Source organism: Dermacentor silvarum, chromosome 6, assembly GCF_013339745.2.
Source record: "Dermacentor silvarum isolate Dsil-2018 chromosome 6, BIME_Dsil_1.4, whole genome shotgun sequence".
Classification (NCBI taxonomy): domain Eukaryota; kingdom Metazoa; phylum Arthropoda; class Arachnida; order Ixodida; family Ixodidae; genus Dermacentor; species Dermacentor silvarum.
In genome coordinates this window covers 10,264,432-10,326,211 of record NC_051159.1, presented here as the reverse complement: position 1 = coordinate 10,326,211, position 61,780 = coordinate 10,264,432, and the positions used below count along the sequence as shown (strand labels likewise).

Here is a 61,780-nt window from a genome sequence, read left to right as displayed (position 1 = left end):
ATGTCTTCTTACCACAGTATCGGGCACGTGCTATTCACTTACAGCCGATACGGCTCGCACATGCGCAGTGTACTTCTACAATGTTATAAATACGACGCATGCATTAAAACGTCATTCATTCTTGTTCTGCACCTTGCTGTTGCCTCAGTCATTATAAGCGCGATACAGTCTTTACCACCTTCTCGCCTCGCAACTTTTTTTATAAATACGCATTTGGTGTCGCAGCTCATCGTCGCCTCCCCTCCCTCTATTCCCCCCACGGCCTTTAGCCCGACGGAAGAAGTCGCGTTTGCTCTCCTCCGTGCGTTCACTCCCCGTGAAAGCGCGCGTCCCTTGCCCGCTTTCACTGGCACATACAGCGCATACGGCGCGCGACAACGATTTCATCGCCGTTGGACTTTATATGGAACCTCACGGCGATGGCGACGATGACGCTGACGGCAGAAATCCGCTTTGAGTGTCCATATAATTGCTATCATAATAAAACGAAATATTAAAGCGCTTGCGCTCCACTTTATATAGACGACGTAGTTAAATATTTTACCAGCCAAAGGTAAACCAGAATCGAAAGCATTGCTATCGAAACCAAGACCAAACCAGAGGTAAATGACGCGTCCAAAATCACGGAAGACAAAATGAATGGTCTGACCAGCTAATAGTAGGGAGCCTACATATGCAAGCACTGTTTCTCTATGCTACTGCTCGGCTCTAGGGCCCTCGGCTCTAGAGCCGAGCAGTAGCATAGAGAAACAGCAGCTCACGCAGGTCCCTCGGCTCTAGGGCCCTACGTGAGCTGCGATATGCAACGCCCAGTGACGGCCGTGTCCAAGACGCGCGAAAAAAAATTATCATCATGAGTAATAAGCTGACAAGTTTGCGCACACTTTCGGAAAATGCTGGGCTACGATCCCCCAGCTTCGCTGTTTCAAGCGTTGCGCGACCGAATGCAAGGTTTTTTAAGTAACCATTTCTTTGTCTACCTCTTCGTGGTTTGTCGTAGCTTGTTTGTCGATCTTTACTGTGCCGATCCCGCAGATAGTGTAATTAATTATCTGAGCCGATCCGAGAGACTGTAATCTGCGGCCGCGTGTATCGAGTGGGTCGCGTGGTGGACGTTTGCGTGGTCGAGCGATCACGTAGTCACGTAGTTGAGAAAGCGTGAGTAAAAAAAAAGAAAAAAAAAAAAACTAGCGTAGCTTGCACTGGTGGCGAAATGCTAGAGACAGCGGAGCTGATGGGCACCTAGCTTGTTTTGGCTTTTGGGCTAGGCTAAGCACTACCAAGTCATCCAAAGCATTTTTCGGAATAATTGTTTTATTGATCGATAATTGATTAGCTATTGATTGCCTATCGATTGGCTATCGCAAGCTATTGGCCACGTATTTAGGCTAAGCTAAGCAGTACCAAGTCATTCCCAGCGTTTCCCAGAATTTATCGATTATTTGTCGACTATCGATTCGCTAGTGATTGGCTATCGATTATCTATCGCAAGGTATTAGCCACGTATTTGGGCTAGGCTAAGCACTATACCAAGTCCTCCCCAGCATTTTCCTGGATTTATTGATAATTGATCGATTATCGATTAGCTAATAATTGGCTATCAATTGCTATCGAAGACTGACTAAGCTTACGTATTCCCAACCCTGCTTATCTAGACTTAGCCAGGCTCAGCTTCGCTAGTTGGCAGGGGTATGTGCCATTGTGCTTGGACCCTTTCTGCACTGCCGCCAGGATCGGCCCACATTTCTGGATTCAGCAGACACATTACGCCCGGCTTAAACAACTCCGCTTTTAAATCTCAGTGCATAAAACCCGCGTTATTGGGACTGCGTGGAATGCGCACCTTTATCAGGGGGGAGAAGCTAGTTCTCAAAGCCAAGAATGCCTTGACGGGCAAGCACGTATCCGCCGTGCTGCATCAAGCTGTGTAGAATACGAACAGCTGCATGCACATCACCGCAAAGGCAAACGACGGAGATCATCTGTTATATATAGAGCAGGAGAGCCCGAAGAATTCATTACGCTTAGTCGGAATTAAAATTGCACACATCATACATTCATTTGGATGACATGAATGGCGGGTGATTGCTAATAACCCCCCTGCGAGGAAACTCGAGACATCGAACGCAATCGACAACGGCGGACAGCGAGCATACCGTCAGTGACATCGTTCTCTCCATTGCAGCTGAACGTGTGTGTAACCTCATTAAGAAACACAATAACGTAATCAATAATTCAGAAATACTTTAATGAACCGTCAGGATTAGCCCAGTCAAAAACACCGGCACCGCTCGTTTCAGCTCCACTGGTTAACCATCTGTGCGGAGTGCTTGGGCGGTGATTTTTATTGTCATAGCAATTATGTGGACACTCCAAGTGGATTTCTGCCGGCGGCATCGCCCTCGTGGTCGTCGTCGCAATCGCCTCGGGTTTCCGTATAAAGTCCAAGGGCGACAATATCGTGGCCGCGCACAGTATGCGGTTTGTGCGAGTGAAAGCGCGCGAAGGACGCGCGCTTTCACGGAGAGCGAACGCACGGCGGAGATCAAACGCGACGTCTCCCGTTGGGCGAAAGCCTGTGGGGGGACGGGAGGGAGGGAGGGGAGGCGACGTTTAGCTGTGGTACCAAATGCGTATCTTTCGCCCGGGCGCAAGGGGAATTGGCGATTCACACTCCCACGCGAAATGAGGAAAGCGCGAAGGCCGCGCGGGAGAGAGAGGTTGCGCGGCTTCTACTCTGCCACCAACTGCGTACTTGTACTTTGCGCGTCGGCGGGCTGTCGCGCGCACTGTATCTTCCAGGCGAAATCCGGGGCTCTTACCTTTGTATGCGATGTGCTTTCGCCGCTCAGTCTCCGTTGAAGCGATAAGGCCGTTTCACATGGCGCGATTGGGGCGAAAAAAATCGTTCTGTCGCGCACGTCGCAGAGCGATTTTCGTTGGCAGCTTTCATCATGAGTCTTTGACCGCGCGATTTCCGTCGCAGCGACGCCCAAGGTTGCTCCCTGCTCACAAAGTATCCATGCCTTCATCGTTAAATGAAAACAACATTGAAACTAGTCAAATATTACAATTTCATGTTATTTTTTGAAAATAGAATATTACACAATTTTTGAGCCTTTAAACGCGTTGAGACTGCGATCGCTTAGTCCGCAGTTGCGGCTAGTGAACATGCTGCACAAACCGCATGCGGCGTGGTGGGGTGGTTTTGTTTTGTACGCTCTAGTTGTGTTGTTGCGGTACGATGGAAGCCACAACTCTTCTCCTGGAGGAGTATTTGCCTCTCCAAAAGAAGTAGCTACTATTAAGTGTGCAAGTGCCTGGCATGGTTTGTAGCAAAGAAGACGTTGACGACGGCGACGATCGTGAGGGTACGTGCCGTATGTTGAAGGCGGCGTCAGCTTCCGACCTGGATAGCATGCAGCTTCTCTTTTTAAATGAAGTGTGCGAGCTGGAGAAAACAAAAATTCTTCATGAAGCTCCTGAGCCACAGGCGCTGGTGGGTACGCTTTGTTAAAACATCATTGAAACTGGTGCGCGACATTGCTCCGCTGAGCTTCCAACACGCGGTAAAACAGAAAAGTGCCTATATCGACGGCGCTTGCTGTTACGTCAAGTTGCTCCGCCCACATCGCGCCGATCGCTGCGACTCAAGCGACGGGATTCCAACATGTTGGAATCCCGTCGCGGAGCGCCTGCGACGTCGCGGCGGTCGCTGAGCGATGGAATTCGCTGTGTCGCTGTGTGAAAATCGCGCCATGTGAAACGGCCTATAGACGGCACGAACCTTCGCTCACTGCTGCCAGCGCTTGCGTTTGACAGCGTTTTGACAGTGGTTGTCTGCGGTCATCGAGTGTGTTCACGTTTGCTTGTGCGCGTTGACACCATGCTTGTTAATTCAATTAGTCAGCGAATGTGTCCAAGTTGATGCAGCCGATAAAACTACTCTCATTACTCCGTAAGCTCTCTACTAATTTGCTATCGCAATTGATGCTTCGCCTCTCGGTCGAAACTGCGACTCTTTTTTTAGTTTGCCTGTGAATTGAGGTGTTCCCCGCCATTAGGGATTGATATAGCACTCGGGAAGCCATTCATGATTAAATGCGACATATAAAAGCTGTCCTTGTCACGGTTTCATCATTCGCATAATACCCAAAGCCAGCAAAACTTTTATATCAGACGAAAATAAAGACTGATGCTGCCGCAAGAGAAATACAGCGACAGACAGGAAGAAGCAAAATGACAGGCAGTTCTGTAAAAACAAAATGTGGAACTGTTCTTTGAACATAATGCAAGAAAGGTAAGGCGTGCAGACACGGACACAAGGGAAGAGAAGTGGACAACAGAAACGGCGTTTGTGTTGTCCATTTCTTTTCTCTTGTGTCTGTGTCTGCACGCCTCATCTTTTTTGAATTATCAATTCTTACCAACTAGCTCAGCTTTCGATCGTTTTCGTTTGAACAGCTGTTCCCGAGCGATGACATCAAAATGTTTTTGCGTAGCAATTTATTGATCTGGGCCAAAATTTCAATTTATAGCAAGCCTTCAATGTGGCACATGTAGGTGCCTCTAAAGTAAATATAATCACAAATTTAGTCTATTATTAGGTTTAAGTACAGGAAGAATACAGTTCCGCTTCGACATGGACGCAGCGTTATCTAGGATACCGTTCTTCAAAGAGGATCAACGATATTATAACGACGTAGTGGACTTTGCGATGCCGTGCGTACGTAGACGAAGGACTTGGCAGGATATAGGGAACAGAAAAAAGAAAAACCGAACAAAGCCGTGTTGATGCACGTTCCGCGCAGAATTAGATATTCGCGAGGGGCTTTTGTTTGAGCTCCGTTCCTCGGTGTGGCGATGTGTCCCTTCCTCGCACAATGACTATTTTATTCCTTGCCATTCACACTGTTCATGCAGTTTATGATTCCCACCGTGAGTCTTGATATTTAAAGTAAAGCGTGGTGCTGTTAGGAGATACCGCCCTTTAGGCACCTCGCTCTCTGTGTAGTACTTGAATGAAGCTCCTGTGTACAGCTCTGGGTCGATCGTACACCTTGCATTGCTCGCAGCTTTGCTCCCACTATTCAGTGCTTTCATTTCGATTCCATTCGTCCCTTACTCTCCCTTATCTGGCGGAAATGAACTGGCGCGAACACAAGTGCTCAAATAGGAGCAAAAATTATTCCGCTGCTGCATTTCTCAGCGCTCGCTTCGCTACCGAGCAAGAAAGGCAAGCAAAGAAAAATCATGGGAAGCGAAAATAACGATGCCACCATTTCATTCCATTAGTCCACGCCTGGAAAAGAAAACCGGCACTGGCAGGGCGGTGATTCAGCGGTGCAGAACTGGCCTGCCGCGGAAACAGGAAATTGCAGAACTTCTCGACATTCGGACGGTGCGCAGAAGAGAAGGAATATCGCGCCCAACATAATACATAACGTTCATTCTACCCGATAATAATATGTGATGAAAGTTGGACAAAAAAGTCGCCCTTGTATGGTGGTCAAGTACCGGCCGTTTGTTATTTCCTGCCCGGCGTGTTTTTAAGCGGGTAATATTCGTTATTATAAAAGTCATGTTACTACAAAGCGCATCTACTTCGAAGTTTTTCAAATTACAATCAAGCAGCAGGACACAATGCGGGACCAGGAATAGAAGTGGGTAATAGAGGAAGGATATAAACTAGGACAGAGACTTGTATCAGGCAACCAGCCTAGGCAAGTGAACTGAACACTCCGTGTTCAGATTGCTTGCTTCCCGTTCGTTCCCTATGCTTTCTCTCTTGCAGTACTGGCCCACCACGCGACCCCTGAGACATGGCGTCTTGACGGAGAGAGTTGGTTAAGAGAAGATTTTATACGGTGTGCATTTATTTGGCTGCCCTGCAGCAGTTCAGCCTAGAGCGGGAAACCGAGAGCCTACTGCGCGATATGACGTGACAATGAAGTGTTGGAGAAATACGTTTGGCTTTAATCGTGGTACGCAATGCTCTCTCCTAACGTTTTTACTCCTCTGTGGCCACGTAACATACTTGGACCTGCATCTTTAGTTCTTGCACCCACACATGCTTGGCTAGAATTTTAGGAAGATAAACAGGAAGAAGGAACTACCTAGGTGAGCGGTGACTGCTCGCCTCGAATGTGACTATGCATAGAATCCGCTGAGTAGAAGGAAATGACAATCACCACTTAGATCATTATACTTGATGTCAGGGCATAGTGCACACTGGGATCTTCTGACAAGCCTTGCTGTGGCTGCCTTTAATACCCTAGATGAAATGCTGCGGTTGACTTCAGTTATCTTCTACTGTAAGGCTTCTGGAGTCGTTGGTTCCGTCGTGTATACTTGATCCTTAATATAGCCCCACAAGAAAAACTCAAGAGGGTTGAGGTCAGGCGGCCACAGAACAGGCCTATTTCTCCCTATCTGATGCACTGGGAAGGTAACATCAAGCCATGCTCGTGCTTGACTGCCGCTGTGGGCTGGGGCCCCATCGTGCATAATACGACATCGCGCCAAGCCGGGCTAGTGGCATGTTACAGCAAAAGTCTTCAACCGGCCCTTTGAGGCCCGCATACCTCTTGCCGGTCAGAGTGTTGGTAAAGAACACTGGGCCAATGATTGGGCTGTCATATATTCTGCACCGAACGTTAAACACCACTGATATTGGTGGCGTGATCTTCCTAGCCAGTGGGTATTTTGCTCACTCCAATAGTGTGCGTTGTGGATTTTTACTTGGGGAATTTCAGGAAAAGTTCGCCTCGTCTGTCCAGAGTACTTCGGTGAGAACGTCCGAATCCTGCTCCTCCTGAATCAAAATCCAATTCACGAAGTCGAGTCTCCTTTGAAGGTCCCTTGACTCCAGGCACTGCTGATGATAGGGGTGCAGTCCAGCTGTATTAAAAATTTTCCATGCAGTTGAGTTGGACACACCGAGCTGTGCGCTCACGCTACACGTGCTAACGTGTGGATTAGCCGCCACGACAGACAAAACGCTGGAACGAACCTCACAATTTATGACTGAAGCTCTCTACCTCTTTCTTGTGAAACTACCGGTTTGCTTCAGCGACTCGTGTAAGTGTATTGTCATCGGGCTCGGTCGCGTACCCGGGTGCCAGCTTCGAAATACTCTTGCAGCCTGCCGTCTCCGTCCGCCTGCAGCTCCTAGGGCAAGGATCATGTCTGCGTTTTCCTCGTTGGAAAAAGGCATCACGAAGTTGCTCACGGTTTAACAGCCGATGCACGATAGTCTGTTTATCGCTGTCTCGAACTACCACCACCACCACGTCTGTTAGTCGTTTACGCAGCGCAAACAATAACGGTTGCTAGCTTAAATCGAGCAGCCAACGCTTCCTTCACGGTCCTGTCGCTTTGCAAGCGGCAGCGCACCTATGATTGTTCGTACGCGGAACGCTTGGGAGCACTGCAATCCCGACACGCAAGCGGACATGTCACGTAGTGTTTTCTTTTAAAGACGATAGTCTTTCTTGGGGAACTTAAACGCTGAAAATTTGGTCTGTCTGTCTGTCTATTTGTCTGTCACCCGATTCAGCCACCCGGCCAAAATTCGACCTCTTGCTTACCGCCCACACTACTTAAACTGGTACGGCTGTTCATACTTGTGAACGTTATCGATCACAAAGTAAATATTACGCATATCTGAGGCGCAACATCACTAGGTAAGTATTAGGAGGTGTGTTCCTTTAATAGAAAATACATAGATACGTAACTCTAAAGACCCTAGTTTCTTAAGCTGCGCTGAAAATGCCATGCTATGCGCGTTTTATTTGCAGCCCGTCGCTGCAGCCTCACGTGCAAGCTCGCGCGAGCAAACGCCGCTGGCGCGCAGCGAAGCATAGACCGCTGCATAAACGGAACGCGCGGAGTAATACATTTTAATGGCCGTACTTCTTGCGCAGCTTTTACAGCGTTGCACCTGCCTGATGTATGAAACGGAGTATAGGATGGCTAATTTAGCAGTACAGAGTTTTGAGGCACATCACCGTAATCCGTAGCGTTCATTTAATTAGGAATACATATTGTACTGGTTTTTGCGTTAGTAAATGAAAAATCAATGCGTTAGAAATGGCGTCGAATGCGTTAGAAATGGTGTAGGAAACGCTACGCGTTAAAAGAAGCCGACTGAAGCCGCGGCTCTGCAGCCGGCTTTAAGTCAACGGTAATAAACGGTCCCAACAGATGGCGCGAGAGCAGGGCGAACGCGGTAAATTTGAATTGAATTCAGCAAAATCTCCATTGCATCCATCATGGGAGGAGTGAGAGGGGAGGGGAAGAGCGTGAGGGGTGGGAGGGTGGACAAGAGAGGGTGTTACTTATCAGGGGTGGCAGAAGACTATCGTCTTTCGATGTCATTTGCAGCGAAGCAAGCAGATATGCGGCCAACTTTTTTTTTGTATTTCGTGGGCGTCCACAGTAAGCTGAAAAACACTAATGCCTAATAGATAGAAAAACAGAAACTGATTATTAGGACGTTTGGCAAACCGCTCTGCAACTTTCCCATTGGAATTTTTACAGCGAAGCTGTTAAGGCTCAGTCTCCGATGGTCGTGGCCGTGTGTATAAAAAAACATTTGTAGCAGTTTCACCCGAGAGGCGAAGCATCAATTGCGATAGCAAATTAGTAGAGAGTTATACGAAGTAAGGATAGTAATATATCAGCTGGTTACATAAACTTTGACATGCAGCAGCACCAGCAACGCGCAGAACTGTTGTCGACGCCGTCGGCGTTTTGCATGCGTTCGCACCGAACGCGCGTGGCGTTGGTGACTGTTACCGTGCCTCTGGGGCAGCTCGGAGGTTTTAGACGAGATCAGAATGGGACACTCGTCGAGCAGCGTCGGAAATCTTACCCACCTTCTCGCCTCGCTACGTTTTATTGCGATAGCAATAAAGAGAGCAAAGAGGACGGGGAACGGCACGCTCCACCAAAATGTTACGCGAACGAAGGATTAAGTACAGGAGACTATTTACAAGTATATTTACAAATGATAGATGCATGCAGCGCTGGCCAGATCAGCCGATAGCTCGAGAGCCCAGAGCAGTTCGTCTTCTTCGTCTAGGCGCCCGCGCGCCCGCCTCGTTCAAACAACCAAATACCACACGCGTGTAGCAATATGGACACTCCAAAGCAGATTTCTGCCGTCGGCGTCGCCGTCGTCGTCGCCGTCGCCGTGAGGTTCCGTATGACGTCAATCGAGATGAAATCTTCGCCGCGCCGCCGAACGCTGTATGTGCGAGTGAAAAGGCGCGAGGGACGCGCGCTTTCACGGGGAGTGAACCCACGGTGGAGAACAAACGCGCGTTCTGCTCCGTGCTCCCTTAAGGGCTACAGAAGTAGGCGTCTCTTTCCTCCTTTACAATCACCATATATGTAGAGCAAACGCGCCTTCTTCCGACGCGCGAAAGGCCGTGGGGGGGGGGGGGGGGGAGGGAAGGGAGGCAACGTTTAGCTGCGGCACCAAGGGCCTATTTATATCAGAGGCTCCGGCAACAGTCACCAACGCCGTACGCATTTTGTGCGAACGCGGGCAAAACGCCGACGGCGTCGACAACAGTTTTGCGTGTTGCCGGTGCTGCTGCATGTCCAAGTTTATACAGCTGATAAAGCTACTATCATTACTCCGTATAGCTCTCTACAAATTTGCTATCGCAATTGATGCTTCGCCTTTCAGGTGAAACTGCGACAACTTTTTTATATAAATACGTATTTGGTGCCGCAACTAAACATCACGTCCCCTCCCTCCCGTCCCCTTACGGCCGTTCGCGCAACGGAAGCAGTCGAGTTTGTTCTTTATATACGGTGACTGTAAAGGAGGAAAGATAGGCTTAATTCTGTAGCCCTTCAGGGAGCACGGCGCAGAACGCGCGTTTGCTCTCCGACGTGCGTTCGCTCCCCGTGAAGGTGCGCGTCCCTCGCGCACTTTCACTCGCACATACAGCGTCCGGAGTGCGCCAACGATTTCATCGCCGTTGACGTCATATGGAACCTCACGGCGACGGCGAAGACGACGCCGACGGCAAAAATCCGCTTTGGAGTGTCCATATAATTGCTATTGTAATAAAAAAAATCACAGCATATCCACGGGGTGAATGATGATGAGTGGGCGAAGCTCCGGAGGGAATCATCGGATCTCCCGCTTAAGGGGACGCTAGCACAAACGCGTTAGAAACGTGCAGTACTCTCTAGTAAGGGGGAGCGGCCACAGCGTCTTACGCAGCCATTTACACATGCCGGAACGTGCACCGCGTTTGCCGACGCCATCACATGACTGCTGTGAGAGTATACCCCTCGTATTCATAAACGCTCCTCGACTTGAACTTGACTTGCCACCGCCTTGGGCAGCGCGTTCGAAACGCGTTGACGGTAAGGCGGAGAGGCCACAGCGTCTTACACCAGCTTCTTACACGGGCCGTAACGCGCTAGCACAAACGCGTTAGAAACGCGCTAGAAACGCGGTCTTTCGTTAATGTTAGGTATTTATTGCCATCGTGGTGCGTGTGTCTATGTGCGCTTCGTGGCGTAGTGGTTAGCGCCGCGCGTTCGGAAGCGAGGGGTCCCTGGTTTGATTCCGCGCTACGGACACAACTTTCGGAATTTTTTTTTCATAAAACGCCGGAAGCGTTCTCCGGAAGCCGGAAGCTGGCTTCCGGAACCGGAACCGGAAGTGGAACCGGAAGCGGAAGTCGGCTTCCGGTTATACTATACGTATACATATATATGTATATATGGGTATACATACATATACGGACACACAACGCCATCTATTAAGCAATTCATAAAATCTCACCAGGCACTACCTTGGAGGTAAACAATGGCTGCTACTGGGAATGAGAGACAGCAGAAGTGGGCTTTTAGCTAACACTTACACTTCTACTTCTACTAACGTTTCCTACTGGAACATGCCAATGGCTGCTAATGGGGAATGAGAGACAGAAGAATTCGGCTTTTAGTTAACGCGCACGCTGCGAATTTTTTATTGTTCAACAACGCACACGAGAAATCTCCCACCGGCACCACCTTGCAGGTCAAAGCGTAAGACTGGTTACGCACTACGACTACGACGAGGGACGAACGGGTGCCGCTTTAAGGAGCTTCGCCCCTAAAACTCTCATTAGCCGTATTCTGTATGTGAGAGGGAAAGCGCGCGAGGGCCGCGCGCTTTCACGGGGAGCGAACGTCTTCAGCGTCTGGTGTTTCTAGAATCGAGTTCCCGCTTGCTTGCGTAATGGGGAGGCCGCGTTTACGGGGGTATGAGCCATTGCTTAAGGGGTATGAGCCATTCATGCGCAACTGACGACCTGTCCTAACGCGTTTGAGCAACGCCGCCGCGAACACGCTCGGAAAAGGGGTCATCGTCGACGTGCTGATTCTAGCGTGAGCGCTTCCGAACCCCAGGCGAAACGTCAGCAAAGACCCGCGGAACCCGAGTTGCGGGAGCGCGATGTTGAGGCCAAACGTCAGCGTCGTCTTGCCCTCCAGGAACCCGAGAACGGTGGTGCACACCTCGGCAACGCCAGCGCCAACTTCCCCGGTGTGACGGCCCGGTTTCAACGCAGGTTTCTCAACCGGAATGTTCGTGATAGACATGTTCGGTTGGGTGATGCGCAACGACGATACGCCCATTTTCATCGTGGGAACAATATTACAGCAGACCCAGCATAGTCACAGCTTCGCTGGCTTCCATTTTCACTGTAGTGGAAGGGCTCTGAATTTTTTTATTAAAGCGTGCGTTTTCTCACAATATTCAACGGATTTCCTGGCGTTTTGTGGTAATGTTCTAAATGTTTGCTCTCGTCCGATGTCAGGGCTGTATTCTGAAGTTTGTGGCTAAAGCTTTCCAGTTGTTCTTCGCAGTGTTCCTTGAGGATATTCACGAGCGGAGTGCGGCACTCTTTAATGTTGATTGCCAGTTTGTATGCTCGTGTGTTTGGAGTCTGCCTGGAGCTGGTATAACCTTCAGTGTTAGTTCTTTAGGGGTTATGTTGTTCTTGGTAGAGTGTGTGCACATTTTGACATGGAAAGCTTAGCTAGTATGTTTGGTAGGTTTTCTAGTATGTAGTAATTCGAGGCTTCGTGGCAGAGAAGATTTATTGATTTTGAGTGGCAATGATTTATTTGGATTTTCGCGGGTATATCTGCCTGAGGTGTGTTTCTGTTTGGGAGGTTTCTTCCTGCAAACCTCACTTAATTCCAGTTCTTTTATGTTTCAGTCTGTGCGTGGGAAGGCCGGCGTGTGGGGGTCTGTGTGAACACTTTCGCAGGGGATTTTGCGTTGTCCGTAATGGTTGTGTCTTTTTGGATTGGCGTCGGTTTTCGTTTTGCAGTAGTGTGTGTCCAGTGGCTCGTTTCACTTTTCGTTGTCTGTGTTCCGAGTGTTCGTGGGGTAATAGTTGCAGTTGTGTTGTTCGGAACATCAGGGTCGGCGGGCTTCGTGGATGTGCATTTCCTAGATAGATTTACCGAGCGTTCTATTGTCGCGCTTATTCAAGCAATTAATGTGTTGGAAAACTAGCCGTATTCAGCTGCAGTTTAGGTGAAAACCGTCCCAAGCTAGGTTCATGTGGTTCTCAGTGTATTTCTGCGTGGTGCATTGTGTCACCGTTCTTGTGGAAGTGCTTTAATTTGAAGAATAACGAGTTTGGCTGGTTGGTTTCTTCATTGTGTTTCATGAGTGCATTAGTTTGGTAGTTTAGTAGGCGGGCTTGGTTTTCTAATCGCGGAGTGGTGTTTTTCTTCTAATGATGATATGTGGTGTTTTATGGCGCAAGGGCCAGTAATGGCTAAAGAGCGCCATCGATGGTGTTATGTGCTCGATGATAGAAATAATAACAAAGGGTAACGTGGCTGACTGTGAAGATTAAACGCGGCTTTATAGGGGCCTAAAACCAGTACCAACATGCAAACATAATAAAAAATGACAATGGCTCGTGAGGTGTGCTGTGAACCAAAAATGTATACTCGGACGGAGTAAAATACTAAAATGTATAAATACAGTAGCAGTACAGCCTCACCGAGGCCCTTAAGTGCAAGAGCCTGGAGGCAGGTGCTCTCTTAAGCACTACTAAAACTTATGTTGAATTCCAATGGTAGATCCAGATCAAGTATTTCTGCTCTGTGCGGAGCAAGTCTATTCCAATGGCAGAATGGGAGCGTGAGTTGTGTGTTCCAATGGCAGATTGGGACCAGCCGCCGATTCCGGATCGCTCTGTGGAGCAAAAATATCTGCTCCGCCGAAATCGGCAGATTTCACCGGAAGTCCGCGTGACGTATTTCCTTCACCCGCCTCTGCTTCCTGTCATGGTCGCCTGTTTCCGGTCGCGGGCAGTAGACATGGAAAACATGGACGGCATGGATGCTGCGACGCGCCGTGCGCTTTTGTTCATGCTACTAAATAGTGACAGCTCCGACTCGGACACAAGTTCCAAGTCCAGTGACGATTCTACCGACACCGACAGTGAATGTGACGCTGCTGTGTGTCAACGGGCGTTTGATGTGATGTTTCGCCTGCCTGCAAAGAGGCCTAAAGTGATTGGGTTCGTCGAGGATGTCGTTCGGCGATACTCGGACGACGAGGTACCGTACAGCCCAAGGTGGTACTAGCGTGAAAAAAGCCCTTTTGTGCAATGTTATGTTCTCTTCTAGTTCCGCAGGCACTTCCGTCTGTCGCGAGCTGTAGCGGAGCAGCTGATTGCAAGATTTGCTGCGTCGCCTGCGTGCCCGTCAAGTAACCACGGCGGAGTGCCCGCAAAATCTGCAGAAACTCACGTGCTGACTTTCATATGGTGAGTTTACTTATGTTGACGTACTTTGCTTGTGCCCATTTCTCGCGCTGTTTATTAATAGAAAAAAAAAGCGTTTATTGTCTGATCGCGTAGGTTGCCGTCCGGCGAACCCGGGAGCAGAGGCATAAACGCGCTGCTTCTCGTCGAGAATATGCTTACTAGTGTTGTGCGGCGGCCGGGGTGCAATGATCTACGGTTCAAGTCTGTCACCATGACGGGACGTAGATTAGGCTGCATCCCACCCGCGTTGTACCCGTGAAACAATGGTCCCGCTGTAACGAAGCGTCCCGGCCGCTTACGCTACAGACGAATACCGCTTGGCGTTTGTTTCCCCACTTACTTTTTCTTCGTATAGTTTTTTTTTTCACAGTTATTGCGTAATCGCTTGTACATTGAAACAGGGCGGAAATATTGTTAACATGCATACCATTCCTGCAATGTCTCCGCTACTGTTTACAGAAACTGCATACATGGTGTTTATACCAACTGGAATGTTTAGCTTCGCAAAGAAGAGTGAAAAGAGCGAAAATTCATTCTGCTTTAATAAGTTGCATAGCAAAAGCATTGTAATTCACGCCGGCGTTCTATTCTTCACTTCAAATTCACTTATTTTTCTAAATATTTGCAGGTATGCAGCCAATAAAACAAGCATGAGGGAGGTGGCAAGCCGCTTTGATCTGTCGGAGAGCTCTGTGCACAGAATCCTTCTAAGGGTGGCTGATTTTCTCCTCACCATGGGTCCATCTGTTGTGACATTTCCTTCAAATATGGAAAAACTGTCCAGTGAATTTCAGAAGGTTGGTATTCACCTATATTTAAAACTATTTATGCTACAGATTGTTTTAATAGTTTTGTACTAGAGTGCATCTCTGCATGTATCAGTGACTACATCATTATTTCACTTTCCACCAGGTGTCTGGAATCCCTGGGGTTGTTGGCTGTCTGGATGGCTCCTATATCAAAATACAATGCCCAGACAACAAGGTCTCTTCCACCTACTGCAACCGGCACCATTACCTTTCATTAACCCTTCAAGCAGTCTGTGACTACAAAAGAAGATTCCTTGACACCTGCATCGGAAGCTCGAGCAAAATTCATGATTCTCGAATCTTCAAGCTATCATCACTTTCCAAGAAACTGCCAAAACTATGCGACAACAATGCATATCACCTGCTTGGAGATGCGGCCTATCCCCTAAGGCCATACCTTTTGACGCCTTTCCGAGATTATGGGGCGTTGTCAAAGGCACACGTAGATTTTAACAAGAAGTTTTCAGCAACGAGGGTGCTGATAGAAAATAGTTTCAGCAACCTAAAAAAAAGGTTCCGGCAACTAATTTACCTTGAGCTCCGCACTGTAGAGTGGCTCAACAAGTTTATTATTGCCTGTTGTATACTGCATAACTTATGCATTGAGTGTGGTGACTTGGAGCCAGATGAACCCGATGATGATGCAACACCTCAAGATGTCCTGTGGCACCCACAATCATGCACCGATGACCCGGACGAGACAACCGAAGAAACTTTGCTGCGCAGACTGGGAGAACTAAAGAGGAGCAAGGTGCTGGAAGCAGTGCTGCGAAAGCAGTAGTGGTGTGCTATAAATAAAGAACTCATGAAAACGGCTGGTGTGTAAGGAGTGCAATAAATTATTGTAATGGCTCTTGGTGATATATAGTAGAGCACTGCAGGGGCCAGTTTCTCGGCTCGGCTCGAGCACGAAAGTACCATGCATCACGGGCCGGGTTCTGTTCGACCCATTGGCCCTTGAACCTATACGAAGCTAGGTCGAATTATCATTTATTGTGGAGATACTGTCATGGGATCAACAGGTGCTGGGCAGTCTTCAAGCTGCATTAAAGCAGCCTCTTGCCTTGCGTCCCGTCTTGTTGGCTACTTAACGGTGATCCGCAAGGCTAATGATCATGTGCAATCATAATGTCACACGGACCATGGCATTTTTATCGCTTTATTTGGCTTCATTATAATGGTGTCAGTTTTTAAGTTGACAATTTAGGAATCCCTTGTTTTGCAAAATATGCAAATTTGAACTCTGTCTACTTTTGCTTCAGTACAGTGCATGTACAACGTAGCTAATTTTCCAGTCAGATTGGAATATGATCTGCTTGTTTGCTCACGTGAAGTCGCAGGGAACCCCCTAGTGCTAGAAAAACATACATAGTGCATGTACAACGTAACTAATTTTTCAGTCGGATTGGAATATGATCTGCTTGTTTGCTCACGTGAAGTCGCAGGGAACCCACCTAGTGCTAGAGAAACGTACATGGCTAACATGAGGGTTGAGCCACTTAACTAGTGAAAATATAATTCAAAAGGAAAATTCAGAAACAATAACATTTTCTGCATTCCATTTTCTTTTCATATCCCTTTCACCAATGTTGAGAAATATTGCAGCATCTGCGTAGGCAAACTTAAGGAAAAATGGACACCTGAAAGTTTAAATTTAATTATTTGGACTGATTGCGTGATTAACTACGGCCGAATATTCAACTTGCTTGAACAAATAATGGTAACCAGTAGAGAGTTGCACTATGCCTTAACACACAAAGAAATTGTGAATGACCTCTCCAGAATTTATTTGCTACCGCTGTATTTAATTACTCTAACTTTCTGAAAATCTATCGATTTTTGTTTTTCCAATAAAATGATCACGCACAGGCAGTGCAGATTGGCACATCAGTGACCGCTGTCGAAAATATACATATTTTTGTGCAGCAACAAAATATTGCAGACTACTGTGCCTCTAGGCATGCCTTCTACAAAGAAGAAATTACATTGATGGAATGACCAAAGAGGCCTGGGCCCGAGTCAACAATCGCTTAGCCGGCCCGGGCCCTTGCTTTAACATATAGTGCACTTTTTCCAACTTGGAACTATAATACTGTACTAAATACACACGAACGAGCAGCACGGTGTGCTGTGTAACACAGCTTTGTTCGTAGGAAAAAAAATGATTTTATTAACACTGCACATGTCCCGACCACTCCGACGCATGGGTTCTATTCGTTAACCTCGGGTAATCCCAAGAGGCGCTTGAGTAGATCCATTTTCTGTTCGTGGCGTTGAGCCTTTTCTTGTCTCAGCTCTTCTCTGTATTCTTTCTTTTCTTCATGGCGCCTCCTTCTTTCTTCTTCGCGAGCAGCTTTTTGTTCTTCTTTTAACTTTTGAAAGCGCTCCATCTCTTCAAAGAACAGTTTGACTTCTTGGGATCTTGCGGTTGACACTCGTGAAGTTTTGACATTCAACCGTTTTTCTACGGCAGAGCCTTGTGATGTACTTGGCTGCGACACTTCCACAACACTAGCAGGTTCATCAGCAAAGCTGTCCGAACCACCTTCAGAGAACAGCGAAGCTGTTGAGGAGGGGGGGCTGTGTCTCGCCTTTTTTGATACAACCCCATGACTGTCGCGTAGCTCCGCCGGCTCCAGGCTGTCATCAAGCCAGCGGATTTTTTCAACCTCATCCTCGAAAGGCACTGGTGTTGGGGAGTTACCCGATTTGCTGTTATGGGCCACTGCTGTTTTTTTTCTTTTCATTACCGTCTTGTAACGTGTGCAGCACTGGACTTCATTCCTAACCACCCCAAGGGTTTCTTTCAACTTGAAACCTATGTGTGCCCACATTTCCTTTTTATTCCGAAATTTTTTCATGGGCCCCACTCGTCCAAAGTATTGTTCGTAATAGTCCAAAAGTAATTTTGTTTCTCCGTCAGTCCAGTCACAACCACGGCCTGCAAACATGAAAAACACAAATCAGTATAACTACATTTCCTAGTATAGTATAGCTCCTAGTTTCGTAGTATATTACAGTTCCCAATGCATAGCAGTTCAAAGACAGCAGCGCAAGATTCATCAAAGCGCCAACTTACCGCGGGTACAACTTCTCGCATCTTGCGATTGTCCTGAAAAAAATAATGGGTATGAAGCATGGTTACAAATAAAATTCCGAAGCAATAGATATGCATAAACATGTGCATGTGGTAAAATGCTCCACAGCCATCTTTCCTTGGCATCGACATAAGCATAGAGATTGTGGGGTTTTACGTGCCTAAACCACGACCTGATTACGATCGATGCATAGTGGGTGACTCAAATATTTTGGGAAACCTGGGGTTCTTTAATGTTCCCCCTAAATCTAAGTACACGTTTTTTTTCCCCCCATTTCGCCCCATAAAAATGTGGCCGCCGTGGCCGGGATTCGATCCCGCGACCTCGTGCTTAGGAGCCCACCACCATAGCTACTAAGCAACTACGGCGGGTCGGTATAAGCATGCTGAGAAATGTAATCTACATAATTTAATGCCACTAGAGGTCTTTAGAAATATACTGCACTCCACCTCATTAACCGGCACATATTATTGCTTGTGGTTATTGTGCCTATTGCTGCAAGAGCATATTCTTACCTTGACTCGGTGTTTTTCCAACCTGAGAGGCCGAATTCGTCGAGCAAGCGTCTGAAACGGAATAATTTTTGAAATCAGTCAGTCTGAGGTCCAATTATCATTTAAATTTCGCAACAGCATTATCACGAGTCAATTAAACACTTCATATATACACGGCTAATAGCTGCGTCAAAGCTGACAGCTTACGGTACATACTGTGATAGAGCTCTCTGCAGTAACTGTAGTTTCTGCTTACTAAATGCAGCCTCCATTATCCCTGACTTGTTAGATAAAGTATACCCTGTCTCGCAAAATGTAGGCAGTAGAGCAGAAGATGGCAGTGCTGAGCGACGGCATGCAACTGTTGGCTCAACGCGTGACGGCACACGGATAGAAACAGTCGCTTCGATGTCATACTTTTCACACATATTCGAACTCTGTAATTCGTGAATGACGAATGTTGAGTTAAGCAAAAACTGCCTTGTAGTCTATACACGCGACGTCTACAGAGAAAACTAAAGTCCCTTTGCTAATAAACAATTGCAGCGGCTATGCTGCGTTCGCAGCTGCTTTGTGTTCACATCGGTTCAGCGCAAAATATACCGTAAAATGAACACATACCTTGCGTTTCCGGCACTCCTGAAACCATTGCATCCACCAAGGCACTCACTGCTGGGCTGGCATTATACGCAAAGCGGCCTGCGTGATCCATTTTTTTGAAGTATTGCTACAAGCGCGCCAAGGCACCAACACGTGCGATGCTCGCGCGAAATACCAGAAGGAAAACAAACCCGGAGAATGCTGGGACGATGCACATGAATGGATGGATGCTATAAGCATCTCCTTTGAAGCGGTGTGGTGGGCCGCGCCACCAAGTTGTTGCTTCTCCTCTCTATTTTACCTCTAGCTCAGCGCCCTCTCAATTGATTTCCGTGTACTAAGCGCCCCCGCGGGAGCGCATGCGTTCCATTCGCAGATTTGGTGCGAGCTGGTGGGAGCGATCCGAGTCGGAGCGACGCGCTCCGTTCGTGATCTGGCCGAGCGCTCGCGATCTGCCATTGGAATTCAACATTAGAGATTGACTCCAACCAAATAAGGAAATTTATTAGCCCGACGTTTTGGAGCCAATTCGGCTCCTTCTTCAGGGGGTATTCTTCGGAGGTGCCGGTGTGCCGCTTTTAAAAGGTCCATTGCAAGAAAGGAGAGGAAGGGGGAGAGAGCGCAAGGTGGGGAGACACTGGCAGCGAACCTGTTCTTGACAGACGAAAGAGGTGGTAGGTGGGGGAGGGGGGAAGCTGCGGCGTTGCTGGTCGGCTGGGTTGACCGATGCTGGGGGCTTTACTCGCGGGAATGCCGTTGACGAGGGGCGAGGGAGGGGGGGGGGTGGAAGGGGGACGAGATGTTTTGGTGTTGGTGACATAGAGCGGGGGGTCCTTTCTTTCCTTCGTCGCGTCTGCAAGGTCATGGACATACAAAGAAGGAAGCATGGCCTTCACGCGTTTTATATTACCCGCCGTATTCCGAATGTGCCATGACTCCAATAGTAGCCTTTATCACCAGTTTGTCTCTGTCTGAAGGATTTGGGTTTCCTAGAAAGAAATATTGTGGTCGGCGTCTTCGGAATGTCCGGCGACGGCACTGCGTATTCGGTTGAATTACGGTGCCTCGATGCCAACGCCACCGTTCAGGGTGGTGCCATCCTTTGACCGCCCCCGCGCCGCCGCTTTCTCGCTGCGACGCCATCTTGAATCACAGCGAGCGGTTGCGAGTGCTTGGTGCGGGTGCTTAGTTCGAGACACAGTGCGCGCGGATGCTTCGCTGACGCTTCTACTTGCTGGACAGTGTTCAGCCGCATGAATGACAAGCTTGTCAAGTGCATCGAGTCGACATGACAGGCTGTTGTGTTCCCAAGTGCACCGGATCGACGCGTAAAGAGCTTGGTTGTTAACGCTTCCCCCGTGACCCAGAGCGAAGGAAAAGATGGGAAGCCCAAGTAAAGCAGTATCACTGGAAGGCAACGGATAGCGCCTACATTTGCGAGGTAAGTGGCAAGAAATTTTAGACTATCGCACCGTGTTTTTCATTTAAATAAGAAAGTATTCTCTGATCCTCGCTCACGTACCTACGTTCTCTCACGAACTAAGCACTGCACCGATGCTGTCTGAGTAGCCTATGGTTTCCGAGCGCCCGTCGCATAGGCTTTTGCCGTTTTGATCGGCGCAGTCTATGCGAGTAGTCCCCTTTTTTTAAGGACTGACGAAAATGCTTCGCCGCGAAATGGTCTTACATTAACTACAAATCGTCATGTAAACCACCTATTTTACCTTTTCACGGGAAGCACACATCGTATGTCTCTTGTTTCTTTTTATTTCCTCAGTTTCTTTTTTCGCTACTGGTTACTTAGGACTAAAGAACGCAGTGCTTCTTCTGGGGAGAGCGGCTGTTGTGTACGTGGCAAGCGATGAATTGTGATTTTCTCTGATTTCTCCGCAGATATCTTGCGGATCTCAGGTTGTTACGTTATAGAGCTGATTTTTAGACGAATATATTTGTAGCGTGGTGCTCGTAAGCCGATGCTCATTCGTGCTCATTCCCGATCGTAGTGGGTACTGTGACGGTCTTTAAATACCTGTGCACGGTATGCCCAGGTGTAGTAGAGTTAAGGGGCATCATGGGACCAAAATGTTTCGGCGCTTTCTGGCATGGTGTCTGTTGTAGCCTGTGCATTTCTTCGAAACGTGTAAAGCGAGGTAATACAGCATTACTTATGCAAAAATTAATTTTTAAGCACTGTAATGGGTTCTCTGTATTTACAAGGCAACTTCTCATATCAATAATCACTTTTGTTGTTTTACTTGTACTTAGAAACACTTTGAAGAGGACCAGTACGAGGGAAATTGACAGGATGGGCGCCGTCTGTTAAAGTCAACAGCCCTACATCATCATGGACGATATTTTCGAAGTGAAAAACATTGCTAATCTGTATTTGACTGTCTTAGTTTCATTTACGCTTTTTGTACGCGATATGTATGCAATGTTGTTTATTTTTTCAATGTACTTATCAGTGTTCTAATAGTTATTTATAAAATGTTCTGTACTCGCCATCGATGTGTTTGGCTGATGCGACGTATTCGATAGTAGCTGATGTATTCTGGCTGGATATCTTGATTAATATTACCCGCGGTTGCGTTTTCTTGTTTGTATTCTTGTTTTCGGTTTATATTTTGCGTAATAAGGTTGATGTACTCACTTGCACCCCCCCCCCCCCCCCCCCATGTAATAAATAAATTTAAAAAAAACTCTCCCTATCCCGATTTGTGTGTGTCGAGCCTACCTTGCAAATCATTGTGATCTCGTCTTTCAACATAACCTTCAGGCACCACACAGTCCATATAATTTTTCATGTACATATCTCTTTCATGATTGACTGTACTAGACATTACTAAGTAAATGTATTTTGTGCATCGTTTGGTTTCTTGTGTGTACTACGCAAGATTGACACAGACAAGTTACGTTGCATTTTTCTCTACAGCACTAACTAAACCTTATTTTCACATCGCAGTTATTTTTTCACCAGCTTAATCCTGTCAGCGCACAGTTTTGTGGGCAAAAAACGCAAAATTGCGCGTAGATATCGTCAAATAATTGCAACGAACGCGAAGAGCACGCGCAGCGCAAGGGAAACTAACCGCCGTGCGCGAGTGGCTGGCTACGGTAAAGGAGGCGTGACGTGTAAACCAAAATACAACAGCGAAAAAGAAAAACTTCTACACACAGGGGATCGCAAACCTTATATACCAAGCATCGAAGCGCAAAATATAGTGCGTATTTCAAACATACACACGGCATATTAAATATGATTGAATTAGGCAACTTGGGGCATTTTCCCGGCGCCATACATTTACGTCTTCGACCTTCGACGAGTTAACCGCTATTGGTTATAAAGATGTGCAGATGCGATACCGATAAAAAAATCCTCATCAAGGCAAAGCACTTGGAAGTGCGCCGCGAGTAACACTATTTATGAACGCTAGCGTAGCTGAGTCTGAGCTCGTGTGATTGAATATGGCGGCGCCATCGGGGTTGTCTCCACCCTGAAAGGCGGCGCTGGCATCGAGGCACCCTAGGTTGAATGTTCTGGCGTCATTTTCATGTTGTCTGATTCTTTCCTTTACATTTTTGGTTTCCCCGATGTACGACGTCGGACAGTCGCCACAGCTGATTTTATAGACGACGCCTTGAGCTTTTTCTTGTGGTGGACGATCTTTTGGTTTAGGAATGAGGATATTCAAAGTGTTCCTCGGTTTGCGCGCGACTTTGAGGCCTTCTTTTTTTAATATTCGGCTGAGAGCTTCGCTGGTACCTTTGACGTATGGGATGGACACTCGTTTCTGTGGTCGGGGGGAAGTCAACGGTTGGAGGTCTCATAGTTTTCTTTTTTTTTTCTTTTTTGTTGTCGGGTGGTTTTTCGAATGAATTCCGTTGTATAGCCATTCCTTTTAAGTTCGTTGAGAACCGTTCTCCTTTCTTTATTTTTATCTGATTCAAATGTGCAATGAGTTTTGGCTATTCTCAATAAAGGATTTACGACAGATGCCTTGTGGTTTGCCGGATGGTCGGTTGTGAATTGTAGGTAGCGGCCTGTGTGGGTTGGTTTTCTGTATACTGAAAATTTAGATTGCCGTCGGATCGTATAACTTGTACATCTAGGAACGATTGCGATCCGTTTTGTTCGCGCTCAGACGTTAATTGTATATCGGTCAGTGTCTATGGAACTTAAATGGCTCTGCAGGTTTTCGACTTTCGACTCCTTCACGATGCAGAAGCAATCATCCACCTACCAGAGGAAAACTTTTGGCTTCGGGGAAAAAGTATTCAGAGCTCTGTCTTCGATATTCTCCATAGTTAGGTTAGCGATGGTCATGGAAATTGAGGCCCCCATGGGAGTTCCTTTCACCTGCTTGTAGTAGCTGCCTCGGAAGGTGAAGTAGGTATTTGACAGGCATAGCTAGAGAAGGCGGCAGATCTCGTCTACACTTAACGGGGTTCTCTCGTCGAGTGTGTCGTCACATTCCAGGGCATCCCCTCTTGCGGATATCGCTAACTGAACTCTATTGAACGAAGAGATCACATCAAAAGAGACCAGGCATTCATCATCTTCGAGGCGTACATTTGATATGAGCTTGATGAAGTTCTCAGGGTTGCGCACGTGGGATGCTGTCCTTCCGGTGAGGGGAGATATAATCTGGTGGAAGTGTGTGGATAGTGATCGAAGTGGGCAGCACGAAAAGTCTACGGTTGGACGTAAGGGGATTCCGGGTTTATGGAGTTTTGGCAAGCCGTAAAAGTCTGGTGCGGACCCGTTCCTGCACATGAATTTTAGATAAAGATTTCGAGAATTAGGGTGGTTTCGGAATATTTTGACCAGCGTATTCAGTACTGATTGGGTCCTTGTGGTGGGGTCCTTTTTTAGTTTTTCGTAGTCTTGTCTGTTAAGTAGTGTGGGCGCCTTTTCCTCGTAGTCCTGCATGTTCAACAGGACGGTTGAGTTGCCCTTGTCCGCTGGTAGGATTACAATCTTCTTTCAGTAATCTCAGCGCTCTTATTTGGTCGGAAGTTTCTTTCTCTTCTGCGGTTGTTATTGCAACTTATTATGATTTGCTTTTAGTCTGACCGGTTCCCGCACTTTAGGGTCCAGCTGCTGGATGCCGCTCTCGAAGGCGACGACAATCTTGGGCAGGGGGAGGTTATCTGTGGTGGCGTTGAATTTATGACCTTTTGCCAGGATTGAAGTCTCTTCTGTTGTGAGCTTCCTCGATGATAAATTCGTTACTGTGTGCCTGTCCAACACTCCTGATTTCTCGGCTTGCTTGATTAAGGAAGATAGTTTTTTTCTTCTGCGTTTCGAGGTGTTTCTATTTATCTGAGGACCCAATCGCCTTTGCAAACGAATAAACAGATGAAAAGAGATAGGGTACCTGGTGTTCGAGATGTCTTCTGGCGAGGAACGCGTCGATTTCTTTCTTCCTGATCACTGTGTGGCACTCATGTATCCGCGCTGTCACCAGTCTTTGCTTAGCCTAGTTGATGATGTCCCGGCCTTCCGCTGTGCTGATTGGTTGGCGCAACTGGAGACTTCGTGGAACGGTGTATTCGTCTTTGCCTTTCCGGGTGAAGTCTAGGTGGGTCTTGTAGGTGGAGATGCCTTTCAGGGCTTTGATATAATTTATATACGTTTTAAAAGCCACACACCACCACCTCCGAAGAATACCCCCTGTAGAAGAAGCCGAATTGGCTCCGAAACGTTGGGCTAATAAATTACCTTATTTGGTTGGAGTCAATTTCTAAGTCCTAATAAATTTTCCCCAACCACACAGGTAATTCTGTCGAAATGTTTAGCTTCAAAGCACTACTATCGCAGCAGGAGCCTCGGACAAGAGGCGGTGCTACGATACTTGTGGGCCAATAATTGCGTCAACATCCTGTAAAAAGTTAAAAACTGATTTTCTGGGAAAAAACGTGTCAGTACCAAGAAACATTCCCGAATGAAATGGAATATGCTGTCGGTTGGCTAGAGGGAAGTGTTTTTTCCTTTCAGATTCCACTTTCCGATATTCCAGCAAGACGTGGAGGACGGTAAGTGTCTCGCCACACTTAAAGCAGGTAGGAGGTTCGCTGCCCGTCAACAAATAAGAGTGTGTGCCATAAGTATGGCCTATCCTAAGGCTACAAGAATGCCTTCATTTCGCCGTATTTTTGTAATTGGTGGGAAATTTCCTAAGGGTGGCTTGATTAGATGAAGTTTATTGGAAGTCTCAGTGTCGCACATCGGTTGCCAATGTCTTCTAAGTTGTTTCCGCAAAAATGGCTTTAGGTCTGTGGCTGGGATACCTATGGAAGTGTTGCCAGCTTTCGTTGCACTAGATGTGGCAATTTCATCTGCAAGCATATTGCCCTCAATTCCCCTGTGCCCAGGCAACCAAGATACTATGATGTGCTGATCAGATGTATATACTTTGCACAGGAGAGAATATAGCTCAGTGAGTACAGCATTTTTGTGACTCTTGAATGACATCAGCGATGTAACGACAGATAGGGAGTCCGTGAATATACCGGCTTTATATATATGTATTGTAAAGACGAAATGAACTTGGCCGCGAGCGCTCGCAAGGCGGGCGCTGGTAGAGAAAGACGACGAGGAGAGAATAGAACAGCCGGCCCAGTGAACGGGTGCTGTGTCTCTGTCTCCGTTCATTACAATGGCGCAGCCGACGAACGCCCGGTCTTAAGGCGCTCCAGCCTTTAGAACCGTGCTGCGGAGGCCTTGCGTCCTCCTGCACATCATCGTCCTGGGTCCTTTCGGCGAGTCAGCGCCATCAGTGCTTCCCTTGGCCGGGCTGCCGTAGCTGGGACTACCTTGATCTCCGAGCTGCCAAGGCATGCCGTCCACGCTGCCTTGGACATGGATTCTCGTCGTCCTGGGTACCTCCTGCGGCTAGGTAACGCCGTCCAGGCTTCCCATGCCCTGGATCTCTGCCCCACGACGCCATAGACAACTAAGCCAGCAAGGGATGCCATTCACGCTCCCCTGGTCATGCTTCCGGCTACAGTGAGTACCGCGACCGCTACCAGCCTTGGCTCAACGGATGCCATGCACGCTCCCTTGGCCACTGGTCTGGCTGGCCCGAGTACTGCGGCTGCTGCCGCCACCTCAGGGTGTTCGGATTCCGCCCTTGGCTCAACGCACGGCTCAGCCGGCAGCATGTCCGACGCGATGTGAGCCATCTCGCTGCTGTCACAACAGCTGGACTACAAAGTTTCAGCCACTTCCGGTATCCCTCTAGCAGCCTTTCCATCACCTGCTGCTTCGGAACTACCGGAGTTCCACGGATTTCCGAGTGACCCTATTCTGCGGGTGCAAGCGGCAAACGCGCTCGGGGCACGCCATGCCTGGACCGACAATACGATATGGTTGGTTGCGGCGGGGCGACTTCGAGGTGCCGCCAAGGCATGGGAGAACTACGAGGGTATCAAACAGCGGTCCTGGCCTGAGTGGAGTGCAGCTCTAATAGCTGCTTTCGGCCAGCTACCTTCTGCCTGCGGTGAGTCCCACCAGCGAAGTTCTGCGCACGGTGCTCCGGCGAGCCACTGCTTCGATGCTGTGGCAGGTGTGCCCAGCAACGCGTCGACAGAGTGGTCCACAGGCTGCCTCGCCGCAGACGCCGGCTCACCGGGGGTCGCCGTCTGCTTTTACCCAGACGACGGGAAGCGCATGATGACCACCGCTTCCGCTAGTTTCCCGCTTCCGATAGAGCCATCTGGTGGCCGCCCGCTCCCTTATGCCTGTGCTGCCCCTACATTCTCGAGCTTCAGCGGCGGCTCGTCGTCGTCGAAGATCGCGACCGAGAACCAATGGTTCGGCAGCAGCGGTGGCGGTTCCAGACATCAGCCGCCACCGCATCGGTCACAGGCCTCCCGTTCGAACAGCTCCACGTCGGCGTCCTCCGCCAACCATAGCGGGCCCGGCGGCGAGGCCTACAAGACAGCGGATGACACTCATCCGCAGTGGCGTCGGAAGTAGAAGCATGTGGGGATAACGCGGGAAATTCGCAGTGCTGTGACCTTTGGGACACGGACCCATCCGCCGTGGATCGGCTGCTGCTGAGGGCCGAGGAGCAGCGCAAAAAAAGCCCCACTCCGGCACACGCCAAACCCTCTGGCCAGTGCCTCCTCTGCCTAGTGTGCCGTCGTTGTCCTTGTCTTCGGAAATTTCACTTGTACCGGGTCGCAGCGGAGGCATCACGGGGCAGCCTTCACTGCGGGAAGCCTGTTGCCCGGGACTACCACCGCATCAGGGGAACAGTGGCAGCACTTCGGTGCCTTCTAGTGTTCAGCTGCAACCAACGCCAACACCTCGTGGTTCCAGCAGCAGTGGCGGTGGCCGTCCTTCAGTTCTGATTCCTGCTACAGGATATCAGGGTTTGGCGTTCAAACAAGCGTCAGCGGCCGACAAGGCCATTTGCCAGAACGACCCATTACCACGCTCCTCTATTTCCGAGAACACCCCTGCTGCCCCTATCGGTGCTGTCGCCGTTAAGCGCAACATCCACGCAGGAGTGAAAGTGCGCCAGTCAGAGTCAGTGCGGCGCCCAAGGCATGGTGGCCACCGCAACAAAGTGGAGCCGATGGCCCTTGCACCCGTGCTGCTCAATATGTTCCGGTCTAAATTATCGGACAATGTATGGTCACCTTTTTCCAAGAACAGTCGGCAAGGCCTGCGACCAGCGCGCAACAGCCAGTGCCGCCCACCCGAGAAGCTGGTTGCGCGCAGGATGGCTCACCAACGACGACCCTGGACAAGTTACTTTGTTGCAAGAGCGCCGGAAACTCAGTTGCAGCGTGGCCGAGTTTAAAGACGAAGTGAACTTGGCCGCGATCGCTCGCAAGGCGGGCGCTGAAAGAAAAAGATGACGAGGAGAGAATGGAACAGCCGGCCCAGTGTACGGGTGCTGTGGCTCTGTCTCCGTTCATTACAATATATTGACACGTATACATCTTTATCTTTCACCGGTGGCCGCTTTCCACCGGCTAACAAATGTTAAACGTTATCGCTCGGCGCAGGACGCGCCTGTGTCGGAGGTTTCTAGAACGTTATCGATGCTTCTTTCCGTTGCCTGTTTTCACAGACGCTTATGTTATCTGATTGTGTGACCGATGCGAATTGTCTAGAACTTTCTGGAAGACACGCGGGCATCAGGGATTAATCTGGAACCTTCGATGACTCAGGTATAAAAGCCGACGCGTTTCGCCGCTGATCAGATTCCGACGATCGCCGACTGTGTTCGCCGCTATCGTTGTGCTTCAAGTGTAACTTGCTTTTGTGGGCACAGGTTCGCCCAATAAAGAATCAGTTTCGTCATTCCCAGTTTTACGACTGTTTGCTTCATCGTCACTACTACGTGACATCTGGTGGAGGTGCTGGGTATCTCGTCGTAATGATTCGCGAATCGTCGTCGTCGTCGGCGGAGGATCTTCGGCATTGCGTCGTACAGCAACCGCACCTCCATCGGTTGCTGCCTTTAGTTTCCCCGGTAAGGGCTGGGAGATCGGCCCCGGGTGGGACCGGTGTACTGATGACGATGCGGCGAGATGTAGCGGCCTGGTGACGGCGAGCGTGAGGGTCGTCGGGGTTGCCACTGGGCTCCGGCGAGGTAGTCGGCAATGTCGCGCGGTCGTTCACCCCGCACTGGACGCGGCGCGTTGACGGCGAACCCTCGTAGGCCCATCTCGCGGTATGGGCATCGGCGGTAGACATGGCCGGCTTCCCCGCCGGAGCCCAGTGGCAACCCCGACGACCCTCACGCTCGCCGTCACCAGGCCGCTACATCTCGCCGCATCGTCATCAGTACACCGGTCCCATATAAGATAATCCGACGTATTGGCGCACTGGACTATGAGGTCGTGCCAGACGGCATTTCGCAATCACAGCGGCGCCGGGCACGACCTGAAGTCATCCATGTGGTGCGTCTTAAACCTTTCTACGCCCGCTGACGACATTAGGTACTTTGTTACTTTATTATTGTTTTTTTGTTGTTTATAACGCATTGTTTTGTTTTTGCTTTCGTGCTTGTAGCATCGGGACGATGCTTTTTAAGGGGAGGGTATTGACACGTATACATCTTTATCTTTCACCGGTGGCCGCTTTCCACCGGCTAACAAATGTTAAACGTTATCGCTCGGCGCAGGACGCGCCTGTGTCGGAGGTTTCTAGAACGTTATCGATGCTTCTTTCCGTTGCCTGTTTTCACAGACGCTTATGTTATCTGATTGTGTGACCGATGCGAATTGTCTAGAACTTTCTGGAAGACACGCGGGCATCAGGGATTAATCTGGAACCTTCGATGACTCAGGTATAAAAGCCGACGCGTTTCGCCGCTGATCAGATTCCGACGATCGCCGACTGTGTTCGCCGCTATCGTTGTGCTTCAAGTGTAACTTGCTTTTGTGGGCACAGGTTCGCCCAATAAAGAATCAGTTTCGTCATTCCCAGTTTTACGACTGTTTGCTTCATCGTCACTACTACGTGACAATATATATATATTGTATATATATATACATTGTATATATATATATATATATATATATATATATATATATATATATAGCTGTGTTTCCTTTATTTGCTTGCCAGTTGACAGTATTGCTTAAGCCTCTGCGGTGAACATGCTTATTTCCGGGTGCAGTACGTTCGATCCTGAAAACAATGGGCCGACGGCTGCATAAGAAATAACGGCATGTGACTTGGAAGCATCAGTGTCAAATTCTGTGCATGAGTACTTGGACTGGAGTTCTAGGAAATGCATTCTTATATGTGCCTCTGGAGCGTGCTTTGTAACCTCTACGAACAACGTATCGCATTCTATGAGCTGCTACTGCCACGGCGGCAATGGCTTCGCTGGTACCATAAGGATTTGCTCAAGAATCTGAACTCCCATTTCCTCAGAAAGCTTTCTTACGCGCAGAGCAAATGGTTCTCGAGCTGCAGGTCGATTAACACACAGCGTTGCTGATGTCATGTCGTTTATGGTTTCGTAAGAAGGATGGTCGCGGTTCGCGTTGACTTTCAGAAAGTAAATGAAACTAAAGTATGACCTCTGAACATGAAGCGACCACTCGTTAGCTTCAACGTAGAGACTCTCTACAGGACTCATCCTGATGACACCGGTCGCAAGGCGGATACCTAGATGATGGATAGGATCAAGCATCTTTAGGGCGCTTGGAGTGGCCGATTGGTACACCACGGCCCCGTAGTCTAGGTGCGTACGTATAAGCCTTTTGTATACGTTCATAAGGCATTTCCTGTGGCTGCCCCATGTTGCATGCGACGAGATTTTCAGAATATTCATTGTTTTAAGGAATTTCTCCTTAAGATTACTTAGGTGTGGAATGAAAGTTAGCTTTTTGTCCAGAATGATGCCCAAAAACTTGTGTTCTGTGTTCACAGGGATGTGCTGTCTATTAAACTCTGTATTAGGATCTGCAGCCAGTCCTCTGTTCCGTGTGAATAGAACACAGGAGCCTTTATTGGGGTTAAGTTTAACGCCATTTTCACTGACCCATTTAGACATTTTCTTAAGACCTAATTGGATGTGTCGCTCACAAATTGCGAGGTTACATGACTTGAAACCGATCTGTATATCATCTACATATACAGAATAAAACGTGCCGCGCGGTATGGCTGAACGTACGGAGTTCATTTTTATGGTAAAAAGCGTACAGCTGATTACGCCTCCCTGCGGCGCACCAGTTTCCTGTGTAAATTGTCTGGATAGAGCATTACCAACTCTAACACGGAAAGTGCGATTTGATAAGTAGCTTTCAATTATGTTAAGCATTTTCCCGCGAATACCAATTTCTAAGAGATCTCGCAATATCCCATACCACCACGCTTTTTCCATGTCGAGGAAGACAGACAGAAGGAACTGTTTGCAGATAAAGGCGTCACGAATATTTGCTTCTATGCGAACAAGACTGTCTGTCGTGGAACGGCCTTCTCTAAAACCGAACAGATACGGATCGAGCAGTTTATTTGATTGAAGGAAGTGTAAAAGCCTGCGGTCTGTGATTTTTTCGTAAAATTTGCAAAGGCAACTCGTTAAAGCAATGGGGCGGTAACTTTCCACTGAAGATGGATCTTTACATTGTTCTAGAATGGGTACTACGATGGCTTCTCTCCATACAAGTGGAAGGTGCCCAGCCGCCCAAATAATGTTAAAGAGGGACAGCAGCCCCATTTGAGTGTCAGAGTGAAGATGCCTTATCATCTCATACATAATTCTGTCGGCTCCAGGGGCAGGTCTTTGACAACTGTTTATGGAATTTCTGAACTCGGCAACACTAAACGGACGGTTGTATGGTTCATTTTCATTACATTTCCTGTTCAACGGCCTGCTTTCTGATAATTGTTTTTGTTTAAGGAATGACTGAATAGTGGTCGGAGCTAGAAACATGCTCGAAATGCTGTCCAAGAGCATTAGCCTGGTCTTCAAGGTTGTTGCCCTGGTTATCGACCAAAGGCAGTAAGTAGGGTTGACGACGTATTGTTTTTGTCAGCCGGTTCCATACTTTTCCTGCTTGTGTGTAGGAATTAAGGCTAGAGATGTATTTTCCCCAGCTTTCTCTCCTAGCAATGCGCCGTATTCGTCTTCCTTGGGATTTTATACGTTTGAGGTTAATAAGGTTCTCAGTTGTTAGAGTCTGGCGTAGCATGCCCCAAGCCTCGTTCTGTTACTGCAGTCCTCGTTCCGCCAAGGCACTCGCCTTTTCTTTGGAGCCCCATTCGTTTTTGGATGCACTCTAATGCGCATTCAATAATAAAACCGGTAAAATAAGCAGCAGCATCGTCCATATTACAATTTTTAAGAGCATTTTGAGGCATGTGCGTCTTTGTCTTAAGTTTTTCCCAGTCAGGGGGCACAATTTTCCATCGAGGCGCGTGTGGGGGACGATGATGTTCTTTTGTAGATTCAAGGCACACAGGAAAATGATCACTGCCATAAGGGTTCGTAATAACATTCTATTCTAATAAGGGTACTAAGGTCGGGGATGCTACGCTTAGGTCTATGGAACTGTATGCATTATGTGCAAGGCTGTAATATGTTGGTTGTTTCCTGTTTAACACGCAGGCACCTGAAGAGAGCAGGATTTGTTCTATTATTCGGCCTCGTGAATCGCATCGGGAGTCTCTCCAAAGTGTATTGTGTGCGTTGAAATCGCCAACCAATATGTAAGGATGTGGCAGGGCATGTAGTAATCCCTCAAGTTCTGTTCTTTGGAGTCGATAATTAGGTGTCATGTAGACAGAACAAATAGTAACTAGTTTTCCAAGCAGTAAGGCTCGAACCGCAACTGCCTCAAGAGGCGTTCGGAGATCTAGAGCTCTACATGCGACGCATTTATCAACAGCAAGTGGCGCTACCGCCGGTCCACTTTGCGTGGTCCGGATGGCCGCCGAAAACCATTTGTGGCACTGCCCCCTGCTGTGCTACTTCGTAGAAATGAAGGCCCCAGAAATGAGAGGCGTCTTCGTGCAACTCCATCCAATGAGATGTTGGCGTCAAGAGCGGAGTTCTTTCTTACTGAAATTATCGATATTTTTGTACTTGTTCAATGTGAATGGCAGGTTATGTGTTAACGACTGATGCTTATAGAGTGTTCTGAAGTATGGAATGGACCATATCTGAGGATTTCTTGTGTTCACATTAAAGGGGCGTCGCTCTAAAGAGGCTAATTGTTCTATGTAGCTCCAAGCTAATTCTGATGAATATCGTGCACTATGTAATAAACGATAAGTGTATAGGTTATCAATTCGAATAACATTATACTTATGGAACGCTTCTCTGGTGCTTGAATAATAATCTATATTTCCAACATAGCGAATTATCTTCTTCTGCAACAAAAGAACTTTATGTATGTTAGTTTTGGTGGTTGTACACCATACTAAAGCGCAATAATATAAGTGTGAGTTAAATAATGCATTGTAAATCTGCACTATGGCGCTTATAGGAAGTATACTACGGCATCGTGACACAACCCCTGTCACGGAAGAAAGCTTTTTACAGAGATAATTGACGTGCATGTTCCAAGAGAGGTGTGAAGAGAAATAAACGCCAAGAATTTTATGACTGTCAACTATTTCTATTTTTTGACCTTCAAAAGTGATAATATTGTTTAACTGCAGTAATTTGTTCTTGGAGCGAAAAATAATTATCTTAGTTTTAGTTGCATTAATTGTAATTTGGTTTAATTGAGACCAGGTAGATAGGTTTTCTAGCAGTGCATTACATTCTACTGTTAAGTTGTGCACGTCATTTCCAGATAACATGACAGTGCTGTCATCAGCATATATAATGAATTGAGCTTTAGTATAAATATTTACAATGTCATTGATGTAGACGTTAAATAAAAAATGTCACAGTTTCGCCCTAAGGGCGAAGCGATGAATGCGATAGCAACACAGCAATGTCACACGAAGTGAGGTGAGCGGCTTTGGTAGCAATATGAATTGTAGTAAACATGAGCTGATTAAGTAAGCAGGTGTGCTGCGGCGTAAGTAGACCGACATGAAGAGAGACTCGATGACCACGAGAAGGCGCGTGTGAAACGGTGGTGTTGCTGAGAAGCGCTTCCCGTGGGCAGCGCGTGCGAAGGGACACACCTGTAGCGCTGCACTGCCGACCCGGGCAGCATTGCATGTGTAGCGTGCGTTGGAAAATGTGGCCCGACTATTACTAACTGATTGAAGAAGCGTGGTGTGAGCGCGCACAAACAAACATGAATAGATCACACTGAATGACTGCAGACAACGACCGTCAAAACGCTGGCAGCGAGCGGATATATGCGCCGCAGCAGGGGGCGAAGGTACGCGCGGTCTATCGCTTCAAGGGAAACTGAGCGGCGAATGCGCATAAAGGTCAGAGCCGTGTGGAGATAAGAGACGGTGCGGTCGAACGAACGACGAGCGCGGTTGTTGGCAGCGTAGAAGTGCGCCCCCCCCCCCTCCTTCCGGCGCTGGCTTCCCGCTTCCTTGCTTGTGCGTGGGAGAGATAAGAGACTGTGCGGACGAGCGACGAGCGCGGTTGTTGGCAGAGAAGTCCCCCCCCCCCCTCCCCCCTGCTCCCTCCGGCGCTGGCTTTCCGCTTTCTTGCTTGCGCGTGGGAGATTGAGTGCGTTCGCTCTCCGTGATAGCGCGCGTCCCCGCACGCTGCCTCTGGGGCATACGGCGCGCGGCGAAGATTTTATCTATACGGAACCTCACGGCGACGCCGACGGCGACGGCGACGCCGACGGCAGAAATCCGGTTGAAGTGTCCATATAATTGCTATCGCAATAAAAAAGCGGTCCTAGTACGCTTCCTTGTGGTACGCCAAATCTGTTCATTAGGAAAGACGACATGTGACCGTTCGCGCACACAGCCTGGAATCGGTCACTTAGATAAGATTTAAATAGAGATAAACAGATTCCACGTATTCCATAACGCTCTAGTTTTTCTAATAAGATACTATGGCTGAGGCAGTCGAATGCCTTACTAAAGTCTATAAATAAAGCAAGCGTATAGATATTCATTTCTATGTTTTTTATTATGTTTTCCTTTATTGACAGTAGGGCTGTTTCTGTTGACCTGTGTTTCCTAAATCCATGTTGCGCATTAGTTATAACACCAAATTTATCAAAGAAATTGACCATACGAGAGTGAATGATTTTCTCGAGGCCCTTCGAAAATACAGGCAACACCGAAATTGGCCGATAGTTGTTTGGATCATGAGGACTACCGCCTTTCAAAATTGCCGAAACTTTAGCGTACTTCATTGCTTTGGCAAAGACGCCTGATTGAAGCGTTAGATTGAATATGTGAGCAAGAACAGGGGAAATGGAAGTTATGCAATACTTAATGGGTCCTAATTGTAGGTTATTGATGTCTAAGGCCTTACTGTTATTTAAGGATTTAAATGTGGTACACACTTCATTTTCGTCGGTAGGCTGAAAGTAAATGCTATCGGTTATAATACTAGCATTTTTTGTTCTAGAAGTTGCTGCGAGGAGTGAATGGGCAGAAGGAATGGCAGCGTTAATGAAGTGTTGATTGAAGTAATTGGCAAGGGCCTCACCCCTCAATTCAGTACCGTCATGAAGTATACTGGTTGGAACGCTTGTTTTCGTGCGACGGCCAAGAACGTCATTGATTATTTTCCATGTCTTATTAGGGTGCTGCCTTGTGGCAGTTAAGAAAAGTTGCTCATAATAAGCCCGTTTAGCACGCCTAAGTTCTGAATTTAATTGGTTTCGAAACATTTTAAATTCTTTTAAATGCAATGTAGAACGTGACTGTAAAAATGAATGATACATTGAATTTTTACGTCTGATCATTTTCAAGTGTTCTTTCGTTATCCACGGCTTTCTTGCCTTTTTCGGCGGTCTTATTTGTTTCATAGGAAAATGCTTTTCATATAATTTTAAAAATGTTTTAATAAATTCATTGTAAGCCTCATCGACGTCTGTTTTCTCTAAGACAGAAGACCAGTCTTGCTCCATTATTTCACTCTTAAAGGCTACCAGCCCGCTCTCCGAAATACACGAACAGTGAAAATTTCTATATCATCATTTCTAATGCCTTTTTCGTATTTGTACAGTGCATAAAGAGGACAGTGATCGCTCAGGTCCGAAACAGTAGTACCAGCGGTGTAAATATTAGTCTCGACGTTTGTTACCAGAAGGTCGAGACATGACAACGTGGAACATGTAATGCGAGTTGGTGTGGTGTTTAAATTTTTGAAACCAGACGAGGACAACAACGTATCAAATTCCCTAGAGGCGTTGCTGTCTTCCAAAATATTGATATTGAAATCGCCACCGCATGTCAGGTGAAAGTTATTCTTGCAGATAAAATCCAAGAAACCATCGTAAAATTCAATGAAACGCCTGCAGTTTCCACCTGGTGGGCGAGTTACCAGTTACCACCCAGTTACCCCGGGGAATCCTCCAATGGCACAGAACCTAGTCATGACCGACCTCGCTTCTACTGGCGTTTGGTAGCCGAACGTACTTGGGATACAGACGTAGGCGTATCAGCTGTGTCTTATCTCAAATGCATCGGCATATAGGTGGCGTTTCGGGGTTGTAACCCCCCCCCCCCCCCCTGCTGAGGCCGACCTTAGCCTCCCCTTTTGTTTATCCCCTTTTCTTGCTCATTTAAGTACTGCAACTAAGAAGTAAGACGCGCAATCGTCTGCGCACTCGCAAAAATCCCATTTTTTTGACAATTTTCCGTGAAATGAAATTAGTGCTGTTTAGATGGCATTGGCTAACTGTCAACACCCCCCTGGCAGAGATCCTGGGTGCGCTACTGCAAGGCCGTCATTCTCGCTGCTCGCTTTTCACAGAAAAACAGAATCACAATAGAAATGGCAGCAAGCGCAGTCTGCGGAACCAAACTGGACGTCACTACACGGCGGCTGGCTGCCGCGGCGTTGGCTGCGCACGGCACCTATCCAAGCCGAGCGTACCGCGTGCAATGTCCTGCGGAGAAGCCTGCGTTCAGGTAGAGGAGCGCGGTTAGGAAGCATGAAGGTAGCTTGCCGGCTCCCTAAGCGCGAGGAAGCTAAAACCCCTTGACGTTAGAAAGTAGCGACACGCTTTGATCTACGCCGCAACACCCTCGCCGGCGCGGTCAACCTCCTCTTTTTCTCTCCCTCTTTCGCGGAGGCAGCGCATCCGCCACGCTGCGCTGAGCCGTGCTCCCTCAAGGGCTGCAGAAGATAGCGCCAACCTTTCCCTTTCCCTCAAGAACCACTTATCCACGCTGAATGGCTGCTGGCGCTCGAGACTACCCCGTCAGGTGACCCTGACGTCACGAAAACGGCGCGAAACTTGCTTTCGCGCGCCTTTAGTTTCTCCCGCTCGCCATGAGCAGTCGAAGTGGTGGTCGCCCTGCCGCTCCGAACGTGTGTTTCCCAAGTTTTTCTATCCTTTCGTAGGAATCTGAGATTCGTTCTCCGTGAAAATGCCTTGCTGCGGCGCGTTTCAATGCAGCAGCAGGCCAGAGAAAGGGCAAGCCTTATTTTATATCCCCCGAGGTGAACGGAATGTCGTGCGTCGGAAGCAGTGGCTCCATAACATCGGGAGAAGGGATTTCGCCCCTTCTAAGCACGCCGTTCTTTGCGAGGTGAATGTTGCAGCTTTCCTCATATTTGTGGATGAAGTTGCATGGAGATTTTAATGCTCTTCGCATAGCCGGACTCTTCGTTCAGTTTAATACAGAGCACCGATAACTGTGCATATAGTTTTTTTTTTTTTAAAGTGAGTTGGCTGAAATTTTCGTTGACTCTTCGAGCCGTGACAAAGCTTTTTGTGTTTTCGCGCGTGCGTTAGTTTTTAAATGTATGTAATTTGTGAGTTAATGCCTGTAACTCATATTTTGTAGTTGTGTGCGTGTGTGTGTGCGTGTTTGTGTATGTGCGTGCTTGTGTGCGTGTATGTGTGTGCATGTATGTATGTGCGCGTGTGTGTGCGTGCGTGTGATCCTTGCGCCTGATACTTGTGAAGCCAAGGAACTATTTTACTCTTATTGCGTGCTTATTGTATCTTTGCAAAGTTTCAATACTGCGAGCATTTTTTTTCTTTGTGTACTTTATGTTGCGAAGGCATGAACCGCAATATATAGGTAGATAAGTGGTATTATGTATTATTCGCGCATGCTTATTAAGTACAAGCCACGCGCTTCTGATAATCTCCCTCAATTCTGATAAACTTGACATCTTGAAGTCTGTAAGTTAATTATCAAGTGCCAGTCTTAGCAGTTTCCGTGTAAGCAATCAGCCTTTTTTTTTTTTTGAGAGAGAGAGAGAGACTAGGTTACTCCCAGAGGTGATGGAATGTAATTTCTCGTCGTTTCATTGTGACGGAATACAGGCACGTGTGTAAAGTTCTATGTTGGCTGTTTCGCAAACACAGCACGTATTTCGCACAGTGGCATTGGTACAAAGGCTTTTGGCCCACTCATTTTGGCGAATTCACTTCAAGTAAACTATCACATTTCTTCTTGGTTACTTTCTCTGAGCCTTTTAAGAGCGAAGATAGTGAACCAAATTCTCGTTTATACTCTACGCTGCTTATATTGTATGCACCCAATACACCTCCGCGTCACGGACAACCCAAGTGGCGACGTAGAGGTAAACAGCTCAGCCACTACTTGGTACTCATTTTTTCGGAGCGCTTCCGCTTGTATTTATCGAAGCGTCCTAAAAAATGGCACGACGTTCTATCGGAAACGTATTTTCGTCAGGACAGTTTCACAAGGGATAAATTCCCATACAACGCTTCAAAGGGCCGAATAAACAAGCGCGCGCATTGATTCTAATGCGGCTGCAGCGAGCCACTTGGAGTCTTTGGAGTCACCGGGCCAGCGCCGCGCCGGCCCGGTGAGGGGGAGAAATCCGAGGAGAATGGAGGAGGAAAGCGCGCGCGTGGGGGAGAGTGTCGCTACTTTCTAACATCAAGGGGTTTTAGAGGAAGCACCAAGGAGGCCCTAACTTAGTGCCACTTAGTAAGGGGCGTTCCAGAATTGACGCCAGGTCACCTTACAGCGTGTAAGACGTCCTTAGTAAGGAAAGGAGTGTTTCAGAATCCAGCCCTTAGTGTTTTTTGAGGGGTTTCAGCATGGATCACGTGGAAACGTGGGAAGATCTCTTTACTGCACCCTCATTTCAAAAGAGGACGATCAGGCAGCTTTGGGAATTAGCTTAAAGCCATAAATGTATTTAATTTCCGCAGCTGTGCCTGCCGCCCTACACGGAGCCCAACAAGGGGACGCTGCAAGATTCTGTATTAGAGCACTGCACGGGCCCGGGCCGGCCCGAAAGCCCGGGCCCGTCCGAAGCGTTTGTCGGCGGGCTCGGGCCGGGCCCGGGCTTAAAGCCGCGTTAAAGCCCGGGCCGGGCTCGGGCTTGAGGCCGCGGGCCCGGGCCGGGCTCGGGCTTGAAGCCACGGGCGCGGGCCAGACTCGGGCCCGCTCATTGAAGGGCCTAATTAGGCCTTCGAACACACGCGACCGTTATGCATTGCATGTTTCAATGCATTCTGTGCCAAGCTGAAGTGACACGTGCAAGATGACTGTCATCATCATCATCAGCCTATATTTATGTCCACTGCAGAACGAAGGCCTCTCCCTGCGATCTCCAATTAACCCTGTCTTGCGCTAGCTGATTCCAATTTGCGCCTGCGAATTTCCTAACTTCATCACCCCACCTAGTTTTCTGCCGTCCTGGACTGCGCTTCCCTTCTCTTGGTATCCATTCTGTAGCTCTAATGGTCCATCGGTTATCCATCCTACGCATTACATGGCCTGCCCAGCTCCATTTTTTCTGCTTAATGTCAACTAGAATATCGGTTATCCGCGTTTGTTCTTAGATCCACACCGCTCTCTTGACTGTATATCTTATCAGATGACTATATCTTATCAAAGAAAATAGTAAAACAGATGGAGTTCTCATTTTTAACAGCGGAGGTGTTTCAGCCGGGTCTAATGTGTCCGCTGAATCCAAAAATGTCGACCGATCCTGGCAACAGTGCAGAAAGGGTGCAAGCGCAATAGCACATACACCTGTGAACTAGCGAAGCTGAGCCTGGTTAAGTCTAGCTAAGAATGGTGGGGACTAATTGCATATCGATAGGAAATTGATAGCCAATCAATAGCTAGTCGATAATCGCGATCAATAATCAATAAATTCCCGAAAATGCTGGGGTTGACTTTAGCCTAGCCCAAATACGTGGCCAATACCTTACGATTGCCAATCGACAGCCAATCAATAGCTAATCGATAATTGATCAATAATCAATAAATTTGGATAAGTTTGTAGTGCTTAACCTATCCCAAATACGTGGCCAATATCTTGCAACAGACAATCGATAACCAATCAATAGCTAATCGATAATCAATCAATAATAAATCAATTCCGGGAAATGCTGGGGATGACTTGGTAGTGCTTAGCCTAGCCCAGAAGCCAGGACTAGCTGGTGCCGATCTTCTCTGCTGTCTCTTTAGCATTGCGCCGCCAGTGCAAGCTACGCAATTTTTTTTTTCTTTTCCGCAAAAACAAACATTGTTTCCGCGTAAGGAAAAATAAATTATACAAAGAACCACTCCTGAAACCATTTCCATGTTACCGCTTTTGCGATCGCACTATTACCAGTTTTAATACTATGGCATTATTTTAGCGCTAAGGCCAGTTACTTTTGTGCTTCAATGCATAAAACAGCGTTTTCCTCAAAAGGTTAACTGGAACGCCCATGCATTTCGTCGGACACTTTGAAAGTTAGTATATCGAAACTGGTTCAGTCCTGAGAATTCGTTCGAAGTGGATACGCCTTGCGAACTCAGAGGCTATAATTCGTCGATTGAAAGATGTGCCGTAAAATAATTAATCAAAAAGTTAATTCGCGTAATTATGTTAAATATTCAATTAGGCCATCAATGTCAGAATTAGCTTGGAACTACATAAAACAATTAACATCCTTAGAGCGTCGTCGCGAACACAAGAAATCCTGAGATATGGTCCATTCCATACTTCAGAACACTCTATAAGCTTCAGTCGTTAATACATTACCTACCATTCACTTTGAACAGATACAAAAATGGCGGTAATTTCAGTAAGAAAGAACTCAGCTGACATTTTGGTCGCTTGTAGTGTATCTGATGTGATTATTATTCTGCCTTTGTGTATGGTTCTGAGTATATAATGTAAATCCTGTTTCGTTTTCTTAGCAAATGTTGATCTTGCAAAATTCAGTCTCATGCTATGTTGTATAGGTGGTGTTGCGTTGTTTTGTATAGCTAGTATTGTTATTTTAGTGTTGTTTAAAATGCATTCTGTTAAAAGTTTTTCCAATTCTGTTAACTCGCCGTGACGCAAATATTCTTTGTCTTTCCGTTCATAGCTATTTCGTCTATGAAGAATTCCAGCGATAGCTAGAAATATATGTGAATTATTGTGCATGTGTGCACACTGTTTGCTGTACTATTGCCTTGCCTGGTCTTTTGGGTCACGTCAAGCTACATCATCATCATTATCATCAGCCTATTCATGTCCACCTCTCCCTGTGATCTCCACTTACCCCTGTCTTCCGCTAGCTGTTTTCAACTTGCGCCTGCAAATTTCCTAACTTCATCATCCCATCTGGTTTTCTGCCGACCTCGACTGCGCTTTCCTTCTCTAGGTATCCATTCTGTAACCCTAATGGTCCACCGGTTATCCATCCTACGCATTACATGGCGTGCCCAGCTACATATGTAGGTTTTAGTCCAAAATGACCGTCCAGCATGTAAACTGGACAATAAATTGATTTGATTCGATTGATTTCGTCGGACACTTTGAAAATTATCTCGAAACTGGTTTAGTCCTGAGAATTCGTTCCAGGTGGATAGGCCTTGCGAACTCGGCGGCTATAATTCGTAGATTGAAAGATGTGCCATAAAATAATTAATTAAAACGTTAATTAGCATAATAATGTTAATTCTTCAATTAGGCGTTTTGATTTCTCGTGGAAATAATGGCCACCTCATCGAGTAGTTTAGATCAAGGATTATAATTGCGCTATCTGCCACAGGCAATCTTTAAAAATGTGGTTCAGCTAAAATGAAACGCCCTGTATATTTGCATGCTAAATGACATCATAGAACTATATCGTACAAATCAAGGTAAGTGCATGCGCACCACCAGAAAAATAGTAGCACAGGCAATGGGCCGGATTACTGATGTTACCGTGGGAGAAACAAAGATTTCGGCCTTTTATTGCTTATATACTGCAGCTTATTAAACCTCTAGAAGGTGAGGCTGACAGATACGGCACAATCTGTAAGTAAAAAAAAAAGATTTTTTTTTATTACAGGCCTGGCCTGGTCATGCACACGCGGGCCCTAGCTAAGCTTAGTAATGAACGCCCGGGCCCGGGCCGGGCCCGGGCTCAGTTACACGGGCCCGAGTTGGGCCCGGGCTTGGAACCACGGGCCCGGGCGGGCCCGGGCTGGTCTCGGTCATGTACGCCCGGGCCCGGGCCGGGCTCGGACTTTGTATTACGGGCCCGGGCTTGGGCTCGGGCCTCGTAAAGCGGGCCCGGGCCGGGCTCGGGCCGAAAAATCAGGCCCGTGCAGTGCTCTATTCTGTATACGCAAGGCCTGCCAGCGCGACGTTTACAGCCCCATAAACGTGGTGACGTTTTTTAATTCAGCTGCCATTAAATAAGTCACCTGGTATACCCGCGTACCTAGATAAGTGAACTTTCTTGATTCAGTTCTTTTAATAAGTGTTAATAAGTATATCTATTAAATTTAAGTTAGAAAACCATGGGTTACTAGTGAGCTGCATAGAAGAATAAAAGAGAAAAACCAAAAATTTCAACAGTTTCTTAAAACCCGAGACACGTGTACTGAATGAATTGAAACAACTGAGAAACAAATTGAACTCAGATCTAAATTACGCAAAGTCCAGTTATTAGCCGGCGCACCGGCTTCTTATGCCCAGGTTGCTGGAATGCCAGCCGCACCGTGTCCAATCACACCGCCTGCGTCTGTTCACGATCACCTGGCCCCTTTAGTCGCCCGTGCACCAAACCCGCCTTACTACTCTGCCGGGCGTTCATCGAGGCCTATCTGCTATTACTGCGGGCTTTCGAGTACATATCTCCCGGTTTTGTCGATGCCACCAGCAAGACGAACGTCGTGGTTACGCTGCCTTTGAACGCGATGAGCCACCTCCTCGCGTCTACCGCCCTTATGACGATAATACTCCCGCTCGCCGATCTCCATCACCGGCCGACTTCTCCAACACCACCCACAACACACGTGCTTCGAGGCGCCGCTCCCCATCGCCGCTCCTACGTTCTGTTTAACCACTTCGGGCCTGTCTTCCAACTCCATGTCCAGCGACCGGAAAACTAGCCAGTGCAGTTCTTCGAAGGAAAACTGCATCGCCGCCAAGTGCTACACGTCCTCCTGAACGTCCGTCGAAGATATGGTATTGGTGTCGGTGGAGGGTGTGCGTTTGTAACTCTGATTGACAAGAGAGCTACTATTTCTGTTATGCGTGCGGACTTGTGCTCTCGTCTGCGGAAAGTGAAGACGCCTTATGTTGTATCATCCTTGATTGGGGCTAATGGAGCAATCATTCGGCCATCAGTCCAATGTACAGCACGCGTCTTGATTGATGGTATCCATGATCACATAAAGTTCGCGATTTTATTCCCGTGAGCTCATGAACTAACTTTAGGTTGGGACTTGCTCTCGTCAGCATCCGCTTTAATCACTTGCCGCCAACGTGTAGTCCGTATGACCGAGACCATTCATTGCAGCGGGAGTGCCGATGAGCCCTAACTGCGTTTTCTCACTGCTGCCGAATCTGAACTGCCTCCCGGGCACGAGCTAATCATAACGGTCTCTTCTACGGACATCACCAATGGCGACGTGTTCATCACTCCTTACGGCCGCTGTCTTGCCCATGGTATTGTCTTCGCTTCCTGCCTGGTGCTGTTCAAAGAAAGCTCTGCATTAATCATCGCCTTGAACTCGCGACCACTGAGACAATCCTCCTACCTCAAGGCTCTGCAGTGACCTGTTATGTGGACACCTAGCCGGCATCTGTGCTTGCTTTTGCCGCCTCGCAAGCTCTTCCTCAACAGGGCAAATCTGCTTCATCTGCTCTTGCTTCCGTGATAACTCCTGACGTTACTACTGCTCAGAGTGAAGCGTTGCTAAAATTGCTCACGAAGCATCAGACCTCCTTTGATATGAATACTTCGTTACTCGGACAGACCTCCACTACCTCCCATCGTATAGACACCGTACGCTGTCGTCGCTGCCGAGTCTGTTTGGCCGAACGCAATATCATCCAGGAGAACGTCACCCATATGCTGAAAAGAAACATCATACGTTCATCCGCCACTTCTTGGTCATCACCCGTCGTTTTAGTGCAGAAGAAGGATGGATCCGCACGATTTTGTGTTGACTACCGCGTGCTAAACAAGATCACCCGTAAGGATGTCTGTCCGATGCCCCGGATGAGGCCCTTGATTCTTTGCAAGGTGCGCAATACTTTTCCAGCCTTGATCTTTGCTCCGGATATTGGCAAATTCCAGTGCACGAAACGGACAAAGAAAAGACTACCTTTTCTACTCCGAACGGTCTTTACGAGTATAAGATAATGCCTTTTGGCCTATGCAATGCTGCCGCCACATTTGAAAAAATAATCGACAGTGTTCTTCGAGACCTCAAGTGGAAAACTTCTCTGTGTTACCTCGACGATATCGTCGTGTTTTCCTCGACGTTCACTGACCACCTGCAACGCTTAGATAAAGTGCTCACATGCCATTCTAATGCCGGACTTCATCTAAACACGAAGAAGTGCCGTTTCGCTAGCACAACGAATAAAGTCCTGAGTCATCTAGTTAGCAAAGACGGCATCAAGCCCGATTCGGACAAAATTTACGCAGTGCTCAACTTTACACGCCCACTTCGTGCATAAGAACTGCGCAGCTTCTTCGGACTCGCCTCATATTTTCGACGTTTTATCCGGAACTTCGCCAGCATTGCCTTGCCCTTCCACGAGCTCCTTGCTAGTTCCTGTTCCTTCGATTGGAACGATCAGTGTGAAGCCGCATCCCAAGAACTCAAGCGCGCACTAACATACCCACCTGTTCTTTGTCATATTGATGACAAGGCACCCACATTACTGCATACTGACGCTAGTGGTCAAGGAATTGGTGCCGTGCAGCTGCAGCGCGACCACGAATTTTGCGAAAAGCTTCTTGCACATGCAAGCCACGTTCTGACTTCCGTGGAACAGAAGTGCGCGATAACCGAACAAGAGTGTTTGCCTGTGGTCTGGCTCATTCAAAAATTCCGTCCAGACCTCCACGGTAGACATTTCCCGGTTGTGACCGACCACCATGCCCTATGTTGATTGTCGACAATCAAAAACTTGTCTGGACGCCTTGGCCGCTGGATACTCCGATTACAAGCATAAAATTTAGATGTCATTTTCAAGTCCGGAAGGCAGCACGAAGATGCCGATGGTCTTTCACGATGCCCATTACCTCCAATCATCGGGGCACATTAGATCACCTTCTCAAATTGCCCGCACGGATGACGCATCGTCTATTACACCGATTTCCTCCTTGACTCCATCAAACCGGCCTTCAGTGCTTTCCACTCACCAGCGCGCCGATTCTCATTGGCATGGTATCATCAATCGCCTTAGCGGTCTTTCATCTCCACCCAATGTAGGGCTACGGAAACAGCTCAAACTATTCAAGTTCGAAGACAACATGCTCTACCATTACATTTTTCACCCGGAAGGCCATCGATGGGTTCCCGTTGTACCACGCTCTTCGCACTGAAGTTCTGCAGGCCTCACGCGATGGTCCTACGTCAAGCCACTTGGGTTACCACAAAACCCACGAGCTCATACGCAGTCTATTCTTGTGGCCAGGTCTTTCCACGAGCATAGCTAGATATGTTGCCTCGTGCACGCTTTGCCAACACCGTGAGAGAAATACTACTGCTCTAGTGGGGACGCTACAACCACTTCCTTGTGCAGCAGAACCCTTCTCTGTCGTCGGCATTGACCTTTTCGGGCCCCTTCCAACTACTCCAGACTGCGACAGATGGATCGTCACTGCTGTTGACCAGTTGACCTGGTACGCTCAAACGACCTTAATATGTTCAGGAGCTGCCTGGGAAGTATAGCGGCCTTCTTCTTGCAGGCTATCTACTTAAGTCACGGGGCGCCTCACGTTCTTTTGAACGACCGAGGCAAGGCATTTTTTCAAGTGCTCCTAATGAAGTTCTGCAAGTGTCCAACACCGTACACAAGAGAACGTCTAGCTACCAGCCTCAAACCAATGGTCTAACAGAGCGATTTCATCGCGCGCTGTGCGACATGCTATCCATGTATATTCAGCGTGGCCATCGTAACTGAGATGCCATTCTCCCATTTGTCGCATTTGCGTACAATACGTCTGTTCAACGGACCAGTGGATACTCCACGTTTTTCTTAGTATACGGCCGCCACCTAACCTCATCGCTTGACGTTGCTTTCTTCTCTGGCCCCGTCAAAGCTTCACCATTCATTTGCGACCAGTTTGTGTCTCGTCTTGTCCGATGTCGTCATCGCGCCCATATGAAAATTGAAGCAAGCCATGACGATTGCAAACATGGGTACGATGCCTCTCACCGCGTCGTTTACTACCGCCTTGGTGACGAAGTGCTCCGATGTGCTCCGCACGAACACCTGGTTTATGTGGGAAGCTTTAGTTTCGATATATTGGCCCCAACAAAGTCATAGAGCAGACCTCGCCAGTGTACTATCGTGTTACACCTGTTGATGCCCTAACTGACCGACGCTGCAGCGTAACAGAGATCGCGCACGTTTCCCGCCTGAAGCCCTTTCATCTGCGTTCCCCTGCCTAACGTGCGGCCAGGCTGGCTGCTTCCGCAAATGGGGGAAAATAGTGCAAGCAATTATCCGGACTTCTTCTTCATCTCCGCAGAATCTGTCCAAAACTATTAAAAATAACTAAACCAGTGATATCCCGCATTTTCGCTTGTCTTTTTCAACAATCTATTGATTCAGGATGCGTACCTGACGGATGGAAAATAGCTAAAATAATTCCAATCTTCAAGTACGGTGACCCTTCATTTGTCTCTAACTACAGAGACCGTTCTGTTAAAATTTTGACAATTCTTCTGCTTTTGACCTATTCGCTGTCGCTGCTGCCACATTTTCTGTTTTTCGCCTTTGTGCTCTTGCGTGCGAAGTTGTTTGGTTGCCGCTTTCTTGCGAACCTGAAATGCCGACAAATTCAGAGCTTGCCAAGAGGATTGAAGCGATTGAGGCTAAACTAGAAACAGAAAGCACTCAATTCACTGACGACATCCTCGGTAAAGTTCTGTTAAGATTGCAGTCCAGTGGGCTCGATGCTGTAGAACTAAAAAAACAAGTTGAAAACCTGGAGGCAAGTGTAGGTCTCTTAAATGACATCATTGAAAAACTGCGGGAGGAAAAGCTACAGCTTGCAGCTGATAATAAAAGGCTCGCATCAGAGAACAAAGCACTGTCTGAAAGGATGGCTGAGCAGGAGCAATACTCCAGAATGAACAATGTTGAGGTTAGGGGCGTCCCCTGTACCCAAGGTGAGGACTGCATCACTGTACTGCAAACCATCGGCACGAAAATTGGGTGTCCATTAACGGTGACTGACCTTGATGTCGCTCATCGAGTCCCTACAAAAGTGCAAGACAAAAAGAACATCATAGCTAGATTCTGTTCACGCGCAAAAAAGGAGGAATTTGTCAGCAAGGCACATAAGGCTAAGCTTCACCTAAGCGACATCGGTGTGAAAGCTTCTGTTGACAGCGCGGTTTACGTCAATGAACATTTGACGCCGCAAAATAAGGCACTCTTTTCGAAGGCGCTGGCTTTGAAAAAACAACACAAATGGCAATTTCTGTGGATCAGCAATTGTCAAATCAAAGCCAGAAAAGCCGAGAGAACCAGAGTGTACCGCATTGCCAGTGAATCAGACCTAGCGGTCATTACCTAAAAAGTGTTCAGTTTATACCTGCCTTAACACCTTTTCGTCCATCATGGCGTCATATTACACAACCAGCAAGTTAAATGACTTCCTTCAGAATAGTAATCGCTCTTTCATTCATTTCAATGCGCGCAGCCTCCGCAAACATTACGATGACTTCCAGAATCTGCTTTCAACTCTTTCTTACACTTTTTCAATCATTGCTGTCTCAGAAACTTGGCTTAGTGAAGTAGATAAAAACTTGTACTGTTTCCCTTTATATAAATCGGAGTATACCCACAGACAGTCTAGTAACCACGGTGGAACTGCTGTCTATATCTCGTCCGGAATCCCGTACAATCGAAGACTCGACCTCACGTTAAATACTCAAAACTGCGAATCAGTCTGGTTGGAATTCGATCCTAACTTTCTCAACATTGATAATAGAAATTTCATCTTTGGTTGCGTTTACCGTTCACCTTCTTCATCAGCTCCTGATTTTTGTATTTCTCTCGAAAATATAATGACAACGTTATCCATGGAGAACAAGAATGTCATAATTATAGGCGATATGAACATAAACTTAATGGAGTCATCCCCGAGCTCTGTCAGTTATTCATCTTGTTTTCATGGTTTTGGTTACGAATGTCTTATCAATGTCCCTACTCGTTCAGTTCTTGACGGTTCCAGCACTCTAATCGATCATGCGTTGTCTAACCTTTTGAATCCACCCGATGCAGGAGTACTTGAAACTGACATTACTGACCATTTTCCCGTCTTTATCCGCACTACATCTGCGCGCTATTCTTGTCCTAACACTTACACCAAACTTGTTTTCGATAAAACGTTATTCTCAGAAGCTGTATCTCATACTGACTGGTCTTTCGTTTTTGACACCAACGATGCACAGGTAGCCTTCTCGCGATTTCTAACAAAGTTGTTATCACACTATCATTCCCACTCTCAGATGCGCAAATGCAAAAAGAAAGTGGCGTCACCTCAAAACCCATGGCTCACCGATAGTCTGTTAAAAGCCATGCGCACACGAGAAAACCTTTATAAAAAAACAAAAAGACAACCATTCAATATAAACCTGCGCGCGCGGTACAAAAAATTCTGCAACTCACTTTCTGCTCGGCTTAAAAAAGCGAAAACCTTATATTACGAAGAAAAAATACTTAAATGCGGTTCTGATGTAAAGAAAAAATGGCAAATAGTGAATTCATTTTTGAATAGGATTCAGGGAACTGATAACATAGCCGAAATATCCCACGATGGCAATATTTATTTAGAGCCACTTAAGATTGCCGATGCTTTCAGCGATTCTTTCTTTCCTAATATCTCTACTCAAGCTAAACAGTATTTATATTCACCAAAGCGCCTTGCACAATCATTTTATATGTTTCCAACCACTCCTGATGAGGTGGTATCAGTAATTAACAATTTAAAAATAACAAGCGCTGGGCTGGATAACATTCATCCTGGTCACGTTAAATTAATTTCCAAATCAATATCATTTGTTCTGTCTGAAATTATTAACCTCATGTTTAAAACAGGCACTTTTCCTCGTGAGCTTAAACGTGGTAGGGTTACTCCGGTTTTTAAAAAAGGTGATCGATCATTACCATCTAACTACAGACCTATCTGTGTTTTACCATTCTTCAGCAAGGTCATCGAGAAAATAATCGAAAAGCGATTAATAAAGTACTTAAACAAATTTAATATTCTTTCACCTGACCAGTTTGGATTTCGTTCCGGGTATTCTACTGACCTAGCGCTTGTATCCCTCACTGACCAACTGAAGAAAGCCATTGATGACGGTAAATTTGCAGGATCTTTATTTGTAGACTTTTCAAAGGCATTTGACAGCATTGACCACGTGATTCTTAGTGTTAAACTAGATTCAATCGGTATAACAGGTCCTCCATTACTACTATTGCGCAACTACTTACGAGACAGATATCAGGTTTTTAGTGTTTCCGATGCTTATTCTAAACCAAAAATAACTAATTTAGGTGTACCACAAGGATACATTTTGGGCCCGTTACTCTTTTTACTATATATTAACGATCTACCTAATTGCCTCACGTCTTCTAGATGTATACTATATGCCGATGACACAACAATTATTAATTCTGATGAATGTCTGTCAACGGTAGTAACGAGGCTTAATACTGATCTTCATAACTTGTTAGGATGGTGCAAAATGAATAGACTTACCATTAATCCCACTAAAACAAAATTTCTTCTCTTGTCATCCCAAAATAAATCATCACTATGCATTCCGCCCATTTCCATAGGTAACCATTTATTATCAGCAAGTGAAGAATGCACTTACTTAGGTGTTATTATTGACTGTAACCTAAAATTTCAGCACCATATAACTCATATAAAAAAAAAGTTATCATATGGAATACGAATTCTCATTAGGTCACGTCCGTTCTTTTCACGACCTGTGTTGCTCTCACTCTATTTCGCGTTTGTACACTCTCACATTAATTACTGCATAACCTCCTGGGGTAACACGTACAGTACTCACCTAAAACCCTTACAAACTATCCAGAACCAGGCTATTAGAGTAATCACGTCGAATCCACACACCGCCAATGCTAAACAGCTACTACAAGAAAATAACATTCTTGACGTTGCCGCCCTTGTCAAGTTCAACCTTGCCACTTTTCTTTTCAAACTAATAAATGACAAGGTCACATTGTCGCTATTTCCTATGTCATCTCTAACGAACACCAATCCAACACGTTTCGCGCTTCATAATAACTTCATTCTACCCAAAGTACGTACTAATTATGGCAAACAGACCGTTCACTTTGCAGCCATATCATCATGGAATACATTACCATTTGTCATAAAACTACAGAAAGCCCATAGGTTTTGCCATGAATTGAAAAATTTTTTGTTATGTGATATGTATGTGACATAGTGTACTGTATAACCCGCTCTCGTTTTAGACCTGCCATTCTTATGTACGTCAACATGTTGCTTAAGTTGTTCTTTAATTTTTTTCCCATTTCTTTTCCCTCCACTTATATGTTAGTTTTACCTAGTTTTATTATATTACTTACTGCCGATACACTATTGACTATTAATATCGTTATTCACTTATGTCTGTATTATTATTTATCATTTTTGCAATTGTACTCATTCAGCTACCGTTCTTGCCATTGTAACTTTTATGTTAACCATGAACAGGAGGTCCCAATTCAGTCTTTACTATGGGACCTCCTTCTGTATACTTCTATCTGCAAAACCTTTTTGTGAATTAATAAAAATTTGATTGATTGATTGATTGATACAGACCCATTTCACTGACCAGCATTCAATGTAAACTACTCGAACACATTATTTCATCAGTAATTATGAAATACCTAACAGAGCACAATCTTCTTTTCATTAACCAACACAGGTTTCAGCAGGGTCGTTCATGCGAGACGCAGTTATTCCAGCTAGTCTCCGACTTATACCAAGCTATTAATGACTCATCACAAGTAGACGCCATATTTATTGATTTTTCGAAGGCGTTCGACAAGGTAGCTCATAACCGTTTATTAATGAAACTTCGCTGTTTTAATATAAATAGTAGGACCACTAATTGGATTAGCAACTTTTTAACTAACCGGTAGCAATTTGTAACTGCTAATGAATTTTCTTCTCCGCGATCCCTCGTTAAATCAGGGGTGCCGCAGGGCTCTGTATTGCGACCTATTTTATTCCTGCTTTACGTTAACGACATCAACAGTAGCATTAAATCCACAGTTAGACTATTTGCAGATGATTGTGTAATTTATAGAAGAATAACTAACCCTTCCGACGTTGACACTTTGCAATGTGACCTCGCGGAAATTACGGACTGGTGTCGAAAGTGGCAAATGGAAATAAATGTTTCAGAAACTAAGGCTATTGCTTTCACTAGAGCTTCTAATCCACAGCTAACCGATTACTCGATGAACGACATTGCTATTGCTCATGCTGACACAATCAAATACTTAGGAATTCATTTTTCTTCAAACGTTTCGTGGAACCAACACATCGATGCGATTACTAGCAGCGCGTGCAAAACCCTTGCCTACATCAGGCGTAACCTTTACTCGGCAAACCAGTCCACTAAATTATTAGCGTATACGACGCTGGTTCGTTCAAAAATGGAGTACGCGTCTTTTATTTGGAACCCGCATCAGTCGTACCTCATAAACAAGCTCGAGTAAGTCCAAAACAAAGCAGCCCGCTTCATTACGAAAAATTACTCACGAACGTCCAGCATCACCAACATTAAAAATTCTCCAAATCTTCCCTCTCTAGAAAATCGTAGACTCATAGCACTTCTTTCCCATTTTCACAGGCTTTATCACTGCAGGTCGTCCTTCAGCGCATGCCACATCAAACCCGCCCATCGTATCTTCCCGCGCCTTGATCATCCCTTTAAAGTGCAGCCCGTTCTGGCGCGCACTAACTTCTTAAGTAATTCGCCTCTCTTTCTCGCAATATATCACTGTAATAAGTTACCAAATTAAATCGTATCCATTCTAAGTCATGATGATTTCCTAGCAAAACTAAAAGACTATTTTAAAGTACGCACATAGGCTTTTCTTCTCAATCGTTCAAGGCGCCATTGTGGTCTAGTGCTTTTTTTTGTCACTTCATTTTTTTTTTCATCAACATATTTTGATGCTCCTTGCGCACCTGGCTTTGGTTTAGGTGAGCACCAAGTTCCTTGTACTGCTTATTTTCTTATTCTTATTACTTTACATGTATTTATATTTTTTAATTGTTACATGCTGTATTTGCTGTTGTTTGCACCTATTTTTACAAGGATATTTATTTTGAATTACTCATTCTAAGTAACCATGATTTTGTGTTACACCCCTTTTAATGGCAATAGGTGTCTTGAAAATTTAGGATGTGTTGTTGTAACAGCTTTTACGGTTTCTCTTTGATTTTTTTTCACTTTCTGTTCTTGTTTTTATTTTAACATGCATTACCTGTTTGAATGCGTCTACTGTTACTTAATGATTTATTGTACCATCCCTATGTAATGCCCTACGGGCCTTTAGGGTACTTGAATAAAAAAAAATAAAAAATCTGTACAAAGCCATCATCAATCATCGGCTCGTGAAAAAAGACAATCGTAGCACATAACAAATTAGAAGTAGTGATGGTTAGTTAATTTGTAATAAAGGGATATATAAGAAATAATTAAAAAATGTGAAAGGTGTCATATTAAACGAATACGTGATGAGAATTATAGTAAATAATAATAACGATAGTTATAATTGAGTTGCAAATCGGTTAATAAAAGAAGTTAAGTGGAGGATACCGTTTTAATGTATCAAATGAGAGAGAGAGAGAAAACTCATACGGTAAAGGCAGGGAGGCTAACCAGGCTGAGCCCGGTAGGCTACCCTGCACTGAGGAAGGGGGAGAAGGGATTGAAAGAGGAGAAGGAAGAGAGAAGTTTACACCTTGCACATTTACACAGTCAAGCGTTCAACGCTGAGTTTTGTCACAGGCGGTCATACAGGCATGTGCACTTCAAAAAACGCAGCAGCGCTTTTGTAGCCTTGTACGTAGCAGACGCCCGAGGCCACGGGCCCAAGCTCTTCTCCTCCGTAAAAGGCATGTCGTCTAAGTGCCCCAAAGCAGTCCGAAGGGCAATCCTCTCTTCTTCGTATCGGGGGCAGTCACATAAGAGATGTCTGGTGGTTTCCTCAGCACCCCATGTGCTGCAGTTGGCACTGTCCGCCATTCCAATTAGGAATGAATAGGAGTTTGTAAAAGTAACTCCTATTCGCAGGCGGCACAGTAAGGTTTCTTCTTGTCGTTTAAAGCCGGGTAAAAGTTGTAATTGCATTTGTGGGTCCATGGTATATAGGCGCCGGTTGGTAAACTCTGGTGTATTCCATTTTCTTAGATATCAAATGAAAGCATGGGTGAAAGCAAGGGTGAATGCAGTAACTCTTAGGTGCTAATTGTGAACTCCACCAGCGAATGCAAAAATGAAATAAAAAATAAAATGAAGAAAGTAAGCAATAAAAATATGAAGTTTCCTGCAGGATTCAAACAGAACCACCAGCACAGGAGGCATTACAACTGGATGCACATGTCGACAATGCGAATTTTCCAGTGTGCAAGCTAGTTGCCGAGATGCTTGACGCATTTTCATTTCGCAACAAGTGCATGAGCCCCTCCAGCTCGACACTCCATCTATGCCTTGTGCTGAAAAAGTTAATGCAAATCTTCGCATTATGTAGATGGCAAATAAAGTCAAGTCTGCCAATCTTCTGAGCAAGCCCACACTTTATGAGGTAATTATAGGGCACTGTAGGTTTGCCAAAACGCAGCACATCTGAAAAATGTATTGAAGGAAAAAATGAAATGGGTGCATGTTTCAGGATGCCATACACCTTAAGTCTTTGAATTGCCCTTTCCACATGAACCCGTGCAGGTGTTATTGTGTAATTTTGTTCTATTTCTTCGGCGCGCTTCCTTCCCGCTTCGCTCTAATATGTGCCTGAGATTGATCCGCGATCGCCGGATCACCCTCGCACGCTTTCCCTCGCACATGCAGAATACGGCGTGCGACGATTACTTTATCGCCCTTGGACTTTATGCGGGACCTCACGGCAATGGCGACGACAGCAAGATGTGCTTAGTGTCCATCTAATTGCTGTCGTAATAAAAAAATATTTCGCACTTGCTACAAAAATGTCCCACGTCACACTTCCAGTAAAACAGTGTAGTGCCTTCTCCAAAGGGATCTTCGGTAGCTATAGCTTTCCCTCAGAAGTGAAATGAAGGTACATGAGGTAAACAGAACGTTTATTGTAACCTAAGATTAGTTCTGGTTGTCTATTCCTCGCCACAAATGCACAGAAATGGCAAACATAAGTCGCGTGCACAAATGTGTACACCGTGACTCAAGGGGATATTTGGGAACGTGTAGGTAACGGTACTAAGAACACTTGTGTCGATTCGCCTCGTTAAATTCTAGTCGCCTTAAACAAAGCTACATTTTGCTTGGGATTGTTTGTGAAAGGGCGTTCAGTGGATGCTGGTTGGTATACTTTGGAACCTGTAAGTAACAGCTCTAAGAACACTCGCCTTGTTTCTGTTTTAGCGTCGTGACATTCTATAGTCACCTTCAAAGAACGCTGCTACACTTTTCCTGCAATCTCTGTTACACGCCTTTGCTGCATTTTTTCATTTTCTCACCCAGAGCAACGAAAAAAAGCAGACTTATTTCCTTCCGGCCTCTTGGGAACAGCGAGCTTGCTATGGCACCTTCAGGCTCACTGCCTTTCATGAAGCATGACGAGAAGGAAAAAAAATGAAAAACACAGCCAAACGGCACACTCTCCCGTGCGATGACCAGACTTCGCGACCGGTCAGCCTTCCCGTGAACGCATCGATCGCGTGTTCCAACACCGTCGGTGGTGCCGCATCCGCCGGCACTACAACCGTAAGGCCCGTTCATCCATGGAACTCATTCTTTATCTTCCGTTGAGTCTTTGCGGCAATGGAAGCGACTGGTGCTGCAATTTCTTTATTTGATTAATTTTATTTATGTATTCCGTACTGCTTGGACCGGTATCAATCCTTAACCCGATTTGTGAGTACACAATTATCATTGGCAAAACAAAAATTTAACATGTAGCATTGCAAAGACATGGTAGCAGAACAGAAATGAGCACTGCATTATTTAAAATCATATGCGTCATTATGCCATGAACACACGAAACAATACACACACACACACACACACACAAACACACACAGACACACACACAGTTACGACTAGTTTTTCAATGTAGTATTTAGAAATAAACCGACTGCTGAACAGTCTACAATATCGGCTGATACAGCATTAGTCAAGGATTTTTGGGGGGAAGCTGTGCATTTTTATATCACGGCAATTTTTATTGTCCAATACTTTCCTAGAATGACAAGAGGGCCTAGCACGTTAAGAAACTCGTTTAACGCACAGTGCTTTATTAATGCCGAATTCATAATTTCAAAAATTGGGGTAGCCTGCACTAGGGGCTTAACGCTAAAGACACAGCAGAGCTGATCGGTTCGTAGCTGGTCCTGGCTATACGAAGTGATGCTAAGTTCTGCGAAGTGTATAAGCATTTCATCGTGGTCTGTGCTATCGGGGAACGCCTCGCGAAGCACCTGCAGTCCGACCACAGATAGGGGAAGTGGAGAGAAAGCTATGCACAGTGTACGGGAATCGCGCTGCAGACGACACGCCGGGATGACGTCACGGCGCATGCGCAGTAGCACGTAGCGGGTAGGAGCTCGGCCGAGCCGCTTCAGGGGCGCCTACTGCAGTCCCGGACACCGCGAGCGTTCGGCGCTAATGCTAACAAAGCTAAGCTAAGCTAACAAAAAATTCCCCCAGAGATTCCTCTGGGAGCTGTGTATATACACTCTAAGAAGTATTCCAGGGTAAGCGGGAGTAACTAGACAGTTACTCCTAAAGAGGGCGCTTTCGTCCCTCAAGGGACTAACTGCAAAATTGTGCTTGCCATGTGCAAATTTCGGCGAGTAAGTGTTTAGTCGCTGGTCGAAAAAAGAGCAACGGGAGGACGAACGGCAACAGTTACTCCTGATGTGTGGTGTGATGCGGCGAAAACAGTGTTGCCTATAAATCGTGAATAGTTCGAAGTTCGTGCACTGTCTGTTGAACTGCATGCAAAGCAGCGCTTTGCCTCTTCTGAGAAAATTGCGTGAAATTTAAAAGTTGGAATGTGAAGACCATGCACTTCGTATGCATGCACACCATAAGTCAACGATACACATCAAAGGCGCAAGTCTTTGATTGACTGCCAGATTTTGTTCTCCAATAGTACCTCAGTTCCTTTTGTTCCAGGCAGATCACAAGCTTAACTGATGCGATGTGTACGTAGCTCAAACAACGCACGCAAAGGACATAAAGTTTTCCTTCTCTGTCGTCTTGCGTGCCCTGTTTGCGCTCGCTACACGTACATCACGTAATGTATCAGTTTAAATCATCCTAACAATAGTCGGGCAGCTTTCTTTTAGATGCGAGAACATCTTATGCTCGGCGCATTGACCGCTCTGCGGCGCCCGCACCTATACTGCGCATGGGCAACTCTCCCTCATTCTCCTTTCCTACGCAGGTGTGCGCTCTCCTCCTCCCCTCTCCCCCTCTCCGCCACAGGTGCGGCGCAGCAAATCATTGCATACAGCTATCTCTCTCACTCTCTCCCTTTCTCTCTAAGGGTACGCCGGTAGGCGGCGCAAGTGTTACGACGCAGTATAAAGCGCGCGTTCGCTGTGCTTCCGTCATTCTCTCTCTGTGCAACGATGTGCGAAACGCCATGAACAACGTCAACGCCAGCGCTAGTTGCAGCGGCAGCGCCACCGCCGCGGAGCAGAGTAAGGCTCGGGAAGGCGAACGCAAACGTCAGCGTCGGCAAGCGGACCCCGAACTTCGGGCCAGGGAAGCCGAACGTAAACGTCAACGTTGGCAGGAAACTTCTACGGAAGCAACATGGGCTCGGCACGCCGAAGTGGAACTTCAGCGTTATCAAGCCGACCCCGCACTCCGGGCTCTAAATGTCGAAGCGCAACGGCAGCGTCGAGCGGCAGCTCCCGATCCCGATGCGACGAGGCAACGCGAGCCTGCGGCCAGAGCAGCAACACGTTCGAGGCCATTACAACGCCCGGGCTTCGACGGTGCTGACGAGCGGTTTAAGCGCGACTTCCTCGATCGGAGCTTCAGGCACAGCTGCAACATGTGCGACCAGCTTTAGTTCGACAACAACCTGTGCAAGGTCGGGAGCGTCCAGAACGAACGTCAGCGTAACGCGGTCGTCGGCGTGCTTCGACGCCAGTTCAGCAACAACACCGGCGACTTCCTGCAGTTCGCGGTGTTCTCCGCGTGCAATGAGGCTCTAACGTCGGGAAAGGTTCCGGTGATGAGCGTGAGCAACGGCTACCGATACCCGCCGAAACCCGAGCACCTCCCCGCGCTGAACCCGGTCGAAGAACGGATCATCGCACCGACGCTAGGAATCACGTACGATCTGTAAATAAAGACGCAACAACCCCGTACAAACGTCTCCTCTCTTCTCAATACATTCTCTCACTAACTTTCATTGGGTTATGTTGCCAAGGGAAACGAAACGGAAACTCGATGCGCACCACCCGCGATGCTTTCGCATCTCATCATGGTTGCCCGTAGGGTGAGATGATGTGATTTTTTGCAGTCGATTATGGTTGCATGTGCACGCAACGTTGGACTCTCCCCGCATAGCATGCACAAAATGCCGAGTCTCGCAGTATCCTATCTCGCCAACCAAGCCGCCATTTGCTCTCAGATCCACACCGCCAAGACAGCGGTGTGGATCAGAGAGTAAACGACCTGGCCACAAGAATAGGCTGCGTATGAGCTCGTGGGTTTTGTGGTAACCCAAGTGGCCTGACGTAGGACCATCGCGTGAGGCCTGCAGAACTTCAGCGCGAAGAGCGTGGTACAACGGGAACCCATCGATGGCCTTCCGGATGAAAAATGTAATGGTAGAGCACGTTGTCTTCGAACTTGAATAGTTTGAGCTGTTTCCGTAGCCCTACATTGGGTGGAGATGAAAGACCGCTAAGGCGATTGATGATACCATGCCAATGAGCATCGGCGCGCTGGTGAGTGGAAAGCACTGAAGGCCGGTTTGATGGAGTCAAGGAGGAAATCGGTGTAATAGACGATGCGTCATCCGTGCAGGCAATTTGAGAAGGTGATCTAATGTGCCCCGATGATTGGAGGTAATGGGCATCGTGAAAGACCATCGGCATCTTCGTGCTGCCTTCCGGACTTGTAAATGACATCTAAATTTTATGCTTGTAATCGGAGTATCCAGCGGCCAAGGCGTCCAGACAAGTTTTTGATTGTCGACAATCAACATAGGGCATGGTGGTCGGTCACAACCGGGAAATGTCTACCGTGGAGGTCTGGACGAAATTTTTGAATGAGCCAGACCACAGGCAAACACTCTTGTTCGGTTATCGCGCACTTCTGTTCCACGGAAGTCAGAACGTGGCTTGCATGTGCAAGAAGCTTTTCGCAAAATTCGTGGTCGCGCTGCAGCAGCACGGCACCAATTCCTTGACCACTAGCGTCAGTATGCAGTAATGTGGGTGCCTTGTCATCAATATGACAAAGAACAGGTGGGTATGTTAGTGCGCGCTTGAGTTCTTGGGATGCGGCTTCACACTGATCGTTCCAATCGAAGGAACAGGAACTAGCAAGGAGCTCGTGGAAGGGCAAGGCAATGCTGGCGAAGTTCCGGATAAAACGTCGAAAATATGAGGCGAGTCCGAAGAAGCTGCGCAGTTCTTATGCACGAAGTGGGCGTGTAAAGTTGAGCACTGCGTAAATTTTGTCCGAATCGGGCTTGATGCCGTCTTTGCTAATTAGATGACTCAGGACTTTATTCGTTGTGCTAGCGAAACGGCACTTCTTCGTGTTTAGATGAAGTCCGGCATTAGAATGGCATGTGAGCACTTTATCTAAGCGTTGCAGGTGGTCAGTGAACGTCGAGGAAAACACGACGATATCGTCGAGGTAACACAGAGAAGTTTTCCACTTGAGGTCTCGAAGAACACTGTCGATTATTTTTTCAAATGTGGCGGCAGCATTGCATAGGCCAAAAGGCATTATCTTATACTCGTAAAGACCGTTCGGAGTAGAAAAGGTAGTCTTTTCTTTGTCCGTTTCGTGCAATGGAATTTGCCAATATCCGGAGCAAAGATCAAAGCTGGAAAAGTATTGCGCACCTTGCAAAGAATCAAGGGTGTCATCCGGGGCATCGGATAGACATCCTTACGGGTGATCTTGTTTAGCACGCGGTAGTCAACACAAAATCGTGCCGATCCATCCTTCTTCTGCACTAAAACGACGGGTGATGACCAAGAAGTGGCGGATGAACGTATGATGTTTCTTTTCAGCATATGGGTGACGTTCTCCTGGATGATATGGCGTTCGGCCAAACAGACTCGGCAGCGACGACAGCGTACGGTGTCTATACGATGGGAGGTAGTGGAGGTCTGTCCGAGTAACGAAGTATTCATATCAAAGGAGGTCTGATGCTTCGTGAGCAATTTTAGCAACGCTTCACTCTGAGCAGTAGTAACGTCAGGAGTTATCACGGAAGCAAGAGCAGATGAAGCAGATTTGCCCTGTTGAGGAAGAGCTTGCGAGGCGGCAAAAGCAAGCACAGATGCCGGCTAGGTGTCCACATAACAGGTCACTGCAGAGCCTTGAGGTAGGAGGATTGTCTCAGTGGTCGCGAGTTCAAGGCGATGATTAATGCAGAGCTTTCTTTGAACAGCACCAGGCAGGAAGCGAAGACAATACCATGGGCAAGACAGCGGCCGTAAGGAGTGATGAACACGTCGCCATTGGTGATGTCCGTAGAAGAGAGCGTTATGATTAGCTCGTGCCCGGGAGGCAGTTCAGATTCGGCAACAGTGAGAAAACGCAGTTAGGGCTCATCGGCACTCCCGCTGCAATGAATGGTCTCGGTCATACGGACTACACGTTGGTGGCAAGAGACTAAAGCGGATGCTGACGAAAGCAAGTCCCAACCTAAAATTAGTTCATGAGCTCACGGGAATAAAATCGCGAACTTTATGTGATCATGGATACCATCAATCAAGACGCGTGCTGTACATTGGACTGATGGCCGAATGATTGCTCCATTAGCCCCAATCAAGGATGATACAACATAAGGCGTCTTCACTTTCCGCAGACGAGAGCACAAGTCCGCACGCATAACAGAAATAGTAGCTCTCTTGTCAATCAGAGTTACAAACGCACACCCTCCACCGACACCAATACCATATCTTCGACGGACGTTCAGGAGGACGTGTAGCACTTGGCGGCGATGCAGTTTTCCTTCGAAGAACTGCACTGGCTAGTTTTCCGGTCGCTGGACATGGAGTTGGAAGACAGGCCCGAAGTGGTTAAACAGAACGTTGGAGCGGCGATGGGGAGCGGCGCCTCGAAGCACGTGTGTTGTGGGTGGTGTTGGAGAAGTCGGCTGGTGATGGAGATCGGCGAGCGGGAGTATTATCGTCATAAGGGCGGTAGACGCGAGGAGGTGGCTCATCGCGTTCAAAGGCAGCGTAACCACGACGTTCGTCTTGCTGGTGGCATCGACAAAACCGGGAGATATGTACTCGAAAGCCCGCAGTAATAGCAGATAGGCCTCAATGAACGCCCGGCAGAGTAGTAAGGCGGGTTTGGTGCACGGGCGACTAAAGGGGCCAGGTGATCGTGAACAGACGCAGGCGGTGTGATTGGACACGGTGCGGCTGGCATTCCAGCAACCTGGGCATAAGAAGCCGGTTGTGGGCAAGGAGAAGCGTTGGCATGGTGGGCGTTCTGCAGGGAGGCCAATTGCTCTTTAATAATGCCGCGCAGGTCAGTAGAAGCAGGTGGCACGTGAGCGCTGCTGCAAGGTGGTGAGCCATGCGCTTGCAATGCCTGACGAAATATGGCTCGAATGATAGACAGGAGCTCAATACTGTTTGCCAGGGGGTTGTCGGAAAAGTACGGTTGCAAGCGGATTGATTGCAGAACGTCGAGGCGCTGACAGACGCAGACGACGTCCGACACCGTCGAAGGGTTTTGAGCGGCGAGTGCATTGAAAGCAGTGCGTGCGACCCTTAAGAAGGTGGCGCACGCGGTCAGTTTCTCGCATGACACTGTCGACACGGCGGTAAAGTGCGAGGATGTCCTCAATGTACGAGCTACGAGTATACGACTCGCTATAACGCTGGACGTGCTCAGACAGCCTCTTTTTTGCGACTTCCTAACAAATGGTGGGTGTCCAAAAAATCCACCGTAGCTGCTCCTTGAAAGACGACCAATCACGGAAGTCTCTCTCGTGATTCAGGAACCATGTCTTGGCCACTTGAGAGGGGTAAATTGGCACGTTTGTTAACTTCGATGTCTCATTCCAGTTGACACGATCGTAGTTGTCGAGCCAGTTTCAACGTCCTCACCAGGCAAGCCAGAGAAGATTTCACGATCACCATAGCGGTCGTTGGCAGAGCTGGGAGTGGGGGTGGCTGGCACTTGAACCGAGCTGGTGGACGCTGGGGCTGGTCTTGCGACATGGCGGTCTCTTGGCGTAAGCGGCGTCCCAAACGTAGCTCCAGGAGATATCTTGAAGAGGATTGAGGTCGAAGGAAGCTTAAAGTGCCTCCACCACTTGAAATACCACAGTCGAGACGACGCTGTATTCCACGGAGGAAAAGTGCGCCGACGCAAAAACGAAGACGGCTCGATGATTGATGGTGGCTTTGTACAGATGAAGATGAAGTCCGCATAAATGCTTACAATATATATATATATATATATATATATATATATATATCAGATCAGTACATATACAGATATGACATATCAGTATATA

General features: G+C 47.1%; 2 protein-coding genes across 2 annotated transcripts; one reads left to right on the top strand and one right to left on the bottom strand.

Moving 5' to 3' along the window:
* Positions 1-13,094: 13,094 nt before the first annotated feature.
* LOC119455283 (putative nuclease HARBI1) lies at positions 13,095-16,801 on the top strand. The gene is made up of 4 exons (XM_037716683.2): positions 13,095-13,599; positions 13,669-13,808; positions 14,437-14,605; positions 14,721-16,801. The coding sequence occupies exons 1-4, from the start codon at positions 13,162-13,164 to the stop codon at positions 15,396-15,398; spliced, it is 1,425 nt and encodes a 474-aa protein (XP_037572611.2). The 5' UTR covers positions 13,095-13,161; the 3' UTR covers positions 15,399-16,801.
* Positions 16,802-16,811: 10 nt separating this feature from the next.
* On the bottom strand, positions 16,812-18,921 carry LOC125946179 (uncharacterized). The gene is made up of 4 exons (XM_049668684.1): positions 18,831-18,921; positions 18,231-18,281; positions 17,697-17,729; positions 16,812-17,558 (listed from the first exon to the last, which is right to left on the bottom strand). Exons 1-4 carry the CDS (start codon positions 18,919-18,921, stop codon positions 16,828-16,830), a joined length of 906 nt encoding a protein of 301 aa, XP_049524641.1. The 3' UTR covers positions 16,812-16,827.
* Between the last annotated feature and the right edge of the window lie 42,859 nt (positions 18,922-61,780).

Bases quoted from the DNA above. Each gene is read 5' to 3' on its own strand.
- LOC125946179 (XM_049668684.1), bottom strand. From the start codon at position 18,921: ATGGATCACGCAGGCCGCTTTGCGTATAATGCCAGCCCAGCAGTGAGT. The intron at 17,730-18,230 runs GTAAGAATATGC...TATTTTTTTCAG, and splicing joins TGGAAAAACACCGAGTCAAG to GACAATCGCAAGATGCGAGA. The intron at 17,559-17,696 runs GTAAGTTGGCGC...TCATGTTTGCAG, and splicing joins TGCGAGAAGTTGTACCCGCG to GCCGTGGTTGTGACTGGACT.
- LOC119455283 (XM_037716683.2), top strand. From the start codon at position 13,162: ATGGCAGAATGGGAGCGTGAGTTGTGTGTTCCAATGGCAGATTGGGAC. The intron at 13,600-13,668 runs GTACCGTACAGC...GTTCTCTTCTAG, and splicing joins GGCGATACTCGGACGACGAG to TTCCGCAGGCACTTCCGTCT. The intron at 13,809-14,436 runs GTGAGTTTACTT...AAATATTTGCAG, and splicing joins CACGTGCTGACTTTCATATG to GTATGCAGCCAATAAAACAA.